Source organism: Seriola aureovittata, chromosome 19 (assembly GCF_021018895.1).
Source record: "Seriola aureovittata isolate HTS-2021-v1 ecotype China chromosome 19, ASM2101889v1, whole genome shotgun sequence".
Lineage (NCBI taxonomy): Eukaryota > Metazoa > Chordata > Actinopteri > Carangiformes > Carangidae > Seriola > Seriola aureovittata.
In genome coordinates, this window is record NC_079382.1 from 9,298,904 (window position 1) to 9,361,211 (window position 62,308).

Consider the following 62,308-nt stretch of genomic DNA (forward strand, 5'->3'; position numbering starts at 1 on the left):
AGGTGGTTTGATTTAACAGCATGTATACATTTACCTGCTCTCTGAAAACAAGACAATTAAAAACAAAAACGAAAAATAATTGAAGTTTTGTGCTTTTTTTCACCTTCAAATACAAACTGAATGCTCTTTTTCTCAGTTCAAAATAAAATATCTTCATTTTTTTCCACATGAAATTCATTCTTATATTCATTCAGGGAAGCCAGCTCTTCTGCTGCAACAGCAAAGCAAATAAATAAAAATAGCTAAAAAATAAAATATTTAATGTCAGAGTAAACCAATCACCTTTATTATAGCTGTATCATCATCATCTTGCTGTCAGTTGAAAACCTCATCTCTCAAGATTTTTTTAAAAAACTTCCCCTAATTAAGGGACAATCTGCCTTAATTTCTGAATGGATTACATGAGCTGTGAGGTCAAATGCAGCACATGAAAAGGCCAATTTCATTGTCACGTTTAACAGAAAAAAATATGTATAAATATATATATATATATGGATGGAAGACACTGAAATTTTCAGCTGACAGAAGCAATTTTCTGAGTTAACCTCCTTGACATCAGCATCACCATCTGAATAACTAGCTCGGCTGTAACTGCTCTTACATGTGAAGTACAAGGGGATAAAAGCTCCTCAGATCAGCACAAACATCCCCAGTAAACACTGAGCCTCAAACAGCCAGCCTTCAGTCTGTGTTATAGCCTTTAAAAGACTAACAGATAATAAACCATCTGTATGTTCTTGCTTCAGATTAATTTCACTGAAAAAAATAACAATATAGTATGAACCAAAATTAATTATAAATGATCAGACAGGAAACTGAGCTATGAAATGAATGCCTGTGTTTAATAGTAATAACCACCTGTCACATATAAATTTAATGGTTATCAATGAAACAAGCAGCCAGGTTAATGGCGTTAATGGAGTAAAAATGCTTTCTTGGCAGCTCGTAGTGTGTTGTCGTAGTGGTATATTATTTTTTAGCATCCCCGATTTAGTGTCTCCAATTCATCTGACATTTTTTGTAAAATTAGTGTTATTAGTAGAGAGAAATTAATGTGATAGAGGGATGCTTGATTTATGCACCGTGTGTATGTGCAGTGTTTCCCAGAGTGTTTATGGACTCAACAGAAGAGTCCAGATTGGGTTTTCAAAAGCTGGTGTCGCTTAGTTTCTGTTTTGAAAAATGAATTCAGAGTTTAGAGCTTGATTTATCTTAACTCAATGATTGTCTCAGTGCAGCCTCGGCAGGACAACAGTAATATATAATACTTACAAGCACAGCAGGGGCCACTTTCTATAAACAACTAAAGACAGAACGGCAGTTTGGTATGTAGACAGACATCTTATGTGAAACTAAAAAAGGAAATGCTGGAAGTTTCAAGAAGATCCATTTCCTGAAGTGGATAAATTCAAAGTGCTTTGAACCCAGCCTCGTAGCTGTACAACAAAATACAACAAAAGAACTTGTACTGATCCAAAGTCCAACATAATGTATTTCACACTTAAGTTTGGAGAAATCCAACATGTCAAACCAGCTCTTTTCACATATCTTCTTCTGAATGAGCAGATGAGTAATTGTTTGTCTATGAAGTCAGCACTGATTTTATTTTCTAAAAGAAACATATGCTCAAAAAAAATAAAATATTTTCATCACCTGCAGCAATGTAGTGAAGGAGAAAGGAGTGTTTTACACTGAGGGGAATAGAGCATATTGAGTCATTTTTTAAATGCAGGTGATGGTAAACCAAGCTGTCTACAAAACAGGATTTATCTTATTCTAAAAAGGGCAGTTTGCGAGTGACCAGTCACAGTGAACTCTACATGTGCACGTCTCTCTAGACGAGTGCGTCACATATGTTTTCTGGGTTTGATGTACGAACACAGACCCCCGGTCGAGTGAGGATCTGGGGGCCGTATCCGCTCTGTTAGATGAAGGACTCCAGAGTTAGTAAGCTAACTAACAGGCTTAGCTAGTTGGCCTGTTGGGACGGTCACCTGGTAGCACTGATCTTAAGCTACATTATATATTTAACTTGCACTGTGTCAGGCTAGGTCGGGTGGGGCAAGTAGCTAGCATGACTGGCTAGCAGTTGTGGTTGGCAGTCAGCAAACTGGACTGACTGGTTGGCTGGTTCAGGCTTTCTGCCCAGAGCTGCCTGACTCTTCTCCTGATTAGCCAGGCCTGGCTGATGTTTGATGGGCGGCTGATTTTTCAGTCTCTGTACCTCAGTTCGATGATGTCACTTCCTGTAGTCTGTGGTGGAGTTAGCTGTAGTGTCTATCTTTGTGGCAGTTTCCTCAGTGTTTCCAGGGAGCTGCATGGCCGTGGCCTTAGGCCCGCCCCCATTTTGAAGTGTCTCCTGTTTGTATTGTTGCAAGGCGCGATTGACAGCGTCATCAACCAGTCTCTTGCTGACCCTCAGTAGCTCTGCCTCGTCAGGCTCAGACCGGCGACGCCCACCTGGGTAGAACAAGCGCGACAAAAGCATTTACCACCGTTTCTCATATTCAATCATGAACACATTCTGTACATTATCATTCACAAGCTCAATACACACAGTTACGCAAACAATGCAAGAAAGTGAGATATACGGCTCTTCAGCTGCTAAATGCTCTGCTATGTTCACCAGCTATTTGCTAACTTTGTGTATCTGCTGTGTGGTGCTGGGCAGGTAGCGTACAGCAAGTGAAACCTAACAGTGAAGGTGCAGGCCGTAAAACCCACAAGGAGCTGAGGGAAACTGCAGAGATGGGCGATTATTCTCTGTGGATTTGTCAGTGTGAACAAACCTTTTCAGATCAAACATGGTTATTTTTTCCACCGTTAATGTAACATATTGATTAGTGCAGCTACAAGGTAAAATAAGGAATATGCCCCTGGAATAATACTCTGAAAATGATGTACCTAAATAATGAATGAAATATTTGAGTAAATTTATTTATTTTAGGATAAGTCACATATTGTTTTAATAAAATTTGAACTGAAAATCTTATTTTCTGGAACTATACATCTTTGTAGTTTTACAGCATTTTCAGATGCTGCTGAGATGAAACTCTAAACCAGATTTAGTGATATACTGATGCCCCTAAAATTTGTTGTAAAAAGTTGTTGTTTTTCTGTTTTTACTTGTGTATTTTTGATGGAATCAATAATCCCTTTCTAAAAAGAGAACAATATAATTTTCACAAATTGAAATCCATCATCAAACTGTGGATTTTCAAATTCTGTTTATGCCACTATAGCTGGTGGTCTGTATGTGACAGGGATGACATATTCAAATGATTAACTATTGTGACATTTAATGCCATTAACTACAGTGGATTTGATTCCAGCTCCAAGTTGGGTGTCTCTTTATATGATAACAGGTCTTGTTTCATTCTTATTCTCGTATAGTCAAAATGAAAAGGGACGGTAACTATTAATCTGACAATAATAAATGACTATACAATCACTCATTGTAAAGTGAATCCGGAAACAATAGATTGGATATGACAACAATAGAAAAGATGTGACAGTTAGGGTGTTGAGTTGATGATAACAGATGAGGTAAACAACCATCTATCGGCTCTTCTGTACATGCATTTTGAATCTAATCTACCTCCTGCAGTGTTTGAAAAGATGATAAATTCAACAAGTAAAGCTTTTATCACACTGCTAGTTGTGCTTTTGCTATGGACAAAATGGCAGTCAAAAAGACAGTGAGATAGAGGGGGAGTCAGACAGACATAAAGCCAGTTAGAAAGAAAAAAAAGACAGGCAGAAAGTCAATAATTCATGGAGAAAGACAGTTATGCAGACAGGCTGTAAGATGGACAGCCAGCACCAAGCCATTCAGAAAGAGAGTAATAGAGAAGCACTCAAGCATCCGGCCTGTCTGAGGCACGCACACACACTCACAAACACACACACACACACACACACACACACACACACACACACACACACATACACACACACACACACACACACACACACACACACACACACACACACACACACACACACACACACACACACACACACACACACAGATCACTGCGGTGGTTCAGAAACACACTATAACCACCTCAACATTTGATTACTGAAGCCAAACAGAAAATCCCCAAGCTAATCTTCTATACCACAAAACTCTCCTGGGCCCAGGGGTTTGTTTATATGTGAAAGCAGTGTGGTGCTCTATTATTCATTACAGAAGAATACAGAACATACAGAATAGAGTGAGAAAGCCTTCGAGGATGATAAAGGTTTCCTGAGGTGAGAATCTCATCCATAAAGCGATACATCTACTTTTTTTTCTACCAACCTAGTGTTACTGTTGATGTTCTTGTATTGCTTTTTGCAGATTATCCTTCCTCCTTAGAGGAACACTGTGGAATTTTTAATCTCTAGTAGCAACATGGAGCAACATAATTGCTACTGAAATGTTTGCTTAACAAAAAAACTCCACAAGGAACCTTTAAGACACAAAGTATCATTGACTTTTTGGCAAACTGACTCTTAAATCAGTTCAGTAGTATGACAAAATGTAGCTCAGTTTCTCTGATCTAGCTCTCTGCTGAAGTGCACCTGGTGGCTACTAAACATGACACATCCAACCAGCAAAAAGTAAAGTCCTGAAAGGTATGAATTTAATAAGGTGTAGAAATGCTCTGCAGGTGCCTCAGTCCATGAAGACTTGCTATAGTAATGTCAGTCACCGATGACTGATTGTACCACACGTATCCCTTCTTTCATCCTCCAGGTGTTCTGCTGGGCTGACATCTGCTCTACAGACCATACTGATATTAATCAGTCACAATCACATGCATGTCACAGCAACATTTCACCACCACTAGCGGCTTGTTCTGTTGACACATGCATTATGCGTCCATGGATTTGTGTTATTTATGCCAAATATTCAGCCTGCTAACAACACGCTGGACAGAAACCAGCATTCATCAGACCAGACGGCACATGTATACTCATCCAATTATGATCAGCATGTGCTCACATCAGCTTCACTTTTTTTTTTTTTTTTTTTTTTTGGCTAAAGTGGTTTGTACCCAACATGATGTTCTGTTGTAGTACATCTAGCTCATGGTTTATTGAGTTGTGTGTTCTAAGAAGCCCTGCTGCTGTTGTACTGAGATGCTATTTGATTAACTGTGGCCTGCCTTCCAGTTTGAGTGACTCATGACTCTGACCGCTTTTCGATGAGATATTTTTACCCTCAGGAGAATGAACTTATTCTGAATCTGCCTTTCTTAGTAAACTGTAGACACTAGTATGTGGAGCTCCTCAGATGCAGGTAATTTCTGAGTATCTGATACCGGCACTTGTGGCACTAATGATCAAGTCATTTAAATCATGTGACCTAACCAACTTCTACAGGCTTTGCATGGTTATTGCACTGGTCTCAACGCTCCCTCATTTGCCGCCACAAACCTTTATGCAGCTCATTATTGATGATTGGCTCCTGGTCTTTGTGACCAACAGTAATCAAACACCGCTCACATACAAAAATATTCTTTACTTCAGGAAACATATTGCTCACATAAACAAACATGAATATGTATGCAGAGTCATTTTCCCTCCATCTCTGGGAATGCTGTCGAGATATGTGTAGACTACATGTCAAAGTAAAGAAACTGTAGTAAAAGTAGCTCATTTAAACAGCGAATAGCAGCTCCCATGAAGATGAGGGCACAGCAGGATGTAAACATGCTGAACCTATTCCAAGCCCAACAGGTGCTGAGGGCCACTACCTTGTTTGCATGATTTATACTTTAGTCACACATATTTCATAGTGCGGTGGAGGAAGTTATTACAGCACAAATGAAGGAATGTCTATAATAAAATCCTTGCATGCAAAATACCGAAACATGTGAAAGGCAAATATCAGCAAGTAAAGCTGTTGCATTCAAAACTTTTACAAGCTAATGGATCTAGTGCATTATAAAAATGCAATGTCCTGCTCAAGGAAACTACAGCAGGGCGAGGCTGCACGATAACACAAGGCCATACACCCAGGCAGTGCGGTTAATGGACATTCTTAATCACTTCCTGCTCTGCTGCCTGAAACCAGGAGGACAGAAGCTGCGTCTGGTTAACTGAATTTAAACTGATAGGTTACGTGAAATGATCATAGATGAGAAATTAGACATAAGCTGAAAGGAAATGCTGGCAGATACTGTTTTATTGATTAGATTTCTGATTAATTTTATAAAATGCTGATGATTAGCAGATCAGTTGCAACAGGATTAAACCCAAATATGAATTAAAAAAAAAAAAAAAAGATTATTTGGAATTTTTGGGAAAATGATTGAACAAGCTCCACGTCATCGTTGAAAAAGTCACTTATGTTATGTTGTGTGTTATTAATATGATCAATAGTATTCCAGAAGTAATCATCATCAGTTTGATTAGGGATTACGTCATGGAGAACATTTTTAGCCCAAAATCACATGTAGATTAGGTATCGAATGAACCCTCCTAACTCTGATTGTAGACATACGACATGAGGCGGACACATACTTGAACGTTTGGAACGGAGTGGATTCTGAACCAAGTCTGCAACACAAGCATAAAAATGAAATATTAAATCAAGACACACATACAAAAACACAAAAAAAAAACCCAACAAGATGTATTTTATCTTGTTGTCTCGTGGATTTCATACACTCACGAAGCAGCACAGTCATAAAAGCCTCTTTGTCTGTTAACACAAGGGAGATACTTTCAGCGCTAAAAAGTTTTGACCCTGGGCTACATGAAGACTATAATGGATGCACAATCATTCTGAAGAAATATTCTTATCCAAATCCACTGACTGTCATACTGCCAATAGCTGCAAGAGTAAAAATAGGGTGCAGGAACATTTTATTTCAAAGATGGAAGAATTGCAAACACAAAATATTTTAAGTCCCTGTTTCAGATGAGGCGGCACTTTGGAGAATAACTGTCGGATGATTTTAAAATGGGAAGATTATGGCATATGGGAACTGAATCCCTCATTTCGTGTCCTCTCTTATTCAGATCAGTTCCTGCTGTCGTTATGAACATCCAGAAAATAATAGCTTGTAATTCTGACCCTGTATATATGATGTAACGCTGTCAAAGGTCTGTTTAAAGGGGTGTGTGTATGTGAGAAACTCTTTTTATCTTCCAGTCCAATTTCGCCCTGACAAAATGAACGCCTTTATGATGGCAGTAAAGCTGCCCTCTGTCCCTGCTTACACGTGTAATACGTGTAACACACACACACACACACACACACACACACACACACACACACACACACACACACACACACACACACACACACACACACATTCCTCACAAGGCTGACAGTTCAACAGCATCTTACACACTTTCTCACATACACCCACAAATTCTCATAGCTCATATCCTCACTCTCACACTCCTTTGTTTCTGTATCTTCTACTCTCTCTCTCTCTCTCTCTCTCTCTCTCTCTCAATCTTTCTCAATCTTTCAAACCCCCTCCATCTCTACCACTCTGCCTCCTGCCACCTCTTCTCATCTTTACTTTTTCAAACCTCTCTTTATCTAAACCTTTTTTCCTCTCTCTCTTTCTACCTTTTTTTTTTTTTTGCTGGCTGTGTTGTCATGGTGATGGGATGAGAACCAGACAGGCATTTCAACTTTTAACAACACTGGAGGACGTACCGACTTCCATCTGGTTTTTGGCAGGTTTCACTCTCTCATGTCTCCAAGTGTCTTTTTCTCAGCACGTCTTTCTTTTTCCCCCACGACCTTTCTCTTTGTAGCTCATCTTTACCGTCATACTGACTGTCGAGTCTAAAGACCTGGTGCCAAATATTTCCAGTGAAGTCTCTCTCTGTGGACTGACATGTTTTATTTTTGCCTCTAGCTGTAGTGTTCTTCCTTTCTTCATCAGTATGCATTACATTAAACTCTGGCTCTTTCACTGTGATGTTGATTCATCTAAAGCCAGACTGAACCTCTTGACCCATTTGGTGCAAACCAAGCCAATTAGTGTCTTTAACTGGTAAGTAGTAGTAATGAGGACAGTTTTAGGTGGAAATTATTATTATCTTGCCTGGGTAGATACTGGTTAAACCTGTAGTAGAAATGAGATTAGTCTAGTATATGCTGTCCTCTGTCCAACAGTAATTGTTTGCCAGGTAGTGCTTTAATTGCCCGTTTATATTTTTAGCCATGATAGCGGCATGGTTTGTAGGTTCGTCTACCATCTTTGTCCTTCCTGAAATATCTCAACTGAGGCTCAACTCGGCTAACGATTAATGTGTTGATTATTTTCTTGATTTATCAGATAGTTCTTTGGTCCACCACTTTCCAGAAACCAAGGTGATGTCTTTAAATGTCTTGTTTTGTTCGACCAACAGTCCAAGAACCTAAAACACTACATTTACAATAAAAAAAGGAAAACCAGAGAAGCTAAAACCAAAGGACGGGTGAAAGTTAACTTAACAACTTAATCCATTATTAAAATAGCTTGACCATTTGTTTCAGACTGCACCTTAACTTTGTATCTTGTGCCAATTATTTTACTTTGGTTGATGATTAGCTAATTGCTAAACTAAGATGGTAAACATGGTAAATATTCTACTTGCTAAGTCAGAAAGTCAGCATTGTTATTGTGAGCATGTTAGCACCTTGATGTTTGCATTAGGTCAAAGCACAGCTGTGGCTACATATAGCATCACCGACAGATCTTTTCAATAGTGTTGAAACTATACGTTAATTCAATTCAATTAGTTAAAAATCATTAGTTTCAGCCCTAATTCTATTACATTATAATGCAGCAAATAAAAAGCCCCTTTATCATAGTGCACGATGTCCAAAAGTTATGCAACTGTGAGCTTGTTTTGTATTCTAACATTAGCATTTATTTATTTGAGCACTAGAGCTGCTAGCATGGCTGCAGACGCTCCTCCTTTCTCCTTCCACTTTGTTCCTCCTCCCTCTTTGTCTCTGAAGTGCACTGGTTTATAGTCACTCAGACAGACAGAGAGGTCGAAAGGTTGTTGGTGTACAGATGCCGTTTTTGGGATTATGACTGTACACTGTCACGGAGCTTGGAGTCTGCAGCATGTCAAATGACAACTACTGTGTGTCTGCTTTGCTTTCATTTCATTCCCAGCGTCACCGCTCTGCCCTGTTGTGCTTGGCTCTGCTCTTTTCTCCTGGGCACCACTCTACTGTGATTTATTCTGTGCGATGCAAGACCCTTTTAACACCATTACTTCAAACTTCCATGCACACCTATTTATCTTGTTCTGTGGCTCCTTTTTCCGCCAAATAATTAATAGAGTCCACTTCCTGGTTGAATCAGAGCTGACATTCTGCTGAAGCCTGCCAAAAATCTTTAGGCAGGCGCTTTTAATACTTTGTACTTTCCATGATGGAGGGAACACTTTATAATGTTCAGTTGCAGCTGATGGTGGCTACTCTCGTGACGCAACCCATACACAACCACTTCACATTTACATGCAGTATAAACCCATTAAAGACCCGAATCAAATTCACTGGATACAGCAGCATAACTGATTATATTTACACCTAGCCTAACAATCTGTGGCTATGACTAATTTCTTCTTACCCCAAATCAACTGATTCCCTGAAAGCTGTAGCAGAGGTTTAGACACAAATTTAATGCAGCTTATCTGGTGAGGGGAGGAGGATAGATGAAGACAAAGCAATGGGCAGATGAGGAGGAGGGAAAGAGGGGGACAAAGAGGAGGAGAAAGACTACAGTACAGTAAGTGATGTGAGGAAAAGGAGGCTGAGCATATTTGCGCAATGCAAAGACCTCCTTAATGGAGGTTCGAATGAGAAATGAAAAAGCAAAGCAAGAGGAAAAAAGAAGGGAGCGGGTGCATTTGAGGACGGAGGGGGAGGCTGGAGGAGGAGGAGAAGGAGGGGAAAGGAGGAAAAACGGACATTGAAATAGGAGTATAGGAGGAGGACAGTGGGGGTATATAGAGGCTGTGGAGCAGCGGGGTAGGTGGGGATAGAGCCCTGATGGTGGAGTGGTTTCCTCAGGAAATACCAGACGCTCTCTTAGACACGAGATACCGACTGCAGCCCAGTTCAACAAACTTATATTTACACTGTATTCTAGGGAGCCAGGATTCGACTTATTATTATTCATTGCCAGGTAGACTGTTCATTACAAAATGCAAACAAAAATGCACTCCCTAAATACATGCTGAATAACATCAGGATGTTGTGCTTCCTCTCAGGGAAGGTTAATCCAGTAAATTAAACATTTGGCTGGAGGTAGAAAGTCAGATCAATAAACCTAAGCTGTTATCCTTTGGCTGGAGAATGGCCGAGAGACACTACAGTGCCCAATGTCCTCATCAAATGGCCTTTGAGCGAGGGACTAATCACATAAATGCACCAAGGACACTGCGAACTATTTAAAGCATTTAAAATAAAAATTTTAGACAAAAAACCAAAAGATAAAAAACACTAGGAGGAGACGCTTGGATTAAAATTATGCAGCTCTATGACTCGTTACTCATCTTTCTACAACATATTCTGTCATAGTCTAATCTGCCTGCATTTCGGTGAATTCAACAATAGAGAAAAACAATTACATTTCTCACAATCTCTCCCTTGCGCCAGAACAATGGGATACAGGGTGTTGTTGCCCAGAAGTGTGTGAGTCATTACTCTCTACCAGTGCGCTGATCGACAATTTCATGGCTGATAGATTTCCTCTACTGAGACAGTGAACACCATCAAAGCACTTTGAAAACAATGCAACAAGGATGAAGAAGACTTAAAGAGGCACTGAGACTGAATGGGAAATAGCATATGCAGTCATTGTGCTACCTGAGGCCTCGCCTTTATATAATCCTGCCAGAAACAACAGGGTTAACTGCTGGTAGAAAGAGTTAATTTGCATTTTGTCGCCCCAACATGAACATGATGACAAAAAGCGAACTGCCATCATTCTCGTAAAAGAAAGCCTTAGGCCAGATGTTACATTATGAATATGACAGTGGAATACTTAGTTAAAAAAAGTAGAACATAAACTAATTATGTTGGTGATTTGCTCTGAAGTGACTTCAGAGAAATAAGGTACCGAGAAAACATACATACTAGTGCAACCCAATTATTCCTAGGAAATTATTGCAGCCTTTAGCCACAGTGGTGCTTTGAGCTAAATGCCAACGCGCTGATGTTCAGCAGGTACCATTTAAAGCAGAATATTTACCATGTTAGCGTGGTAGCATGCTAACATTCGCTAACTTGGTCATTAACTAAAATATAGATCAAAATAAAAATTGGATTTCAAAAGTCAGGACATCACCACCTAGATTATAATCCACGCTGAGGGGGGGACATTTCACACCAAATAGTTGTCACTCTAAACCAAACATATCAACCTGATGGAGGAAAGGGGAGGACATGGTATGAACAAAGTCAGGATTCATCCTCTGGGCACCATGAGGCAAACCCCAAATGTCACCCTCATGGTGGCACTACAGGAAAACTCCATGCTGCAGGGCACAATCAAACAGACACAGCATTGAAGTGAACATCCCTCATTGATTATACCTTAAAAAGCAGACACTGAACTGTTTCCATTTGTCAGAGCAACACTTTAGTGAATGTCTGTAGAAACTTTCATGGCAACCTGTTTAATAGACAATAGACTGACAATGCCATCCAGAGAATAAGAGAGGATGAAACTAAAAAAAAAAGGCAAAGGCTCTTTTAACATTTGGTTCGGGGGTCTGAAAGGGGATGCAGACATTAAAGCTGTACAGCTGGACAGGTGTGTCGCCCTGTGAACACTGCTTGACTGGACATCAAACAACCAGCCTGGCCTTTCTAGCATGAATGGGCGACAGGAGAAAACGCATACTATGCTTTGATTTGACATCTTTCGGCCTGGTGTCATAGAGCAACTGATCACAACCTAGTCTGTTAGCTAACTTACAACAACATAACAATTCCTATAGGGGGTTCAGCGGTATGAACCATGACATTATTTTTGTCTCAATCGCTTCAGATACAAGCAGCACAAGGAATCACATGCCTCTGCCTCTCAGCGTCACCACTGTTTCCACACCTTGGTTTTTGACGCCAAACTCAAATCCAAAACTGCGGCTTTATTATGTGCTTGACATCTTTATAAAGAGCAGTGACTGTCTGGCCTGGTTTGGAAACACGTCTAGCTTAAACAGTGTCTGGCCGAACAGAGAGACTGGCTATGATCCAGTCAGACCTCGTCTCAATCAAACAGGGGGGGGGGGGGGGGGGGGGACGACGACACAGTATTAAAGAAGTGAACATCTCTTATTGATTGTCTCTTAAAAAAAAAAAAAAAAAAAAAACGCAGACACTGAGTGGTTTATATTTCTCTTTGCAGAACAAAACCTTAGTCCCTTATTCCCTCTGGCCAAGCTTCAGGGCATGTATGCTGCAATTTGAACCCAGCTGTGCCTCCCTCCTCTGTGTCGCAACCTGACTTGGGGCAAAAAACATTCAGTCAGTAGTCAGGCATGGCTTTTTCTGCTCAGTGACCCAGCTCACTGAGCTGTCGTTGGCTGTCAGACTCGCACTTATACACAGTCGTGGCAGATCTGTGAATTTTGGAGCAGGGACAAAGAGATTGTGAAAATGTCAGTGTTTTTATGTTTCTTGGAAAAAAGAGACTGCACAGAAAGAGTTAACACAGACAGGCACCAGAATGAAAGAAAAAAAACTTGGCAGACAGAAATGAATGGGAGAAAAAAGGATGAATTAAGCGGTGCTGAATACATCTCTTTCCTTCTCTCTCTGCTTTCTCGTTGCCTTTTTCTCCTCCACCCTGTTCCCTGTATCTTTCTCCACCTCTTCCTTGCATGTGGTCTCTGCTGTCTTCACCAGCCATCTCTTTCTTTGTGCATCACTGTGCTTTGTGAGTGGATCACAAACACAACCACATAGCTGAATTTTAAACCATTTTTAATTTTGCGATCCCACTGTTGTGCAAACCAGTTAAAAAGGAAAACATTCTTCTCGTCCAATGAAGGTCATTTCTGTTCTGTTGTTATACTGTGAATGCAGGTAAACAGCTCGTTCAGTGGCCAACCAGAGACTGAACCGCCCTTTATTCGCTTATTCTAAGCAAGCTGTGTCCCTGTGAGGAGTCACGCTGCCTTTATCCGACTGTTATTAGAAGGGGGAAAGCACATAGTGATAAGAGGGGGAATAAAGGTTAAGTAATGCTATGAAGGGCGTGGTGCTGTTTGGTTGTGAATTGGAGCAAAATGGCACACACACTATCTGTGTTGCATTAGCATAAAGTAATAACTGCTTCAAAGAAACATGTTTGAAATAGTTGCTAAATTTCTTAAGTCACCTGTGAAGCTGCTCACTAAGGTTATATGAGGAATGTTTCACAAGAACAGAGAGGGGACTTAAACAGGCATTCCCTCTCAAAGAGCAGCAGTGAGGGAGTCTAAAGAAAACTCCTTCTTACTGCACAATTTAGTGACTGGACTTTTGAAAGCAGCGTTGTGATGGAAGAGAATAACTACACTGTTTGTCACTTTGTCTGATAGTTGGCAGGAAATCTCAAAAACTATTAAGCACATTTAAATGAACTTTGATAAAAAAAAAAGTTAGACCACAGGCCAAGGGAGAATTGATTTGATGCAGATCACACCCTCATGAGGCCTTTTATAAGGTACTTTGACTCCTCGACTCGATTAGTTAATCAGCAGAAAATCAATCAGTAGAAAACTTTAAAGCAACAATCTCAAATTTTCTCTTGTTTCAGTTTCTCAAATGATGAGATTTGTTACTTGTATGTATTCTTTACTCAACTAAATGGAATATTCTTGTGTCATTCAGCTCTTGACCGGACTTGGTTGGACTCTTAACAATTACGGTTTACATTATTCACATTTTATAGATTTAATGATTAACTGAAAAACTAATCCACACAAAATCATCAATAATGGACATAGTGATAGTTTTTGGTTAGTTAGTTCATTTCTTGGTTGAATACAATTCCTACAATTACTACATCCCAACAGTTTTTAATCAGTCCCTCTATGAGCATCCAGTCTTCAACTAATTGGCTTAACTTGGCAACTTTTGTCATAATGTCGATGCAAAATATCCATGACAGCAGCATGCATTTACAAGGCAGTACTGTAACTCTGTGGTCATGACATGTGCTTCACACAAAGAAACTAATTCAGCTGTGGGCATTTATGCTTGTGTGTGTATATCTAGTACATTGTTGTGAGAGGTAGTGTGTGTTCGTATGGTTTTCACCTGCAGCGACTGTTGACATGACTGTGACAACTCGTCATCTTGGTCATGGTTGATTCACACACAGACGCACTGCAAGCACGCACACACACACACATGCATACAGTGCATGCACGTGTCTTGCTGTGCTCACGAGGATTACTGTCACTGCATCACAGGGGTAGCATCTGACCTACAGTACACACACTCCCCCTCTTTGTCCGCCTCCCTCTCCTTGCCTGTGCCTTTGTCTCAACATCACCATTTCTCTTTAAGCCCATTCCCTCCATTTCCCCTCATTAGTCTTCATTCCCTGCATCACGCTTTCCCCTTCTCCCTCCATCTCTCTCCACTCAGAAGTAGGGCACAGTGGCTCGACTGTTTATAGCAATGCAGCTGCAAGCGGGGGGAGAGAGAGAAACAGAGAGAGTGAGAGAGAGAGAGAGAGGGGGACACAGGGGAACAGGAGAGAGGAAGACCAGTACAGTGCTTCAAAAGAGCACACATATGCCTCCACACACACACACGCACGCACGCACGCACGCACGCACGCACGCACGCACGCACGCACACACACACACACACACACACACACACACACACACACACACACACACACACACACACACACACCTATTTTCAAAATCACCATTTCAGCCGGTGTCAAAGTCTGCGTTTATGACAGGATGTTCAGCATGATCAACATCTTACATACAGCACGCACACGCATAATGTACAGGCCACAAATCACTGGATCATTTTATTACTTTGTGTCACTGGTTAATCATTAATCCAACAGGTTTGCGGCAATATTAATACGCAGGTTACTTTAATTTTCCTTCAGTAGTTAACAGAAAAGGTAACTAAAAATTTATTAGAAACAAAAGCACAGTTCGAGTTCTAAAGAAAAATCTTTCCTGGCAGTTGAATGGGTGGCAGATTTTCTATTAGTTTAAGTATCTAAATAAGATCAATTTCAATTTCTTGCAATAGAATGAAAACTGGGACAAACAAGTAACTAATCCAATTTACTCCCCCAGATGCTACAGGGAAAACTCAGAATTCCAGCTCTATAGACTGAAGCCTTCCTTTCACTATAGCTAATCTATATCACACTGGTAAACACAGTGTGCGAGTTCCATTCAGTGCAGGTGACATCTTGTATATAAGTAAGCAAGTAATAACAGAGAAGAAACACTAGTTCTACTTCTAAAACATGTAGTGGCACCAAAACTGAATGGTAAAACCAATCAACCCGGATACAGCTGCTACAGAACAATGAGCGAAATCGCTGCTTAAAGCTGTAATCAAACCACAAGCTGCATCAGTCATTATCCTCTAGAGCTCATTTCATTCCATATGAGCTTAAACAGACCAGGCAGTTTCCACTCTGTATCTCTGTCATCTAGTGGAAAATGCGTGCCTTAACTTTGGTCCTTTATTTATCTATTTCAATTTTCCTTTAGTTGACCACTGATGTTGTGTAACAACATATGTTAGATAACATCCGTGCTCAAACAACTCATCCAGAGAAAGTTGTGGTTGTAGAGATGAGGAGATATCCGGCTAATCTGCACCACATGGTCGTGTACAAATGTTAATGTTGTCTTAACGTTGCGTCACTGTCGTGTTTGAGCTTCACTGTTCAGAAAGATGAACGAGTTTTTCACATTTGTGTGTTTCTCCATGTTTACCTTAAATCTCATTTTAACACATGGACATGATGAAGGTATGCTGGTATGCAACTTGCACAAGTGTGATGTGTAAACTTAAAACCTGCTGCACATATGTAATGATACTTCAGTAATGTATGAGATATTTAATGTAGGTAGACTTTTGATTTAAATTCAAGAGGCCATTCGGTATATATGTTGAAGCAATACAGGAAGAACTAATGAAAACAGAAGAAGCTGAAACACTGAAGTATACCGATAATTCTGATGGAAAAAATGAAGAAATTAAGTAATCATACTGTTATTCAGACTAAGAATACTTAAAATGCAAGACAAGACTGGAACAGAAAGTTGTTTTGCAGCATTAATCTTTTTTCCACTGATGTATCTTTAGGTATCATATAGATGCCCTTCTGTGGGCCTCCCTTCATGCAGAGTGAAACCTTTGCAGATTGCCCAAAATGCAGCAGCATGTCTGGTCTTCGATCAGCCTAAAAGGGCACATGTCGCTCTGCTACCCATTGACCTACACTGGCTGCCCATGGCCGCCTGAATATATTCAAGTCACTAACGCTTGCCTTCAGAGTGACTTCTGGGTTTGCACCCATCTACGTAAACTCAAACATACAAGCTTACGCTCCCTCTCGGCCACTGTGTTCCTCCAAAGAACGTCATTTGGCATAGTCATCCCTGCACACAAAGCAATCACAGTCGAGACTGTTCTCGCCTGTGGTTCTCCAATGGTGGAACTAGTTAGCGAATGCTATCAGAGCAGGGACATCCATCTCTTGAAGACTCAACTCTTCCGAGAGAACCTCCTCTCCTAACACCTAAGGCCCCCTACCATGCCTATCCTTGCATGTATTGAATGGATTTAGTACTTAGTACTTACACCAAGGTCTCTCACTGCACTGAAGCTTTAGTGTTGTCCCTCGCTTGCAAGTCGCTTTGGATAAAAACATCCATCTAATGAGTAAATGTAATGTAAATGTAATGTGGAGCGCTATGAAATGATGTTTTGTCAAGTCCCAGTTTTGTTTGTATCATGCCCACGAGCATGTGATTCACAACTTGTCAGTTTCATGCCGTTCCACTCATCGACAATTGGTGGCAGTAAGGTGCAAAGATGCCCGGCAATGCTTCAAAAAAAGGCAGTGAAGAAGACAACTGCGAGCTAGGAAGCATGGATGTTCACAATGCATGGTTTAGAACATGAAGAGGATTTTTTTTTTTTTTTTTTTTTAGACCTCAAGGATGCAGAGTGTGTTTTGGTAAGAAACAGCAAATGTAAACATAACTTTTGTTTGTTTACAAGAAAACTCCACACAGCACCTTTAAGTTTTTATTGTCTGGAAGCATCAACGAGATCTAATTAGAACAAGGTTTGAGAACAAACATTAAGTTTAGTCCTCACAGTTGATATCTGCAGTAAGAGGCCTGTAAGCAGACTTATCAGTCACTCTTAACTATTTCATCTTGTTGCAGAAGCTCTTAATTCACAAGCCAGACCATTACTCTACAAATATACAATATTGGACTGCACACAAAGGGAACTGTATGATCACACATTCTTACACGCATGTACTCTTTGTCCATCTATAGGTCACACACACAATCACAGATGTAGCCGTGCACACACAGACAGCTGACACAAAGCGACACACACACACACACACACTGCACATTATATTTCTACACTACATGCACACAGTCTCTCCACAACACACACCCACGCATGGAGACAGGAGCAGGAGACACTTACTGATTTTCTCCTCGGTTTGGGAGAAAGGGAAGCAGCACAGTTGACCCATGGCGCCTCCTTCCCTCTCCTCCTGTTCCCCTCTCCCTGCTGTTACCCCTCTTTTTCCTTTTCCCCTTGTTCTAAGACAGACAGATGGAGTGAGAGTCCTGCTTATTCCCCTGTCTCTCCCACTCTTTATCTCCCTGTCTTCTCCCTTTTGTGTCACTCTTTCTCCCCCCTCAAACGACAGGCAGACACGGCGAGGATGGAGGCAATAAAAAAAAAACCCTCCCTTTTCGTCTGTGCAGCCCAGAAGAAGACGGAGCACGGCAGGAGACAATGAAAAAAATGAACGAGTGGCTCCTTGCTCTCGCTCTACTTTGCACTGACACAGGGAGGAGGGGTGTGTGAGTGTGTGTCAGAGAGAGAGAGAGAGAGAGAGAGAGGAAAGGAGAGGGAGGGATAAAGAGAGAATAGGAAAGCTGGATTGTGTGTGTGTTTGTGTGTGTGTGTAGGGGACAAAAACACAAAAAGAGTGTCATTTTTTTATGTGTGTTAAGTGGGGACACAAGGAGGAGAGGTGTGAATGTGTACAAGATAACAAGTGTGTGTGTGTGTGTGTGTGTGTGTGTGTGTGTGTGTGTGTGTGTGTGTGTGTGTGTGTGTGTGTGTGTGTGTGTGTGTGTGTGTGTGTGTTTGTAACTAGATGCGGACAGTGGAGGAAGGGTGTGCTGTGTGAGCCAGCAGAGTAAGTGTGTGTTCACGAAAGAGACAGAGTGAGCACACTCAAGAGTGTGGCAAGTGTATGGACAAGGAAAAGGGAGCGGTATACATGAGGAGACGGCAGACACTACTGTGTGTGTGTGAGTGTGTGAGTGTGTGGAGGGGGGGAGGGGGGCTTCAAGCTCCACCTACACTCGTCACTGTAGCTTGAATAATGGTTGTTGAATAGCCGGCAGCTGCAGCCCGCTACTGCTTGTATCTATGTTATCTATGAGATCTATAATATTCTTTGCATAGGCCAAATATCCTCAAAGAATAGAAACATTTTTTAATGAAAATTCATTGTTAAATATAGGTCAACTCCAAGGTTAAGTATGGATTACGGTTAAGGCGATGGTCAGCAGTAAAGATGGATGTCCCAAAGTGAGGCGCAAGGGAATATGGAGACACATGGAGATTATCAGCAGTTTCCCATGTGTAATCAATGTATTTCATATTATCTGGTATAATGCAGCCCTCAAAGAATGCTGCAAATGTAAGGAATATTAGATGCTGCAGATTGGTAGAGCTCGGACTCACATTCTGAACCTAAGTGAGTCTGACACGATGGAGTCCAGTTCAGGCCATTATTTCTTTTATTCCACCTGCATTGGATCAGTTCGGGCTTATTTTTCATCACGTCCGTAGAAGTAAAACACTCCTCTAAAAAGGTGACTGTGGTTTTCAACTTCTTAGTTTGCTGTCAAATCCAGAAAAATGCTGATATATCTGTAGAGGATATTTTTAATGCTGTAATGTTTGGTTGATTGACAGAAAATGATGTGGCAAGACTTAATAACAGAGCAATTCAGCAAGCTAAAATGACACATATTTGCTTGCCTTGTTTGCTTTATAAAGGTGAGGAGTTTTATATCACGTTAAACTGTATTATTACACAACCTGTGAGGGCTGTTTTTTCACTTTTTTCCCCACATCTTATAAACTAATTGGTTTGTCATTAATGACAATGATTGTTAGGTTCAGCCTGTGTATTAATAAAAATATTGATTTGATTTTTTTCTATTACTATGTCAAACAGGTTTCATCACACTTTGTGCGAAATACTGGAATAGCACAGAATTACACAGCGAATGACTCAGTGACTGAGTCTTTTCTTGCAGCCATACATCAGTTGAACACTGGGTATCCCTGCTCAACTCTCTCTCTCGTCATTAATATGAATTACCATGCCTCAGTCAGCATCGCCTGAATGGTTGCGTAATCAGACTAGCTGAGCAATTTGGATGTAATATATATTGTGGCGCCATAAAAGGCAGACTTTCCTGCTCTAACTCAGCTCTGAACTGCACTGCACTCTGATGTAATGATCTCAAATGAGTCTTCACAGTCGGAGCTCAGTGTAGCCCGCCAGCACGAGTTGCTCAAGCTGATCGAAAACTCTGTTCTGACAGGAAAAAAAAAAAAAAAAATGTTTTACTTCACTTTATATTGCTGTTGCATTAAGCATTATTCTACAATTGGTGAAATGGAGTTACAGTTTGATGACCTTTCAGGTAGTGGGAAGAGACAAAACACACTATCAGCCTCTCTGAAGTTCCTGCACTGACTAAAAATGGATTTAAAAAGCAGAGTAGTGCAGCAAAATGTAGCTCAAGGGAATTTTTTTTTTTTTTAAGTGCACCCAGAAATACAATTTATTCAAAAAGTTACTTATGCATATATATCTGCGACTTGGAGTCCATCTCCACTGCAAAGCTCTGCAACTACCTGCAGCTCAGCCATCATTCCCTGAAGGCAAACTGATCATCAGCACACAAAGCTAAAACCGGTCTGCCTTCCATCTCTCCTGACATGAAAACTCAACTAGAGCTTATGCTCAAAAAGAATTTTTAGTCATGAAGGACCCAAATGGTCATATAAGGTATAAAATGCTATGTCTAAGAAAACTCAAATTACAGATACATTTTAAATGTAAATAAAGATTATTCACAAGATACTATTTACATGATTTTGTTGCTGTGCTCTGTATGATGAAATCAGGATGCAAGGTGCAAGGTGATTAGAGGCACTGCTTATCAACCAGAAGGCCTTGGTTCAAGCCCTTTCAACAGCCCCCTTCAGCAACTGTGCTGATGGGTCCTTGAGTAGAACAATGACTCGCCACCAGATTCAGGGATGCTTTTTTTTGTAGCTCCTTGTGCAAAAAACCAACAGAGTGTTAGTCAAAAGCACATTTAATGGGGGATTACAAACACGAGGTAAGGAGGTGTGAGTGTGTGAGTGAAGAGCAAGATGGGATGTTAAGGCAAATAGCCACACCCACACACCACATATATTGTAGTGTGTGATGCGTGAACCACTGAGCTCAGCTGTGTGGGTAGACAGTGGAGCCCTGTCTCCAACAGCAGCATTCAGCTCACAGCTGCAACTTTACACACACACACACACACACACACACACACACACACACACACACACACACACACACACACACACACACACACACACATACACACACACACTGTGATAACTGCTATTTGTGTGGCCTAAGTGTTGTCATTGATGAGGCTCAATTGCTATTGAGCGTCAGTTATACTGTACCCATATGTTAATGAACACACACTGATCATCCCTGTATACACACAGACATGAATTCTGCCAGGAGTCTTTTTATAAACAACCTGTAATTTGTGGATAATTTAATACAGTTGTTTTTTCTGAAAGTTCAACTATAGAACATTTCAGACACTATTCAACTGGGTATAAAATAATGTTATATGCTGTAATGTACAAGTTTGTGAGTCTCTGCTTAAGAGCCACACTAAATATGCTTTCAGTTAAGCCTTACAATGCAGACAGAGAGACGCTTGAAAAAACCCTGCAACAGTGTTGACTTTGTTTAGCTGAAGGTTGGCTCATGGTGCCTCAGTACTTAGTCACAAGACAGGTTATGCACACAAAGAGAAGAAGACAACTGCATGCTGCAGATAACAGGGACTTTGTGATATGGCTTACTGCTTATCATAAGACTTATATGAATAATTTACTCTAGACATGCTAACATGCACACACACAGAAAAACAAGCAATGCACGCACCTTGATGTGCAAGAAAAAAAACAGGCACCTGTGTGCATGTTGTGAATAATGTTGAGACTGTGTGTGACACGCCTGGTATTTTAGCATTTCTACTTGAAATTTTTTCAGTGATGGCGTGGTGGTGAAGCGCACTTAATCAAGTGTGGCCACAAAGTACTGCGTATCCAACAGTTATCTTCTATCTTTCAACATTTAATATTTATAGGACTATTAGGGCTATTATCAACATGAAACTCACCATGAAAATGTGATTATTGCTCTAATGTACAAGATTGTTTAAGACCCACAATGCAGAGAGAGAGAGAGAGAGATGCCTGTAGTCCAATATTGTCTATCCATCCATTGTCACAAAGCTGTGTTTTGTGAGGTCACTGTGACTTTGACCTTTTCTCTTTGACCTTTGACTCCCAAAATCTAATGGGACAGACGCCAGTCAGATAGACGGACGTACAGGCGGATGGACAACTCGAAAACATAATGCCTATGAATCTGGCCATCGCTGGCGAGGAGGCATAAAAGCATTACTTTTTTATCAAGGTATTGAATTGTTCTGGTTCATTATATTTCACTGTCACAGTAAGAATCATTTCTAATACACACAAAGCACGTCGTCCCTCTAGTGTAGCTCAGTGACAACAAATCAACCAATCAGAGTACGGCTACAAACCAACTTAATGATCAGAATAGAGCTACAAACCAACCCACCCAAATCCAACCCACAGACGGACGGATGGATGGACAACCCGAAAACATAATTCCTCCGGCCCTGGCTGTTGTCGGCATGGGGGCATAAAAACTCTCAGACACTTCTTTCTTATTCACGAGAATCATCTGCTGATGTAAATCATGACTCGCAAAAAGGGATGTCAGGAGACTTACGATGAAGAATTGCTGATTTGCATAAAGCTGAAAGGGTTACAGAGTCATCTCAAAGAGTTAAAATATTATATATATCAGTCCACAGTCTGACAAACTCTCTATAAATAGGGATAATTTAGTTCTGTGGATACTCTTCCTAGAAGTGGGCGTCCAGCTAAGATGACTTCAAAGGCACAACACAGATGCTCAATGAGGTAAAAAAAAAAAAAAAAACAGAGTAACAGCTAACAGCTTAAAGGAATCATTGGAGCTGATTAACATCTCTGTTCATAAATCTACCACATGCAAATCAATGTGCAAGGTTGGATGGAAAGTGGTAAACTAAAGGGAAAACAACATTGCACAGCTGAAGTTTGCCAAAGAGCATTGTGACACTCCACAATGAACATGGCTGCACTGTGGTATTGTTATTTGCTTACCTGGACTGTTTGTATTTCTGCCATACGCAACATTTTAATATTTAAGAAAATTATACTATGAAAATATTTTGTATATTTCATATTTAATATTTTGTATTATATTAAGTTTTGCAGTTTTATATAGTCATATATTATGAAAAACACCTGATATATAAAGACAATAATATAAGTACAAACAAAAAAAAATTATTGAAACATTCAACATAATACAACAATATAAACCCCCTGCATATTGCCCTAGCCCAATTTTTACTTAAGCAAAGGATAAGAAAACATATTCGTGCACTAAAAGTCACACAATAACTAAACACAAACTAAACGATCAGGGCAGCAGAAGATCAGCAACTCCCCTGTTCTGCAAGGTAAAATGACGTACTTTGATGCTGACAAACGCCTCGTCTGATTACATTGCAGCAGCTGTTTAGCAGTTGAGGGGCAATCTGTTCTTGCTTCTTCTGTACTGGACCGATGGCAAAGATATTTGTCCGTATCAATCATTTACACCCAAACACATGGGAAGGCCCAGGTTCAAAATCCCCCGAATTATCTTTTAAAGCTTCTCTGACTCAATCACACAGTATATGGTGGTGGGATTTTTCTCTTAACTTCACTGCTGTGGCTCTGTGCTGTGGGTCTGTGAGGTTGTTCGCATTATTCCTATCATTGCGACGATTAGATTTGAATCAGAAAAGAGCATGGTAATTTGGGGTTATTTTTAAGATTTTGAACTTCATGAAGACGTACAGATATGAAAACAAACATGGTGCTTGATCAACTGGTTGTTTCAAAGTTACAGTGTTCATGTGCTGCAGCAAAGTCTCCTGGATAATTAGTTTCAGTTAAAATGTTTGACAGAACTGATTTAAATAAGTCTTAAAACTGATCAACACTAGAGTAAAATATTTAGAGCCAGGCAGACAGTTAGAGAAACAGATAGAGGAAAATATTTTAGTTGGTTTGGGTTTGACTCTCATCACATCCGCCACAGAAAACCTGAAAGACAATTCTCTCTCTCTCTAAAGCCCCCGTCCAATATCTTCCTCCGCTTGTCACTGTACTCTACTATTATTCCTCTCTGTTTCTTTCCATCATACCATCTGACTTGTTATTTGCTTGACCCATGCCCTCCCCAACCCCCCCTCCTTCACCCTCTCTTTAATATCAAACTTCAAGTCGCTCGTCTCTTTAATGTCACCTTCACTCAGACCCTCAATTTTCTCTTGCCGTCTGTCTGGCCACCTTATCGGCTCTTCTCATCCTCACTATCTGTTTAATTCTACTGCTTCTGCGAGTCATTTCCCCTCTCCTCTCCTCTGTCTCTCCTTTCTCTTCCCACACTCATTTATCGTTCTTGTTTAATCTCCCTTATTCCTTGCTCTATTCTCTTCGATCTCCCTCACATAGCCTTCTGTCCTCATGTCTACTCAGTCACTGCTGCTGCTTCTCTAGCCCACCTCTGTCTCCCTTCTGTCCTGTCTCCTCTCATCCACTTAATCTCACTGCAGCTCTTCTTCTATCCTCTTAACATTCACTACTGAAAGCACTAAGTTGTCAGGTGCTTAGTTTGCGCTACTCAATGCAGATTTAGATATCAACGTGAGATAACACACTAGGATACTATGTATAAGCTTTAATGTTGTTGCTTTTACCAATATTTGAAAAGCACTAGCAGGGCCTTGTTGCTACTCTAGTCTTTTGTATAGTCAAAAATTCTTGGCATGACTTGAACAGGAGACAGAGATCACTAAGCCTAAGGAAATAGCTGAATTTAGTAACTTTGGCAGTGGTATGTATTTGTAGCAGTTCATTACCCAGTGAAATCAAACAACCAGCGTATAGTTCCTTTAAATTACATGAATTGTATTAATGCTGTAGATCTAGATGCCAATGATGATAGCTCTGCAGTGGTTTGTTGACACTTCAACAGGTCTTTTCATCAAGTAGGAGATATCTGCGACTCTCACAACACAGAGGCTGACGTTCATGTTTTGTCCTAAACATTACGACGTGAATGCAACATTACCAGACCATCCTGCATCAGGCACACCAGCACCACCGGTGAGAGTTCCTTTGTTGCAATGTGTATTTACTCAAGGCTTTTTAATTGCTATCTAACAATAGCTTTCTGGCTGCTGGATTTCAATTAATATTTCCTCTCCTCAAAGAGTACTCTCTTCAATTGTATAATAATGTCTGGTGGTGCTTTTCAGGACTTGAAATTACTTAAGCCTCAGTCTTGTTTGAATGACATTCTGTTATCACCAAACAAACTTTGGCAATGCTCCTGTGGTCTGAGATGGATACACAATACACAACAAAAGACCTTATTCAGATGTTCTCTCTAATGAATTAGAAATTTAGATTCTCTCCCTCTAATAAATTAGAGGGAGAAGGATGAGGGAGTTTTAAAGTCTACCCAATGCCATTAATTATTAGTAGTGATGAGCTAATCTTTCCATGAGGAACATGGAGATGGAGTCTTCATTATACTTAAGGATCATAGGTTTTTCTTTTTATTTCCCAATGTACAACAAAGTTGTTCCTGCTACTAGACAAACAGGGCTAAAATGCAACTGACCTGCTGAATCCCAAGAAGGAATTAACTGTTACACTACAGAGTGCTTGAACTAAAATTGTATTTTTAAATCAGTTTGTCACACAGATTTTTGTGTAATTGATTTTTGACCTACTATCTTTAGCTGTGGCCTGTGTCAACCAGTAAGTGTATGAAAAACTAACTCCAGTTTAGTAATTTCACACTATATTTTACATTTCAGGCATTAATAATCCCTGAATACTGTGAAACAATGCCTTATCTCCTCAGCTCTGGCCCTGTGTTGCAGTCTTGTGATTCAGTATTTCTGCAGAGAGAAATTAGCCCACTTACATGCAAATTAGCAAATTGCATCATCTGACACTCATGATAGGCGACTGGAAATTAAGCACTGCCAAAGACTTGTGTTATTTGCAAAAGCCACGCAGCACAGTCTGTACAGAAGTGAGTGACCTTATCTCAATAAAATACCAAAAGGTCACAGAGCAACAGTCCACATTCATCTACTCTGGTTGAGTGCTATGCATTTGTGATGGTGTGCATTGTGTGTGTGGTCCTCTTTATGTACATACTGATGCCTATATATATATATGTGTGTGTTTCTGTATGTAAAGCTGTGGGTTTGAGTTTTCTATACTGTAAATAGCAATAGGTCATGACAGGAGCTAGAGTGCACCTACCAGTAAAGTATTACCTCCACTTGACTTTACACATCACACAGACCATTTGTCTTTGTGTGTAAGAACACAAACATGAAAAGATGTGTTTCTAGAACCATGACATTTTGGAAATTTCACTCTCATTTCTTTGGCTTACCGACCACCACATGCCAACTTGCTGCAAACATATTGTGGGACTAACTACAACGAAAACAATTTAAACATTCGTCACATATACCTTCTGAATTGACGTGATGAGTGATGAGGACAATCTATCTCATATACACACTCATTGTTTTGCTTACATTAACATCACATTCCAACAGAGAAGCAACATTGTTCTGAGTAATTAACTGTCATCCAACTATCTAAACATTAGCGGAGCAGGCAACACAATATTTCAGGCCCTTTCTTCTTAAGTACACAGACAAGAGACAAAAAGCAAAACGAGATGAAAGCAGGAAGGAGTTGTAATCCCTATTCACAGCCACAGTTTTGCAGGTACTGCACTGTAAAGTTACAATTAAAGTGGATATAATCACTATTTTTGTATCATGTATCAGTTACAGCATGGCTCAATCATGGTGAGCCTGCACCTGAATCTGTAGCTCTCCTCGCCTTTCTGGAGTTCACAGGGAGTTTTAGTTTGTTTTTTAGCTGAGTGGACGGAAAATTTTGGTTCAGTCTCACTGCTCTCATGGAGTGGTTTTTGGCTGCAGCAGGCATCTGTTTTCAACTAAAAAGCTCTAAAAACCCACTATACACTACCTGCCCAGCTCCCGGCAGCAGACAGACACAGTTAACAACTAGCTGGCGAACATAGTGGAGCATTTAGCAGCTACAGATCCAGACATTTCCCTCAGGAGTAGGCGGCAACCAAAAACAGAGCTAAAAGGGAATGAATAATATGGACCTACTTATACTGTGAATACGACTCAAAATGAATGATATTGTTGTTGGATGTGTAAATAAGCAACTGTTGGCTCACAAGTTTACCATATCACCTATAAGATGATGATGTCAATGTTGTGTTCACAGCTTGTTTCTGAATCCAAGTGGCCAAGAAAATCAGTCGCTGCAGGTTTAAGATTTTCATGACATAAAACCCTGTTTTTGATAGTATTTCTGCATGACATTTTCTTCAGCAGTAGCCATTTACATTCTATTATTGCCTCTTTATATAGTAGTTTTCATTGTTAGCAGGGGAATCTGCCATTTCCATGTTGGATTCAATAATATATTTTCTTATTTATTTGTTTTTTTGAGAAAATGCCAAATATTTTGTGGTTAAAGCTACTCAAATGTGAGAATTTGATTCTTTTCTTTGTCACACATGATGGTAAAGTGAATATCAAAGCAAGACTGTGGGAAAACAATCAGCCGATTCAATACGGAAAATAATCATTGGTCGCAGCCCTAATCCAGCGTTACTTTGTATAATTTTATCTCACCACCGTTCATTTTGCTGCTCATGTTAAAACAACATGAGCTTCTGTAAACAGATAAAACAGTTGCTCTTCTGTTGTATTTATGACAAAGTTACTGCTCAAGGAGTGACTGCTTCCCTCAGAGTTTTGGCACCTGAAATTTAATGCGGAGATGACATACATCCAAGAAAAACTCACGTCTCATCTTTTCACCCTTCTCTCACCGTCTGTATATTCTCTGTCCTCCTCCCTGATCCCCACACACAAACACACCCTACTGGATTGTGTATCAGAGGCCTTGTAGTGGATTATGTTGTACTGTGGATTGTGGGATTAACATATACACAGAGAAAATCAGACACTGTCCTCTGCACACCACCAGCGAAAGCACACTGAACCTCAGCGGCACCCTGACAGGAATAGGACAGGATACACCCACCAAGACTCAGTTTAACCAGTAGCCATTGCTTTCTCTGGTGTAATTTACACAGCGTGACAGGATGATATCATGTAAACAGCAGTATCAAACTCAGTGGTGCAATTTAGAGGATACATGAAACTATGTTTTTCCATGTCCATCAACAACACAAGGTGTATATTTCATTATGAATACAATGACTAAAAGAAGATGTTATTTTTATGCAGTAATTTATAAGTAATTTAGGTATAAGAATAACAGTGGAAATTAACAATATGCAATAAATCTGCTCAGTAAATAAAATTATTCAAGTTATTAGCGATTTTCTTTGTCAAATCTGTGGAATTGTTAGATGAGGAGTCAGTGGTTTACTCCCCGCTGCATCATTGTCTACAATGAGCAGTAAGACTGCTGTGTGCTGGCTGAGTAATTGCTTTCCAGTAGAGAGTGTGTGGCCTCACTCACGTGTTGGCTTCAAATTACAGACACTTCAAGCTCTAGTGTGGATGTTGGCCATTCTCAAACCATTCGTCCTTAAATGGATGAATGTGTTACCTTCAGTTGCTGTTTTACATTCATATTTGGTACGTTGTGGAAGGAAAGTTAAAAAGAACTGGCCTCTTGAGACAGGTAGTCTGTCACACTGAACAGGTTGTAAAAGTATTGTAGTTAGAAGGTAGGAGAGATGTATCTATCAATCTAAAAAGTGTTGTCAATGTTGTAATTAGTAATCTGGTTAATCTATTCAGATTGGGATGTGACAGTGTCTGTCCTGCTGGTGTGTTTTAACACCTTGACCTGCCTCCCCTTATGAATTTCTGTCTTGTGACAGCCGTGAAACTGTGGCTACCGCAAGTCCTTATGTGTGACAGTGCAACTTGTCCAAGGTAACCCCTCGAAGGCTAAATTTATCCTGCACTGATTAAGTAACATGGTGTGTGCATGCCAATGCCTCAGAGGAGCTGATTTTATTATTTCTATGATCTGGGGACAAAATTATAAGTTCAGCTGGCTTCAGTTACTTTAATGGTCAAGGAAAATCTTAATGAAGAGCTCAGTTTAGAAAGTACAAACTTTAACACTAATCAGCAATTTTACTCATCGTAATGAATGTCCCTGTGGTGACTTTGAGAGTCATTGTTTCATTAAGGAGTTAAGAGGAGCTAAAAGGGCAGATTTAAACCAAACCTGTGCAACTCTGGCTGAACAGCAGCCACTGGGGGTTTACAAGTAGAAGAATAATCTCACATTCAATTTCCTTTCATTTTCCAAATGTCTCTTGAGACGAGGGGAAAGTGCAATGGGACCACATGCAGGAAACAAACATCTCCTGGTGATTTACAGTGAGTTTACTTTCTTCGTTAGTAAACCATAAAAAAATCAAGCATGTTAAAACATTGTGTAACAGGCAGTAAAGAGTCAAAATTAGCAAACTGACTCAGTAATGTCAGTTACTTACTAACATCTATCTAAAGTTGCAGACATTAGCCACAATAAGCTAAGACACCAAAAAGGTTGTAGTGGAAAAACCAAGTGAATTGAACTGAGCGATGATGTGTTTATTTTTTATGAATTCAGCGTTTTAAATATAAGAGGATGACTGTTATATTTCTTCTTTTGAAATTTACACAGTCTCAGTTTAAAAAGCTTATGTAACTTATAAGCTTTAGGATGACACTTAATTCCTGTCACTTCACTCACAGACAGCATTATAATATCAGAGAACTGAATGTCGTGCTCAATTCATATTCACAATTTAAATACGACTGTATTGTTGTGGAAAAACACTTGACAAAAACACAAGCTTTCTGATGATGAGAAGTGTGAGGTAAACATCCCCCTGCTCTCTCTGTCTCTCACTCGCACACACACACTGTCGCTCTTTGTCTCTCTCAGACAGCCCAGTGATCCACAAAACATTGTGACAGCCTAGTCCCTCTCATGGTGACAGCTCTCTCTCTCTCTCTCTCTCACATACACACACACACACACACACACACAGCGCGCACACAGAAACAATGCAATTAGTGTAACTACTTGACAGTGGGACTTGGGGAGTCCCTGTCAATCCATTATATGCTGCGTACTGTCAATGCACATTTGTATGTGCTTATGTGTACTCAGAGGTATACACTACTCCTTAGAACACCATGGTAACAATGCTATAATTTATTCATGTATATTTATGTTGCTATTCGTGACTCTGAAAGACAAATACACATTCACATGTCTACCTTAATTTAAGCCAATTTTAAGCCATAATAGTGAAACATTGAGCTTATTTTTTGCTACAGCTTGCATAAAAAATGTGTTTTGGTTTGTTTGTCGGCTTATATGGTTTTGATCATCATACAACTGGCTTGAATATGATCACAGACCATGCTACTTAGTAGTTCAAAGCAGGGATTCTCAAGTCAGGGTTTTCTGGGGCAGATACAGTCACTGATTTCATGTCATTACTGTCAAAACAAAACAGATGGCACGGTTCTTATTTTCTAACATATTTACAAAGAGAAACAACCCTGAAAAAGCTGCCGCTCATGCTTCTAATCAACATGTTACAATACTTCCAAGATATTTCAGAAGTAATAGGCTGTTTGGGATCAGATGATGCTTAACAAAAAGTGGCTGCTCAATATGTGATTATGGACAAGTTGTTTTATCAGTGAACATACAAATCAGATACATACATGTGATAATCCTCCATAAGTTTGTTTTCTTACATAGATCAAATTCCCTGTCAGCTCCTAGCATGCTGTTACACGGCTCCAGCATTAGCTCGACACCAGGAGCACAAAGATATTGCCTGTGTGGCTACCTCCCAAGTCCCACAGTGGTCAACAGCGCCATCTCCAGTTCATGTTAGACTACACAGTAACATACTCTAAACTGCTCCATAACAGGTCTTTTACAAGCTCAATAACAAGGCAACACAAAAGACACAATACAGAAATCTTCTGATGTAATTCTGAAATCTTCTGATCTAATTTCTGCCACATTTTAAACGACAGTGCAGGGAGTCTCACTGATCTGAGCACTTCCTCTATTCATTTAAAAACTCTACAACTCTAGACCAAGACAACAAGTATGTGTGTGCTTCTGCCAACACAGTAACAATAGAGTCAGAACAAATCCACGAAGTCCATATCAAATTGTAATAAAAACTTAACTTTTTCTTGACACTTCACTGCTACACATCAGAAAATGTACATTAAAGGATATGCATACATGTCCCACTTACATCAAGTGTTAAAACATTTGAATCCATTACTGAAACATCTCAATGCCCATCATTAAATTTATTCAGTAGCCATTAAAGCTGCTTTTTCACCACAGTGCCAACTTTTGAAAGAACCAGCATGGTGGTAATGTTAAAATGGAAATGAGCTTGAGTATCCCCACAGTGTTTGATTAGGCCTGTTTGCCTCTCTTTTAGCTTCTGCTAAGTTTGATGGTGTTACATAAACCTACTCAAAAATATGTCTCCCCCAGTCATAAAACCAGCACTCCAACCTTTTTTTTTACTGGTATGAAAAATACCATTTAAAAATAAAGCCTCATAAGTTTCTGACATCCAACTGATTGACAAAGACACAAATAGAATGGAATGACTCTCCTTCAAATTCATCGCCAGAGATGAAAAATAAAAACAAATAAAAATTAATGACCCCAAAAATAACTTGCTCCAAGTATATTTTGCCCCACTGACACAGAGAAACACATTATGGTGTTAACAGACAGCTCCCTCTAGTGGGTTAATATTGCACTGATAGGCAGATACACTACACACACACACACACACACACACACACACACACACACACACACACACACACACACACACACACACACACACACACACACACACACACACACACACACACACACACACACAATATGACCCTGTTTGTGTGTGCACTAACCAAGTTGTAGTGAAGTCTCAGTGTGGTAATATCCATCTTGTTGCTTCTTTTTTAACATGGAACAAAGATCCACCCGCTCCACCGTCTGGTCTCCAAAAAACCTGAGTGACAGAGGCAAAGTGAGTATGAGAACATAAAAGACACAGGAGAGAGTGTTTACGCCTCCAGCAAGTAGTACAGGCACATGTCAGTCACTACAGCCACTTTACAGCAGTGAGTCACTCAAATTAGAACTGACAACAAAATGTAACTGCATGGAGCAGTGTACTTGGCCAATGTGTATTTACATCCTAAGAATGACCAAACTGGAAACAAACGATGATGCAATGTGATACTGTTCAAATAAAACAGATACATTTGAAATTCAAAGAAATATTAAAACACCAGTGAGTCACAAAACTGACTAAAAAGAGAAATGGTATTTCTTTTCTATTACTATGCATATATTGACTAAAATGTTGTGCTTACATCTATAGCAAGTCTGCAGTGTGGACACAAAACATTACACAATGTCCCACTGCATTTGGTAGCATACTTAGTCGCCCAAATACTTAAGTAGCTACATGAAAAACCAAGCACCTACTTGTTAGTATAGTTGGAGTAAAGGGCTGGGTCCACACGCTTTATACCCTATGAGACACAGGGAAAATGCTGTTTATGTCATGTTTATCACACTTCTTAGGACATGCACAATCATTCTTGACACACACAAAAGACAGATTAGGGGAGGACAGAAAAGCAGCCCAGCAGGCGCCAGGCAGGATAAGATGTCATCAGGTGTCAAAGGAAAAAAAAAAAAAAAGAAGATAGATGCTATCCTTCCTCTGTCTCTCCCCTCCTGACCACTGCTCGTCTCTGCTTATCTTTCTGTCCTCTCCACCCTTAACTGCCCTCCTCTCTTTTATTTATATCTTTTTCAATTTCATACCCACTCCCCCATTCACACCATAACACCCCCCCCCCCCCCATACCTTATCCTAATCCCTCCCAATATAACAGTTTTTGGCTCTTAGTTTGACATCATAAATTATGAAATTATATACACTCAATTTGCTTTTAAGACACCACAGCAGGTGTGTTATTCGTACTAATAGTTTTGACTGGAGCACTAATTTGGAATCTAACTACTGGATCACACATTTTACAGCCACTGAGAGTTTAGCTGGATGAGGACAGAGGTGTGACACTGCAGCTGTTTGGCATCTCTCTCAGTCTGTTTGTTATGAGAAAGCAAGCTAATGTAGGACTGTGTATGAAAGCACAAAAATGCATCATGAATTTTTTTTTTTTTGAACAAGTGAAACTATTCTGATTTTATCCATTAAAACCAAAATGTGCCAGTGCAACAACTGACTTGGTAATTAGTTTAAAATGAGCTATTTCCATACACTGTATATTGTGTATGCGCAATGCATTGGCCTCAGGTTAGTTGATATTCCTGACATCCCAGTGTGGAGGGACATACTGTATTTCCTTTTGTATTTCCTAGTCTCTGCACAACCTCAACATTTAATATTCTTAGTACAAATTAAAATCAACTTAATGGGTTAAAATATGTTAAGAAATTCAAATTGAAGCATGAACAATTAGCATAAAAATGCCCTAACAATCTGTCAAACACTGGTGGTAAAAGGACAGGTTGTAACGATTCCCCTAAACCATGGTTCAGTTCGTATCTCTTATATATCTTCATATCTATCTTTTTGTTCTTTTTTTTTCTTTTTTTAGAGGAGAGGATAACCAAATAGTACCCACATTGCTGGGCCCAGGGGCTCTGTAATCTCACAGTTATTATCCATCTTGAGCTCATTAAACTAGATAGCCTAATTATTACCGCAGGGGGGAGTGTTTCAGTTCCGTCTTCCGGCCTCCCGACATGAGATTGTGGATGTTTGTGTTGCAGTTTCGGTCTCGGTTTCAGAATCATTACACCCCTAGCAAAAGGTAGGTTGGACTGACAACTACGTTTTTCTCTAAGTTGATATTGGCTCACACTTGTGGTATGCTAATATATTGAGCATATCTACACACTTTTTCATGACCAAACTCTAACGATAATATGTGTGTAAGCGTACGTGTGCGTACCTGGGATCGTAGTTTTGATGCTCTGGACAACTTCATAATGGTGAGGTGGGGTTCAAACCCACGATTGTCTCCTTGCAGAAGACCCTGCTCCTCAAAACGACTTCGCAACAACTCTGCAACAAACATACACAAAGTTTTGAAAAGGCAAAAGTTATATAAGCAACCACTTATAAATAAGGCCAAAGAGGAAGGCCGTAAGTTGACATAATGCAAAATGTTACTATAACATACCCATAACATCATGAGTATGCTGTACATCCACCTCTATTTCTATGAACCATTTCAAATCCGTTTTATGGACTTTTGTAAAAAAAAAAAAAGGAAAACACAAATAGTTCAACAAAGATCGCTGAGAATGGAAAAAAAGCTTTTTGCTGGAGAATCATTTGACCACGCAGACAAAGACAGACACACAAACAAGGGCACAAGCATTGACACACACACAACCTCCAAGGTCATACACACACAGTCAAAGATGCACACACCAACTGATGAGGTTTAGAGGGAAACCATAGAGGTATTTTTAGAAGAGGAGCTGTAAAGGGAGAGAAAGGTTAGTATATAATCAATAACAGTGGCGGAGAGAGCAGATGAGAGGACGGGAGAGTCTGACTTCCTGCTTCACCCTTATTTTACTCTTCCAACAACAATAACAATACGTGGACCCTTTGCTTGTGACCTTTTCTTATCACTGTTTTGTTTCTCATGTCCGAATTATAATTAGAGGTTTGTGAAAGGAAGCATCACTCTTCATTAAGGATCCTTGTTAAACACCAAAGAGTAAATGGTCCAGTTGTAAGGGTTTACAAGAAGCTAAAGTCCTCATCTACAGTACATACATGCAGAGCTGACTGTGTCAACATCAGCAGTTTGGTTATGGTACTAATATTAAGAATTTTAAGCTGTACTTTATATGCTATACTCCAAAAACTTATACTTTTAAAAGAGATTAAGAGCAATACAGTAAATAAACAAAGTGACACTGTTAGGGGTCAAAACTCAATATCACAGCTAGCAAAATGAGCTTGATTGAATATTTCTTTAAGTAGGTAATGAGCACTGCAAACTAATGTTTCACAAACAAGTTTGTACAGAAGCGTATGGACATGACTTCTGTTGCAATGTTGTTTTGTTATGACAACCTATTTAGTGGTTTGAGGCATATATGGATAAATGTGTTTCATTTATATCAGAGGGACAACAGCACATTTAAACTCACAGTCATTGCCAGTGACCTCTGTTTGGCAGTTTGAGGAGGTGTTCAGACTATACAGAGGTGCTGCTGTATTTTTGCTGCTTTGGGCTGTTTTAAAGCCAAACTACAGTCATACTTCATTTGACGCATGCAGGCAAACATTCTTTCCTAAACGTCAAGATTAAATGAGCTCTTGAGCAAAACTGTTTCTATTAATACTTTCTCGACACACTTCAGGCTCAGTGCAAAACATACTTAATCAATCAAGGGTTAGGGCTGACTGCGTTTGACTGGGCCAATTATGGAGGGTCTGCCTCTTATGTCTGCTGAGAGGCTCAGAAACTTTGATGGAGAAACGTAAATCCAATTGGAGGCTGCAAATTCAAGTGGGGGGACACACCCACCGCCACTGCAACCCCCTCTGGCAATTTGGTATGAAAAGTTAATCTTAGCTTCTATACCTGATTACCAATGAAAGTGTCCAAACAATTCAAACTCATCACTTTAAGGTCTTGCAAACAGAAAGACAGAATGGGATGAAAACAAAACCTCCTCTGAACTCTTGCAAAGTTTTTATTAAGAACTTTTGGTCCCTTGAATTTCCTTTTATATCAAGCCGAGATGAAATGCCTTTTGGGTTTTGTCTCAGCTTGGCCATCAGTAATAGCCAAATGCTAAAAATGCTGCTCCAATACAATATGTTCAGGCAATTTAATATAAATTTATGATAACCCATCAACTCCCCTATAGCTAGACACAAATAACAAAATGTGGATCACATGCACATTAATAAAGTCCCTCAATTTGTGTCTACTTTTAAAAATCACTGCATATTTCTGATCTGATATTTTAGAGTGGAAATGGACGGTAATAAGCAAATGTGAGTTCATTTACTCTGTCTAGCTGTGAGTGTCCGTGTGTGTTTGTTGGTATCACGAGAGCAACAGAGCGAGAATCCTCTTAGAAATGTTGGCTTAATGTTGTTGCCTCAGGCACAACACAAAAACATACACGCAAATGCTTCTGCCTCCCCCCCAGTCAGGTATAATGATGTAAAAGGACAAATGTAAGTGGACGTGTCACGCACACACACAATGTACACACACACGTGAAGTGAAAAGAAAGTAAAAAAGACAGCGACAAAGAAAGGCAGCAAATGTCAAGTTATTTCACCAGATCCACTTATGCTAGTTGCAGAAAGAGAATGTAGTTACACTGAATAACCAATCAGTGCCTGTGGTTGACTTTCAAGGATTAGGGCTAACATACATCGGCACATTGTATGGTATTACCATGCTTTATTTTCAATTAAATACTCAAACTGGGCCCTGGCCTAAATAAGCCACATTTTCACACTCTTTTATTAGTTGTTTATTTCAAGAACTCCACTGTTTAATCTAATCTCCAGGTCACTCCAGGATAAAAGTCAGGCTTAGATCACCTCTGAACTTTGAATGTGAGAGTGTGACAGTTAGCATTACAGCCTAAAACTGTCTAATCTGTGACCTCCCATAGCAAAGGCCCCAGGACAGCAAGCATCCACCCTGAAGAAGTGTCCTTAAGAAAGACACTAAACCCTCCAACCAGCTGTGGGTCTCCTCAGCTGACTCCAAGTTCAGACCTCCCTCCACAAAAGACAAGTACTGCATCACAATAACATTCAATAATGTGATTTAGCTTCTAGCAAAACACAGAATGAAAACCGCTTATAAAACAAAATGTAATTCAGTACTTACAGCCTATACATCAATGTGACAGACTTACAGAGGCGTTGGACGATGACATGAGAGTGAAAAGCTATACATTTGTCACTGACCTGCCAGGTTATCCAGTGTGTGTCTGTGTTGTCCGGGGGCCAGCCCAACAAACACCACCTCCTTCCTGAAATGACCGATGCCTGAGAAGGGCAGCACCAGATTCCGCCCACCCAGCAGCTCAGCCAATAACGGCTCGACCTGGGTCAGCGTGGTTGCCGCTCTGAAAGGAAATATACACATGAATATACATAACACACAATGCCGCGCACACAATCACACAGACAGACAGACAGACACACAGACAGACAGACAGACAGACAGACAGACACACACACAGACACACACACACACACACACACACACACACACACACACACACACACACACACACACACACACACACACACACACACACACACACACACACACACCAATTCACAACTTAATCCTCTCCCTCCCTGCCTCCCTCCCTCCGTCCCTCTCCTATTACATAACGAGAGAATAGTGATTACTAATGACACAATCTTTTACTTGATGTAGATTAAGCATCGCTATCATCACATAACTCGGCTTCGTCATTTCCAGCGCTCTTTCATGAAATGCTAGAGTAATAACTTCACATAGCTTACATAAATATTACAGCACCATGTATTAGCACACAATGTGGGTAACATTTATTTCACTTTGCCTAAAAATCACACAAATTGGTGGGATTTTTCCGCACTGTTCGCATTAATTACAATAACAATGTGTGGATTAGATGACACATTTTACCAAAACAAATCAAAAATATTCAGATGTTTGAGATGTCTGATGATGATGCACAGGCAGAGTATAAATATTTCAGAAGTACCAGTCGAAATGACCTTTAAAAAGGACAGATTGTAAGATATAAAATTTATGTGCGAAATAGGGATTGTTTATTCTGACTGGCATGTTTGAGTGTTGACTGTTCTTCCTAAAACTTCTTCAACAGTATTTTCAAGGCTCATTACTGGAATCTAAACCTGAAAAAATGAGTCACTGCAGAGCAGTGACTCATTTGCTCCCTGTCTTCAAATCTGCTGTAGTCTGTACATTCACAACTGAAACAAGACTCTGTGAAGGGATCTCGATCTGTGATTCTATGATATAAAGCATCACAGAGAATAGATGGAATCGCATGAGAAAACATAATTATAGCCATATTCAGTGGTACTCTGTTTGACTGAGGCTCTGCGTTTTAGCTGTGAGCAATTCGGAAGATGGAGAACGCATGAGAAAGGAGAGATTTCATTCAATTTTATCCTACATTACAGAATAGACAGGAGAGAAAGCAATCTGTCACTGTAGAAAAATAATCTACAGCACAGGTCTGTGTGCATGTACACCAAAAAGCCAATCAGTATTGATCTGCATGGATAACTGGGTGCATTAGCAGAGGGACACATCAATAATGCTATATATATTTATACTGTGATATCATCTCTTGCAATCAATTTTATGGATATAGTCGCACTAATATTGGATTTTGTTTTGTTTGAACATTTGAACTGTAGCGTCTGGTAGTCGAGCTTTTGCCAACTAATGGGCTGTTTGACATTTAAGTAATGACTCATGTCAACGTTGCCGTTTCTGTATTACATACAGTATGGATCCAATTCAGTTCAATTTGGTACGCTCCGTTTCATTTCAGCTTTCTTAAAAATAAAAATAAAAAATCTGTAAAATTGAAAGCTTTTCATGTGGTAATTTCTGCTATTTTAAAAAACATAATTAAGCCAGTTATGGGATGTAACTGTAATGTCATTGTTATCATGTGAAAAACATTGCGGTAGTATATTATCATATTTTAGTTTGTAATTTTCAGGCCTGTTGACCTGTTTCACTGCAGACATATTTACATGTCATAGTAGGAAGAACGCAGGTCTAATTAACAACATTAATGATGGAAGAATTTGTTTTAACATGAAGGAGCCATTATTAACGTCACACCTGAGCATTTCTTTTCTGACAAGTCAAACTGTTTGCCGTGAAATGATGGTTTCCATTTCTTTATTGTATCAAACACTTTAAATATCACCACTTTGCTCCACTAATATCACACATTCGCTGACTGCAGTTGTTTTTACTTCCTTTGACTTATTCATGTTGTGCAATTCTATAGTAACTTGGATTTAGTTAAGCTGCACAAGCAATAGGGGACTGACATGTACTTAAATATACTGTATGTGTGTGTGAATGTGGCAATAAAGTGCTTTTAGAGGTCGATAAGACTAGAAAAGTCCTATATAAGTGCAGTCCATTTACTATTTACCATGTGTCTGCTGAGTTTGTTTGCATGTTTGTGTATATGTTGGCATGTGCATCCACTCACAGGTCTATTTGCTCCTGATTGGCGAGATGAGTGACTAACAGCGTGATGTGGAGAATTGGGATGGGGATCATGGCTTTGGCCAATTGGGGCTCCTGCTGAAGCACCACCTCTTGGACCTCAGCCACGGCTGAGCTTATCTGTCATTGGACAAATTTACTTTTAATCATCAGCATTTACAATAAGGCAGATACCATCACATACAGTGACTGCTCATTCCCTCTCTTCTCTCATCCTCCCTACCATGAATGAGCAGAAGAAAGAAGATGAGAATAAAACATTACAGATGAGGCGTCAGTAGATGATCACCATGGAGTAAATCAATGTTCCTTCAGAGGAGCTTTTTGGTCAATAAGGAACAAGATTTCAGTGTCATCAGGCGTCAGAAAATTGAATCCAGAATGTTTTTTCCTTGAGTGATTTCCAGCCTGCACAGATCAAGGTACACTGACCATGAACAAATGTCAAATAATGAATCCAACAATGATCTGGAGAGAACAGATTAAAGTATTCACCAAAATGGGGCAATACAAAGGGTTTCTGCAACAGCTTCTCTCATCTCATCTATTACCAACACATGAGGAGACAACAAGGTCGACAGTCATCGGTTTCTGCGTCATAATAACAGAAAGTGGTAGCAGCTAAAACAAAGATTGATTTTATTAGCTTCACAAAAACAAAGAACAGCTTTAATTCCAGAAAGTATGCAATTGGTCAGATGAGGAAAGAAATACAAGTGCCACGCTTATTGTAGCATGGAAAAAGGCAGGAATTGGATGAAGAACCATACTGATGTTTATATATGTTTTAGCCAATTTACTCTTAATCTTTATCAGTTTCTAATAATGCCAACTGTTTTCCAAAGCATAGTGTGACCTGAAACAATTAAGTGATTAATGAAAAAGTGAATTCACTCAAAATTTGTTGGTAAGATTTTTGATAAAAGAATCTGTAATTTTGTAATAAGTTGGGTAAAGGGTGCAGAGACTCCAGCATGATCCTTAAAGTACACAAGTATGTGAACAGTATAGTAATTCCTTACATCTGTGTTAGTAATGGGGATGGAGACAAAGTAGTTTGGTCGTTGGTTCTCTTTCTTCTTTTTCTTCTTGTCACCATCCTCCTCACTGTCCACTCGCCCTCCACTTTCTCCTCTCTTCCTCTTTCTCTGGGTGGACTCTGAGCTGGGGACTACAGAGGATGGACATTAATTGAAACAGAAATCATAGTCAGGTTGTCAATAATACAGGCAACTGGCTACTCTGTCAGCTTCAAGGCTGCAGCACAACTTTGTTCCATTTAAATCAGACCTATTAGTCTTTAGCTTTTTGATGGTTTAAAAAAATCCTAACCTTTAATTAAAAAAATGATTAGAAATAATTAAAAATAATATTAAACATACATCCTAGCTCCTTCCATTTGGTGGGGCTGGTCAGAGCGAATGGGAGCTCTGACATTAAATTTTCCGAAGTATCGGCTGACTTGAGCTTTTCCTTCATCAGCTTCTTCCTCTCCCTCCTCATCTTCCTCTTTGTCTTCTTCTCATTTGATCCTGTAGGAGCTGCTAAGAAAAAATATATATAATACAACAAACACACATACATGACCATGGATACAAAAACATACTTATACACAAGTACAGGTGATGATTCGAGAACACACTAAACCTTCTTTGCAGTACTCAGTGGCCAATCCCTTATAATATTGATTGATATGTTCAGTAATACACCTCTGTGTGTATCAGTCAAATGTGGACAAATCAGGAAGCAGGACTGATTTGTTGGATTTATAATTATTTTTGCATTCATGTCTAGTTAGTTGCTGATTAACAATTTCAACTGGTTCTCCAGAAAATTTGCTACATTACAATATTTACAGATATAATGATGTAAAATTATATTACCGTGATAGAAAATCAGAGGAGTAGAAAATCTGCTTAAGTACAGATTGCATATGATGTGGAATATCTGTGGTAATAGGTTATCAAGGGGACGATTAATACTAAGGTACACTTGAATTTTGAACCAGGTAGAGCAATATAATAAAAATGTTTAACTATTATCTGTACTATTACAGATAAAGATATTCCAAACTACTATTACTCAAGTGGAAAGGTTGTAGTCAGCTAACAGCAACAAACATTAGAAAAGAAAGTACAAAACCTTTTTCATCTGAATATAAATCTATCAAGCCATGTCAAAGATGTGTTTACCAGTCTCTACTGTTTATCAAGCTGTTGGCACACCTGGTAATTTGTTTGCCACATAAGCGGCATGCGCCAATTTGCATGCTGATTTTAAATTATTTGGAAACGCTCTCCATCCTGCACAAAGAGTCCCTGCATCGGCTGGATTTTCAGAGCTGTTTTTTTTTTCCCCAAATAAAAGAGTTCAATTGGTACTGTGTGGCCATTTTGGCAAATCCAGACATTATCTCAGGCAGTCAGTCCTACTCACCAGACACAGTGTCAGCGGCCCCTTGCTGGATTTCCATGCTGACTGCATCCACCTGGCCTGGAGTCATTATTATCTTCACCAATTCCCCATCTTCTAGCCTACTCTCCTGTCCAGCTACATCTTCACCACCCTCATCATCATCATCTGAGGCAATCGCAATGGTCTCTTTGCCATAGGAGATACTGGCTGGCTGCATATCACACACTGTTTGCTGGTACAGACAGGTCTGTGCTAGGGTCTAAAACAGAGAGGAATGATGTAACCAGGTCACAACATTATACTTTTTGTAAACTGAGGTGAGGAAAACACGAGCTTTTTTTCCATCCCAACTGTCATGTCATTACCCTGAGTCCGAACAGGTGTGCAGATGGCTTTATCGCGCTGAGTTTTTGGATGTGATGCAGCCTCCGATCTGATACTTCTTTGACAGCGAAAATCCTCTGTAAACAAACACTTTCTGAACACGTCGACCTGAGGCTCAACAGGACGCGGCTGAAGAGCATGGCACGAGTGTGACTAACTTTAGCAAAGGTACAAAATGACGAACAAACAGCTCGCTAGTTGAACAGACAGAACAGTTAACAACAGCTAACCCAACCGCAAAATGAACAGAGAGACTTTCCGTTCCTGTAACTAACACCTGTTGAAATGAATCACTCTGCCATGCTGCACATCTGGTGAGCTAGCCAACTGTTAGCTAACTTTCTCTAAAGGAGTATTGCCGCTAATTAGCAAAACTAATCGGAATATCATTTTTTATAACTTAGCCGTGTGCTGTTGGTGCAGAAAGCTCGTTGGTGGCAGTCTTTCTCAGAAAAAGTCCATACAAATAACGAAAAATAACATTTATGCACACGCGCTACTTTGGAGTGCACACCGGAAGCAGCTTGTTTGTAAACAATGCTGAACTTCCGGCCTGACGTTTCAGAGTAAAATAGCTTTTCTTTTTCAAAATAAAAGCATCTGACACTTGAGCTATTAAAAAATCTGATATTTGTACAAAAGTAGTCAACTTTAAGAATCTAGCTAAGTATGTTGAGTATTTGAATAATTTTAAATCACTATGGTTAGACTTAACATTTAAACCCTAACCCAACATTGAACATGATGCACAGTCAATTTATCCTTTCATATTTTAACAATTGGAGCCTTGGAGTCATACTGAAAAACACTGTATGTACTAAAGTACATTTAGTACATGTTATGTAAAGTGAGGAGAACAGATAATACATATGATACCATCAGAAAAAAGGACATTTAAAAGCTAAAAACTAAAGAATCATTCAGTCATTATGATCATACTCATTGAAGTTTATTGAAAGTATCATGCATAGTATTCACACATCTTAAAAGCTTCCCGAGACATTTATTTACATTTATAAGATGTACATTAAAGCAAACACAAATTTTTCTATTTGTGCACTTTTAATTATCTTCATTTATATTTTCTTTTTATATGTGCATCTATTTAGTGAGAAAGTTGGCTGGTCACTGAACTTGTGGCCTCTGCACTGTTTAATCTCTTATTTTACATTCAAGTCTTACTATACTGTATATAGAAAGTAAAGACAGTAATATTAGCCTAAAGGTACTGTTTCTTTAAAACAAGCTTCGTTGGATTCATTACATTAGTACACTAGCTTATTTAGCAAACAGCAACATGGCTCCACTGCACATCCATTGCACATTATCAGCAGTATACAGTCTTGTTTACTTTTGGGCCTATTTTAAATCTTTCCATAAACTCAAATGCACTGAAAATTTGATTTTCAGCTCAAAAGCTCAATGTAACATACTGCAAAAAAAGAGTTACATGTAAGCATGTACTCTATATGAGTCCAATATCATTTATACCAATTACAAAATTTTATTTTTCCCTCTCTTAAATGTATAATCTAAATGATAGTTTGATTGATTTTACATAAAGATGGTAGCTTTAGAAATTTAACAGCAGAAAAACATGCTTAAATAATACCATCTTCTACTCAGACATTTCACATTGCTATCGATGATTAACAAATTGACATACACAAATCAAGATCCATTAATACTTTGTTTTCTGTGTTTCTTCTTTCTAATGATACAATGATAAAATGCTATAATCCATAACAGTTTTACTTTTTACCTGAAATAATACCATCATTACCACAATCGACACCACAGATACTATAATGTTTTATTTTTTGAATGAACTTAAAAAACCAAGGAAACCAGGAACACTAGTAGAAGCAGAATCACTCCTATCACTTTCAGCATCCATACCCGCAATGGCGTCCTTTGTAAACTGACCACTGTGCATCAGTAATTCTTTTTGTATCACAGAGACAGCCTGGTCATTTTGTTTACACTTGAGTAACCCAGGAATTGTTTCATGGAAGAAAACACTGACCTGAAACACAACATTAACATGAAGCCCTGGTTTCACAGAGGATGTGCACTTGACCTCACGTGTATGGTGCATCAACACCAGAATGATAGGTTTATCATCTGTGGATACAAAAAAGAGGAAGGACTATGAAATAGTTTGAATGGAAAATTATGAACTCAAAATTGTCAGTTAGTGTGGGAGTGGATTGAACACAAATGATAATCAGAAGATTTATACTTCTTTCAATTGTAAACACCATAAGATTCTATTTTACCAATATATCAATATGTTGATAACTTAATGTTGATCATATAGCTGAGAGAGAACCTTGTAAAAAAATCAAAAAATTATATTGAGTTTCCTATTCAATAGAATGGGTTTAAAAAGCATAAACTTACCTTTAACATCAGCCAACGCTGCTTCAACATCTGACCCAACGCGTGAACTGATTGGGCAGAAGACAATAATGACCTGGAAATCCTGACTGTTTTCGACAAACTGAACCCCATCCTGAAAGTGAGTCTTCACTTGGTCCATCAGCTGGTGATGGGTGCCAAAGGTTTTACCGCTGACAATCATCTTGTACTTCACTGTGGCTATAGAAAGAAAAATGGTTGTGAAGCTGACACAGATATATTCACAAGAAATGAGTGAACCTAACAGTAGAATAAAATTATTCTTGTAGTTGCTATGACGTTCATCAAAATCCAGTAAATGAAAAATGAAAAAGCTTTTAGAAAAAAAAAAAACATAATAATTATAAACTATGACGTCATATTCATTGTGCCAGTTTATTGATGAATTGAAGCTCCTGTTTTCTACAGTGACAATGACTCATAAGACCCAGTTAGTTAACTGGTACTGGTACTCCTGCTCCTGTACTCATAGAGGGCCTCCTGTGCATAACAACTTTTAACTGCTGAGTGTCTAATTATTATACACCTCACCTTGCTGAAAATCCTGAGGCGACTTCCTGATGGAATCTCCTAAAGAGAAAGACAGCATTCACATTCAATGACTTGCTCCCAAAATTATGAAAGTGTAAATTGGAAGAAAGTTAGATTACTTCATGAGCCTTGTCTACTTTCAGGAGTTTGGCCAGTAACATAATTTGACCACTGGTGCACTGCCATACCTGCCCCGGGTAAATAGCCTGTCACACAGAATGCCATAAATGCACTAACACGCTCCATCATTTAAAAATCAACTCTAAACGAGTTGAAAATGTTTTAATTGAATTTTAAAGCGAATTCTACTCATTCAATATGTCACAAGAGTGTGAAGTGGAGGAAAATGAGATTTACCTCGTGCTTCTTGTGGATAGCCACTATTTTCGTGACTGCAGGGCTCCACTCCACAGGAAGAGTCACTTGTACCTGGCAAAGAACCTGTTGGGTACAATGGCACAATGCACTTACTGATTCCAAATCTTAAACGAATAAACTATAAAAATACACTTAACCTTACACTTGACCTTCAACCAGAAGGCTACAGTCTGTGACTGAATATTCTAAACTCAAGGTTTTTGATTGTTTCCCACAGCCCATTCAAGCAAAGTGCAAGACCTGTCATGTGAACAGGTGGTTATAGGTGTTAAATGGTTTGTGGTTAACTGCTAGATGGCTAAATGTTCTTACAGCTGTGGGTTTTGAGTTGACACCTGAGCAAGTTACATTCACCAAATAAGATCATATGATACAGTCAAAGAGCTCTGGGAAAAAAAGCTAGTAAGGTAACTTGAGTTTTGAATATTTTTTTTTTTTTTTTTTTACAGATATGTGTTTCCAAGTTCAAGCATGAACGTCCACACTCAGGTCTAAACAACCTGTGCATTCACTCAGCTTTGATTTAGTATATTAGTAATTGATTTATCAGAATAAAATACAACTCTGTGATAATGATGAGGTTTCTTATGCACTGACGACACTGTGATATTAAAATAAAACAAAAACTGCATTATAACCTTTGCCAGGTTCTGGGTCTGGCTGAGTTTTGCTCATGTTCTCCAGTAGATCAATATGAGCATCAAGGAAGGTCTGCACGTTATTCACTTGGGTCTTTATGTCCTTCAGGATATGGAGGTAGTCAACCAAGACCCCATTGTTAGTTAGAGCAGCTGGAGGGAGAGCAAACAGGTTGTGTGTGTTAGAATTTGGATGACAATACATTTACATACAATATATATATTGCCTCCAAGTGCTGGAAAGGTTGTACATACATCTGAAAGATTCATGTGGGATGAACCCTTTCAGTTCTTCTAGGACCACATTGATTGGCTTCTGAAACAATAAAACACAGAATGATACTAATGGAGCATTTTACTTGTTCATTGTTCCTGGTAACTAGTTACTACCCATTTTACTTATCTCTATTTAGATCGTTCTCTAATCAGACCAACACATTTCACCACGTAAGCTCACCTGTTTGTGTATAATTTCAAAGATGTCCCTTCTCATTTTGAGTTTGTCAACTGCAGGAAACAGCTCATGCAGGTCTTGTCGAGTCAGTGAGTGGAGCTCTGAATCAGTGCGGAAACCTGCTCCTGAGAGGACAGGTGCGGTTCAAAGTAGTTTGATTCAACTTCAGTTCATCTCATGTCATTTTCAGAGGTTTTAAGGGTCTCTGAGCACTCGTCTGCGCTGGTAAAATAAACCTACATCATGTCTGCATGTTCATGTTTTGCTGAGAGGTCAAAACAAATGGTCTCTTACCTTCCAGGGTAGTGGCTGCCCCCGAGTCCCTGCGCTGTATCACTGCCAGCAAAGAAGTGGACATGATTTCACCTGGACAAGAAGAAGATGTAAAAACAGAAGAGAGTCAGAGATTTGTCACCTGGATCTGTCTGTATAAGCGACACTGCGCTATAAAACTCTTCTGTGTGATTTGGATACAAACCGGGCGCGTTGTACTGCAAAGCCTGAGAAAACAAGACAGAACATGGTGAAATGAAAACGAAAGTCTGACCTTTAAACCGATCGATAGATGACTTCAATGACGTGGCGTTAAGTGTCTGGAACAGCAGGTGTTACTCAAGTTGGCTGTCAATTATTTCACCAAAATAAAAACATACAGCTTAGATCGCAGTTTTACGCCAACTTCTTACATTCAAATGTATCTGATCTAAACGTGAACGTTCAACAGTCAACAGAAAGTGAAACTAACAGAGTTTGTTTCCTCACGACGTGACGTAGAGGACCCTTCAAACGATCATTGGTCGCTGGAGCGATGTTCTGTTGACACACACGCACGCACGCACACACACACACACACACACGCCCTCTCTCTAAAGGTGGAATGACTTTACTCCAGTGAGATCAGCAGAGTCACTCCCTATTTTCCATCATAACCCTCTCTCTTCAATAAATATATTACTGCACCTCTGACTTACATCTTTAAATCTTTAAATATATTTTCCCCCTTCTGATCCTTTCTGCCTCCTCCCGCTTATATTTTATATAAATCTATATACTGCATGAGACTTTTATTTTTTCAAACTGAATAAAACAAAGATTGACAGAAAAATGTATATTGATATGTATTTTAAAGTAAAGTGGAGTTGCTGTTCCCCATACGAAAATGTAATTTTAGTCATTATATACATATTTAGTTTTATTTTTCAGCATATACTGCGCACATCTTCCATAAGTATAGATAAAAAAGATAAAAATCAAGATGTACAGAAATCTGTTTATTATCAATGTCAGACTTAAAACAGAAAAAGTGGCAGATTAAATACGTTACAATACATTCACATACCAACACACATTCACATATGGGAGTTGCGTGCAGTACAGAGTTCTCCAGTTCAGACCACTCAGCGGCTCCAGTTGAGTTACTGGGGGTTAAGTACCTTGTACAATGACATAATGTTAGCAGTTGCTTAGGCAGGGGAAACTATTTCCTGTGAGACCGACCAAGATTTCCCTCATTGGTTCAGGCTAGTCCTTTTGACCTCCAGGCGGCTGCTAATTAGAGTAGTGCTTTAGTACCACAGATTCTTCCAGCTGGGCATCACATCATGTTTCAGTAGCACAGCCAGCATCACATATCTCTGCATGTTCATGTGTATAATAAAACCAGCAGGGAGCAGCACTGTACAACTTTTATTATTTCATTGCAAAATTTTGCTCCAGTTAATTAGAGTCACTGTGTGCTGCATCTTTTTTTTTTATTTTCACCATTTGCAAAATTATATTTTCCATTTTCTATATATGTATCAACGTATGGATGCAATAGGAAGCCACTGCAGGACACAACAATCTTCAGTTTCACAAACCAAACTATCATCTGAAAGAAGGAAACAAAACTCAAAGATTGAAACGTTACTAGCATGTTGGGGAAAAGTATATTAATGTGGGGTGCTGTATACGACTATGTGCTTCCTCCAAAGCTGGCCTGGAATAGTCTTGGCTCATTAAACTTTGTGCTTTGTGTAAACTTTGTGCAGGATATGATTGTGTTTCACTGAGGCTCCCCCTATGTTATTCACAACATAGTTATCGCTTAAAAATGTTTTAAAAAAAGAACATTATAGGCCTGCTTTGTATGAGCCAAGAGTGATTAGGCTGACATTACATTATATTTTTAATAGATTTATTAGTACATTTTCTTGCCCGTAACAGTAAAATCAAGATCATAAGTGAGAGCAGGATAGAACACGTTGAAGAGGACCAAACTGTTTGGGTGTTGGATACACAGCTATAAACAATAAAGTGGAATGGTTTCTGTTGTGGATCAAAATTACAATCTAAGCACATTGCCTTGCTCCACAGACTGACACTGTACAGTATACTGTATGGTGTGTGTGTGTGTGTGTGTGTGTGTGTGTGTGTGTGTGTGTGTGTGAATGTGTGTTTTTATGTTTCTCAACAAGCAGCAAGTAAATTCAATTTCATTTTGGATGAAGTTCTTTCCTCAGACGAGCTGCATGTTCCCCCTTTAACACTGAAAAATAAAGCAAAGAGAGATGATATCTTGAAACCAAAGGCAGCTGTGTTTTTGTTTGTAAAGTCCAATGTCATTCACCAGTTTATATCTGCGGGTGCTGGAAGCTTAGTTTCTTCTCGGAGCCCTTTTGGCAGAAGGTGAAGTGTTTTTCCTCTCCTGTATCAGACTTTCTGTAGGGGGGCCAGACAGCTCCTGGGGCTTCTGCTTAGTCTCCATGGTGGAATAAAAGACAGTATTGAGCAGGTCTTTCTATCTAATGTAGCGCCCTCTATGTAATGACATACAAAGTCTGCTTGAGACGGTGGAAATGTGTGACTACTCGTTCTGCAGCTTAGTGTTGTACCCGGGCAGCTGAGTTGCTTTTGATATTAAACTCAGTCTTTGAAGCCTTCAGTGGCATCTTGGAACAAAACACAAATATTAATTATGTCAATAGAGAGGCTGAGGCTTTATTTGCAATGAGAACAACTGAAGTGTTTCGATGATTTCAGTCTTTTTTTAATTTAATGAATCAATAAATAAACACATAACCATACACTTCTCAGCAGTCTATCACTATTTTCACAAGCAGTGGCAAACTTTGTCCAGAAGATGGTAATGGGGTATCAGGAGTCCATCTGTTTGATCCAGCAAATGCAGGAATGTTAATAGAGAGGTTTAAAGGCTGCTTTGGCCTCCAGCCTAACTTAGTGATCAAACCCAGTCTGCAGTGCATCAGCAGATGTTAGGATGGAGCCAACACAAACAGATGTCTCAGTCTGACTTGCTGGTCTCATTTATAACCATCAAGATTATATCAAACATGTTTGATTCTGAGTAAGTAAGTCAAGACTTATTTATCAAGCACTTTTCAAAACAAAAGTCTTTCACAATAAAAGCACCCAGCAAAAAATATCTAGTTGGCAGGATAGCAACAAAGATCAGATCAACAGAAGTGAACAAAACAGAAATAACATCAGACAAAAGACTGAAGGAATCTTGAAGTTATAAAAAAAAAGAAACAGGATCATCCGATAGTAAGAAGTAAACTACTGCACAATTTATGATAAGAATCTTTATTCACAGAGCATCTTTCCAAACTGGAGTTACATAATGCTTCACACAAGTCAGCAAATTACAACCAATAACAATATCAAAAGTGATCATGTCTGATTCTGGTTAAAAGCCTAGCAGCTGACTTCTGTACAGTCTACTATTACTACTAGTAACAAAGGCTGTTGCAATAATCAAGAGATAAAAGCATGTCAAAGATTCTCTTCACCACTTAAATAGATTGAATTTAAAAAATATTCTTAAAAAATGATGATGCTTTGTGGTATTCTGCTCAAGATCGAAATGACTGAACAAAACACCAAAGGGCAAAGCTAACAACTGCAATCTGCCTTCATTTTAATGCAAGCTCAGGGAGCATCCAGCTGACTAACAAAGAAACTTTAAGTTTTTATTGTATATGGCCACAACTCAGAAGCCCAGGAACTACCCAGTAGAGCTCGCTGGCTGATCATTAAAACTGTCAAGACTCACATTTGGTCAAATCTGCCAAGACTCTTGTGAAGGGATACAAATAGCAGCATACATATGAGAGCACAGATCCTCTAGCAAAACTGTTCTAGTTTTAGACCACAGTTTGTTTGTTCAGTTAATATTATACCCTCAGTCTGCTCCACAGTCTGTTCTGTATTGTTCAGGATTGACTCTGGATGCTGGAACACAAAGGTGAATGCAAAGCAAACTGACTTTGGCAGAAAATGTTTGCAGATGAGCTTAGACCTCTATGAGATGATCAGACATATCAGACTCTTGTTTAGTTTGGATTGAGTCATGATAACAGGATTATATGCGCCGTGAAGCCCCTTGTGTGCTCTTCAGTTACTTTACTCACCAGCAGTGAAGTGAAAACAATAGTATCTTGGCAAATAATTTAACAGGTGTGGGTGTTTTTTGATGACAATGCTCAAGTCAGGCAACACCTCCAGTCTTTTGGCAACATCAAATTAGATGACAAAGTGGAGTAGACTATAATGTCTACTGAATAATATTCCTTCAGGGAGGTGGAAATAACTTGTATGACAGTAAAACAATAGGAATGAAAGGAATAGAGGATCAAATTGACAAAGTATTGAATTGAATTCCTATTTTTCATATTGCATGAAATCAATATAAATTGGAAAACATTGTAATTCAAATGCAGCAGTCAATACAAACCCAAAATATAATCAAAAATGTGTCTTGTGCCTTGCCATTTCTTTGCACAGCTGCCACAAAAAGAAGAAATATCACGAAGCAACAGTTACAGAAAGAAACTCTCTTGCACAGTGGATAGAGCAGATGTTGACCTTTGGATGTTTTACAAGGAATGGATATGAAAACACAATGTCAAGTGGAGAGGAGAAATTCTTATGCATTTAGTCCTTTGATATGAACGGCAATGAGATAAGGAAAGATGAGAAGCTGCTGTAAAACACGGAACCAATGATGCAACTCATGCTCCCTCACACCAGGAGTCTGATCTATCCCTCTTAACACGCTCAATTATCGCAAAATATGATTCTCTCTCATCTAGGCAGAAGCAACATGTTAGATTAAAAGTCAAAGCTTTGTAGACACAAATTCCCACACACACACTTTCACACACTCTCTCACACACACGTATACACACACACACACACTTGATCACAGTCACAGACATTGCCCTCAGTTATTATGCATTCATAAATCAAAAGGTTGTGACGGGAATTAATCTAAAACGATGGCGAGTGTAAGTCACCGGATGCAAATATGACAGCTTTATTAGAAAACTAGATTGCTTGAATTTGTCTGAATTAATGTGACACTTTTTCTGATTAAATAGAACCCCCCTCCCCTCACTTGAGTTGGGCTGAAGGGAGAGGTGAGTTAGGCAACAGCAGAAAAACAGAGGTGGCTCATTCTCAGTCAGTTTGGCTCCCGTTGTTATCCGCTCACAGAGTAATGCACAATGCAGCAATACTTTTTAATTATGTTTAACTATGTTTGTAGAATGAGCATGGACTCCGTTCTGAATAAATCCAAACCAGAGACTGTCTATGATCCAGAGAAAATGAGAAAATTGCTGAGAGTGAATTGTTTTTCACAACAGGTTCTTAACACGCTCATTTGACTGCCTCATCGCACTTCACCTAAAGTCAAAGTCACAGTTAGTGCTTCAAGTACAGGATATTGAGAACAATACTGGTTCTAAAGGCTGAAACAATTAGTCAATTTATCAATTAGTCTACTGACAGAAAATTAATAGACAACTATTTTGATAACTGATGAATCGTTTCAATTAATTTGTCTGTCTAGTCATGCCAGTGGCTCTGTGAACCATTGGTGCTTTTAGCTAAATGCTAACGTCACAATGGCAACGCACTCCCAGTGACAATGCTAACATTCTAGCAGGTATAAGGTTTACCATGTTCAACATCCTAGTTTAGCAATGTTAGCATGCTAGAATTAGCAAATTAGCAATAAAGGCAAAGTACAGCTTATGCTGGTGGAAATGTAGTTATACCTTTGGAGGTATTTAGCCATAAACCAAACTACTGAAAAGATTTTAGTTTGCCTTGATGGTCGCAGTACATGAAAAGTCAGCGGCTCCCCAAAATTCATCCTGAGAGGACCGCAGATGTCTGTATAAAATTTCATAACAATCCATTCAATACTTTTTGAGATATTTTTCAGTCTGGACCTAAGTGGCAAACTGACCAAACTAGCTTGGCTAAAAATGCTTAACGTTGAGCTTCGTTTTATATGACTGAAAATTGAATATCCTTGGATTCTGGGCTATTGGTGTGACAAAGCAAGCAACCTTGAGACTTCACCATGAGATGAGGGAAATTGTGATAGTCCTTTTTATAGTTTAAACAATGACCTGATTGATTTAGAGAATAATTAACAGATTAACAGATTATGAGAATGCTTGGTAGTAGGGTTAGGGTTAGGGTCATTTATGAGACAGAAATTTCAAAATAAAAGCCTGCCAGACAATGACTATGACAATGATTTCCTGACCATGTCTACTGACTTTTACATGAACCACTTGTGCACCACAAGACATCAAGCTGTTTGGTCTGTATAGTTCATTTTATTGCCAATTTATCTCACTCAGTGGCTTTCTCTTCTATGTTGCTCTTCCTCATTATCTTTCTCTCTCTCTCTCATGCTTTTTCCTATTCTCTTTGGTGCTCGCTCACCCTGCAGCATCCTCTATTTCCCTCTGATTAAATCACCAGGAAGGAAGGAAAGTGAAGTATTTTTAAGATGAAGAGTTGAATCACTTCAATCTTACCTGCCAGTGCAATTTTATCTCTTTTACAACAAGCGTAATCTGTAAATTATGTCGTCTTCCCAATGCATTTAGATAAAATATAAGCGGGAGGAGGCAGAAAGGATCAGAAGGGGGAAAATATATTTAAAGATTTAAAGATGTAAGTCAGAGGTGACGTGATATATTTATTGAAGAGAGAGGGTTATGATGGAAAATAGGGAGTGACTCTGCTGATCTCACTGGAGTAAAGTCATTCCACCTTTAGAGAGCAGGGTGTGTGTGTGTGTGTGTGTGTGTGTGTGTGTGGCGGGGGGTGATAACCAGCCTGCCGCAGGAGAGGAAAGCTAAGTGGCAGGTAACGACAGAATGCAGATCACAGGCCAACGTGCACAACTATACTGTGGCCTGGAGGTTTGAGCACCGGAATTTTGTATTCGATACAAACAGCCTTGTGGAGCCAGCGGTGGGACTGCAGGATGTGTGTGTGTGTGCGTGTGTGCGTGTGTGCGTGTGTGCGCGCGCGTGTGTGTGTGTGATTGGGGGAGAAATCTGGATGTAAGGCCTAAAGAGTGCTTTGGGAGTGGAGCCAGGAGGGATGTTGCAGCAGCCCAGGCGGAGTGACTAAAGCATGAAAGGAGGGTTGGTTAGAGTCCCTTGCGAGGGAAGTGGTGGGGGTTTAGTACAGTGCATGGTGTAGACTACAAACCTGCTGCAAGACATCTATGATAAACGGCAGTACACCACGTCTTTAGAACAAAAATCTGTGCATAGGTGCAGGTAGAAAACGACCATGAAACAACCACCAAAATACAACCACCTTTTCATATCTTCTAGGGCTTAGCTGCAGCTTTTCAGATCATTCAAATGCCTCTCTGGTGAATAAAATCCTTCTGCCTTAAAAAATCCAGCAATGGTAGATGTACTGAATATTTCAGACCGTCAGCTGTTTGAAACCATACTGGAGCCACATCTTCGTTGATTTCAAGTAAAAGAAATTAAAAGCAACATTAGATTAACAAGTCTTCACATATGTCTCACTGTACTAAAATGTTTGGAGAAAAAAAAATTGTTTCTCTCTCTCTCTGCAATCTCATGGGAGCTTCAACTGATCACTTGTGTGTGTGTGTGTGTGTGTGTGTGTGTCGACAGAACATCAAACGATAGCAGGATTTGGCTTGTGTGTGAATGTGAGTCGTGGTGTTTGTCCTGTAAGTCCCTGTGAACGCACATGTACAGTATTTGTGTCTGTCTGTTGCACTTTTACATGCCTGTAGGTGTGTATGCTAGTGTACGCGCGTGTGTGTGTGTGTGTGTGTGTGTGTGTGTGTGTGTGTGTGAGTGTGTGTGTGTGTGTGTGTATCCATGTGCCTCATTGTGTCCTTGCATGTGTCTGTGTGGGTTGTTGTGTGTGATAGTCATGGGAGTGTGATTCCTTTGATCACGACAGCAGCATGGAGAAACAGATTACCTTTCACTGCTGCGATGACAGAAAAGTGCTCTCAGGTTGACAAACCTCACCAGCAAATTTAATATCCTCTTCATTTCACTGACAAACACTGGGCTACAGGACTTGTATGTGGAGTCAGATTGAATTTGTTTGTGAATATAATGCTAAATAATGTGACAATATCTGTCTTATTATTCCATCTCTTGAAAAAACTGAGAATTCAGTGTTGTGCTGAGCTGCACGGGGCTTTGTTGTGCTTTTAAACAGATTGCACCACTATGTCAAATTCAGCTGTGAGAAGATTAAAATGGATCTCAAAAGTATTGATATAGCACAGGGATTGCTGACTGGAAAATTAGAATTTACATCAAAGATGCTGGTTATATGTTACTACCAAAACATCGCCAATCCCTTCAAATCAAAATAACATGCTACACTACAGGAACAGATGAAACAGAAGTCAGAGCGTCCACAGGGGCCGGTTGGAACAAAGGAACTTATTTTTGAAAAAGATAAATTGTACAGGCATTGCTTTTCTGTGTTTCCATTCAGTGTGTGTGCAGAACAGTGTCTGCACTGCTTGCCTGTGCTTTGATAGATTGTTACATTCATTGTTACATTCATTGCATTCCAATGTTCAGCTGTGTTTTACTAGAAAGTCATTAATTCTGCTGTCTTAAAATATGATGAAATATACACCCTTCACCGACACACATGCACTCACACACACATTACGCACATTAGTAGAACTTCTGCCCAACCTAAAAATAGTATCTTCTGTATCGCCTCTCATCCCCTCTTCAGGGTCAGGCTCCCTTAAAACGTTAGCTTTCCCCACATAACTCTGCCCCTTTAAAGAAGTAGTTTGACATTTTGGGAGATACGCTTTATTTGCTTTCATGCTGAGAGTTAGAAGAGGAGACTGTTACCAATCTCATATCTGTACAGTAAATACACAGCTGGAGCCAACAGCTGGTTATCTTGGTTTAGCATAATGACTAGAAAAGGGGAAACAGCTAGCCACAGCTTTCTTTGAAAGAAATAAAATCCGCACCTTCAAAACACAATAATTAACTCATTATGTTTTTGTTTAATCTGTATAAAAGCTATGTTTTTGCAGAGGGATAAATGCTGTCTCGTTCGTTGGCTGGGCGTGGTTACATCCTGGAGTCTTGTCTTTATGCTAAACTAAATAAACCAGCTGCTGATGGTAACTTCATATTTACAATACAGGCATGAGAGTAGTATTGACCTCATCTAACTTTCAGCAAAATGACTTCTCAAAATGTTCAACTACTCCATTAATAATTGAGATGGATTGCAGTGCCTGTAATAACAATAATTAATGCCTCATGACCTTTGACACAACTGGTTTTGTTGGCACTAAGCTGAAACACTTTCTCACACTGGTCGTTCACTTTAAAACCTCATAACCGGCGCTTTGTTGTCACAGCATATGCAAAAATAGCTGCATAATAGGTGCTGTCACACTCACATTATATTATGGGTTATAATATTAAAATTGAACTTTACATATCAAGAATTATGTTGAAGGGTGTAGTATTTTTTGTGCAATATCCTGAGGAAGGCCATCTCCTGTTTTGAAACACCCACAAATTTCCTGTAGGCACGGTAAAAACAGCAGCAGCAGCAACACTGGCAAATGTGCAGGCTCCTGCAAACTCATCATCCAGTCAAATGTTGGTGTTTGCGCCCACTGCTGTGTTGTTATGTTATGTTATGTCTTAGCATCCAAAGAGTTATTAATGATGGGGATATGAAGATGCATGTACAGTAAACAGCTTATTGTGAATAAGAACTCGGCAGGATCAGGGGCAACGAAGCAGAGTGCTGTAAACACTGTCTGTAAACACACTCTAGACTTTTGGCAATGTGAAACTCATCATGGGGTGAGTGTGATCAAAGGCTGGTGGCACTGCTGATCCTGAAATCTGTTTTGGATTTATGAGATGCTCTGGGTGGGAGACAGCAGAGGCTACAAGATATGGACTGTATGTAAAATGTTTATTTTATGCAGATGAAGAGGATGAAAAATTATGAATAATATATCACAGTGCTAAATCTTGACAGTTGTCTTGTTCGGTGTCTGGTAGAGTTCACAGAGTTCAGTGACGACTGCCACACACACACACACACACACACACACACACACACACACACACACACACACACAAACACACACACACACACAAATACTCAAACACTCAAATACTCACATATTTCACCATACATTAAACTGATACTGACTCTGAAACCCTTATCAGGAGCTGGGAACCTCTGCCACATGTTAGATGGCAGTTTGGACCTGGCAACCCAACCAGCCCTCAACAGCTGCTGATGTCTGATCTTGTCAGCATGGGGGAAGGGTTAAGAACTAAAGCTGGCAACCCAAAAGAAGAAGAGGAGGAAGTGTGCTCCATGTTTTTGGATTTTTGGATCATTAGTACAGCTTTCATCAGAGGTTTGTAACTTGTTGTTCTTGCAGCTGCCAAGTATAATCCTGTCAGACTCTACTCATTATTCTTGAACTGTGTCTTGTGGCGGGGTGACCTTTTGGTTTAACAGCTTCTATCCATTTTTGTGCACTCATTGTAAAACACTGCAAATTTTAGATAGATGATGTCAAACAACGTTAAATCAAAGCTGCATTCTAAAAAAAAGAAGAACAAAAAAAAACGCACTGCGAGCTACAGGCGACCATCAGCTCATGTGATGGTAGAAGGTTGTTGGTTCTAATCCTCAAAGCTCGTGTTGACGTGTACTTCGACATGGTGAGCATGTATGTGTATATGTGAAGGTTTAACCCTGAAACTCAAGAAATATTTCACCTGACTGTTGCTGTGAAAAGGAATGAAAACTTAACTGAACTATCTTTTTTCTTTTTCTCTTTCTTTTTGCAAATTAAATTCATCAAGGTCAACAATTAACTGCAGCTGAAATATATTTCTTGGAGACAGATAGTTTTGATGGAGCGCTGGCGGACTAATGGTGATGCCTACACTTTTATTGATTTATTTAACACTAATTTTCTCTGTGAATGTGACAGATTGCACCTGAGACTGAACTTTTCTCCACCATACAGCGTCTCTGCTCATAGTGCAGCAGTGGCATCGTTGAGCAAGTGTATTTGTATTTAATGGAAGAATGCTTCAGACATAATCCTGTTTTGTAAAATAACTTTGTGCACTCCATGTACACATGTGTATAAAGTCCTGTCCTTTTTCCTCCAGAAAAAAACTAATCCAGGCTGTCACTGGCTTTGGCTATTACTGGATGTCAGCCCATCTCCCCATCTGCTTTTGTGAGCAATACTGAAATTTACTGGGATGCCGCTTATGATAGAGCCGACACTGGGACCTTCTGTCCTCTCTCCAACAGGTTGCAGTAGAGAGGTGGCTGGTATGAGCAAAATGAGCCCAAAATCAACAACAATAAAATAAATGAATACACAAATAAATAAATACATAATTTCCTAATTAGAGCTGATATCACTGAGGTGTCTCAGGTAGTCATGGTGATGAGGATGACGTGTTCAGCTGCTCTTATAAAAGCAGATCCCTGAATTCTGATTTGATTCTTCACCTGGGCGCTGACTGACAGGAGCTGAACTCTCGACGAGTGAAACTCTTCAGCTATGACCCTTAGTGTTGATTTGTTGAAAAGTGAAAACTAAGAAAAAAGAAAACATCTCTGATAAAACCCCTGACATCTGGAGGTGAGAAAGCAGGTGTTGCAGTGAGGAGGACGTGACCTCCTCTGGCTTCCTCCGTGAGAAACACCTGCTGACCATTGGCGTCCTCCGTCTGCTGGATAACTGCTTTAACACAGTAGACCGCAGGTGATTTAATCATCTTTGCACTATATTATTGATAAATGAAACATGATAATAGATTAAATAATAATTGAATATAATAGTCATAAATATGTATGAAGGTCATTTAATTTAATTTTTTTTGTTGAAACTTTTTCCTCAGAACAGCATCAAAATATCATACCTGCATTAAACTTTTAAAAAGATGAATTATTAAATTGATGATTGATTTTATACCGAGTGTGCAGGATAAAGATGGCGACTGGGCCATATTTCATCAAATGCCAAAAGTTGTGTATGTGTCACGCACCATGGAGACGACAACGGGCGTTGGAAGGAGCCAGAGACAGACATCTAACGACAGTGTGATCAACCTGGGCCTGGTCTTTGTATGTGGATGACTATGTTTGACTATGACAGCATGTTTTCACTGTTGACACCGGACTGAAATTTAGTTAAAGCGACAAGTCCATGAGTTCAGACCATATGGGATCATGTTCAGCCTTTCAAAGCTCATGTGAAGTAACTGTCTGATCTGGACGTACATTTCCTCAGAGAGGCACCGAGAGATCAGAGGGGTTGAAGTTAGAGGAAGGTTTATCAAAAAAGTTGGACAATAACCTTCATAACTCTGAAGTGTACAGAATCCTCAGGGATTATAATCAATAAGATAAAAATCTCATCATTCTGGACTTCGGGGGTCGGTGTGGTAATGCAGCACTTGGACCATCCAGCTGGTATTTAATGCTCTTAATGTGATGTAAAGACGAGAGGGAATCAATCATCATCTGTAAAAGCAGTGAAGACAGATGTGCACAGAAGTCCAGATGTTTGTGTGTGTGTGTGTGTGTGTGTGTGTGTGTGTATGTGTGTGTGTGGGGAGGGGGGGGGTGTTGTTCTAATGAAGGTAAACACAGTGGGTCAGTGTGAAAAAGTTGGTAATGACATTATGCGGTTGTGTTTAGTTAGAACTCACATCTCAACAGAGCTTCACCGTTTATAACACTGAATATTTCTAATGCGTTTTATTGGAATATGGCAGCAGGATTGTGACTGTACTTTGGTTTAAGTTTGATGAGCCAAGACACGTAGGAAAAGCCTCTGGGTAATCTTGTTCACTATCAATATGGGAAACAGACCACGTGATGCAACCATGGCTAAAACAGATAAAAATTGTTTCATTAACATTTTAGGGAGTGTTGAACTTCAATGTAATAAATGTGAAATTATTGCTCATCAAAGTCCCTCTGTTCCTTCATTACTTCAATAGTGTGTCCTGTCCATATGTCAGGTACAGATATAAAATAAATGTTATGGTTTGTATCGATTTACCACAATTTCACATAAGCTGCAGTTACAGCCTGCATGAAACATGAGGCATGAATCATTCTTAAATCTCAGCACAGAACACCTGTCAACATATGTGCTTTTAAATGTCATAGAAAAATACATTTCTGCTTTAGGCTACTTTAGTTTTCAATTACTAAATCATTAGTTATTCTGGATACAAATTACTCTTAAGCGTGGATCATGATTGCAGTCTCACTCTGACAGAAGCATTTTCATGATGAAACAGACACCATCTGTTACATTTTATTGTAATTGCGGGCGGCAGTCCATCGAAAAGATATTTACATCATGTTTTATTCATATGTCAATTGTACCAAGAGCGAAAATCTTTTTTGCAAACATTAAAAGTTTAGTGTTTACAAAATATTCATTAACAAACAGAACTTGGATCGGAGTCACAGCTGTTTAATGTCATGTTGTGGCTCCACACAATCTGTTTAGTGAGTGTATGTTAACGTATTTATAGATTGTGCGACACGGAGGAGTCGCCATATGATTCATGCTGGGATTGAACCACATTAATAATGTTGAATAGTTTTTTTCTATAAGTCCTGCTGTGAGTCTTTATGTTCTTCTGCGTGAAGTGATGTGAACTGAAATTCATAACTGCAGCTATTTTGTTTGTATCAGTTCAGGCTTTAATTAGTCCAATCACGTCAACCTGACTAATGTGGCTCGTTTTCTTTTTCATTCTTCCCACTTAGCTGATCTGCCTCGGCCAGGGTGAGTCTGACACTAACCTGAGGAAGCGTCCTCTGAGCACCACAAGCATCGAGTCCATGAGGGGGTCCATCCTGAGGCCTGTATCACAGCCTCATCACAGGCTCTGAGGACTCTCCTATTATTCCATAAAACGGATCTACGCTCTCCTCAGACGGCCACGCCCTTCGTCCATGTGGATGGGTAGCAGAGGCAGAACACCACACCCTCTCCTCTAATGGAAAGACCAGCTGGTATGATGGTTCCTGCTGCATCCTTCAACTCTGCCGCTTCAACAATCCTGACTCCAGTTCTTCCTGAGAAGACAGAGCTGGGAGGACTGAAGGCCGACTGCATAAACCGTGTCTGACGCATTGGAGTTCGATGGCAGGACAGTGGGTCACCTCCCCTGTGTGCTGCTCAGAAAACATCGAGCTGACGAACCACCGGAGGGAGTGAGCGACTAAAGAGCTGACGGACGCGTTCTCATGTCAGTCCTGTGTAAATTTACCAAAGAGCCCGCACTGTGTGCAAAGACACAGAGGAAGAGGAGGAAGGACACTGAGGGAGAGCGCATCAGCTGCAGCAGCAGCAGCAGCAGCAGTCTGTCCACACAGATGCCTCAGAGTGTGAAGGGATGGTCCAATAGTTCTCATGAGAAAACCAGGACATCCAGCAGTTCCTGGAGGACCTGCTGGCTCACTGGTGCTTTGACCTGCTTCAGCTTTTGATCCTTTCAAGTCCTTTCAACATTTAAATGGTTCATCAGTCAATTTTGGACTCACAGGCCTGAGGTGATGCCTTGTAAATGTGACTGACCGTGTTGTGTCATGCGTCTGGCAGGTTAACAGAAGGGATTATTTTTACTCCACAGAGCCTGAGTGTCTGGCCGGGCTGGTGAGGCCCCGGGTAGAGTCATGCATCGGGGCCCATGTAGACACGCTGCACCGTATCAAATATATGTTCAGCTGAGGAGTAAATTGTGTATATTTGTAAATAGTTTGTTCATCATGGTTGTAGTATACAGCTCAGTGTTTTCAGTGCATCTTGTGCTGGTGCCATGAAGCCATGAAGAGCAGGAGTCTATTAAATGGATCTTTTTATCCTTCTTTAAACAAGGTTGAATGTGTTCTCTTCAGCTAGGAACACACAAAACTTCATTTAATGTTGCTGACTCCTCACCAGTTCACATCAAGCCTCAGATTTCAGTCTGAGTGAGGAGCGATAAGCACAACAGGGAGGCTCCCAGCTTTCACGAACAGAGTCAGAGCTGCAACACGACCGATCCACCAACGTCTCCGCCTGCTGACCGGAGCAGCCGGCAGAGTGGACAGAGAGCTAAACACTGATCTGTTTGTGTAGGATGGAAACCTGGGAGCTACAATGTGTTTAACTCATAAATGAAGATCAACTTTGCTTTGAGATGTCCCCAATAAAGTAAACAGTCCTTCGCATAGAATCTAAAAGTTAAATATGTTTTGTTGATGGTGTATTAGTTCCTTCTAAATACCACATTATGATCTATAAAGACATGAATGTGTAATAAACTAAAGTTAATGTTACTATTAATGTCACCACTCAGTTAAATATATTGTCTTCATAGTGCAGTGAGGCCGGTTTTTATTGACAGACTGTGTCAGAGAGTGGTGACAGGTGTTTCTGAAATGATGTCCCAATTATTACAAATACCTTTAAGAGAGGAGAGAAGAAGAGAGAAGAGGAGACAGCACTCTCTCATTAAAACAAGATAAATACACAATTATGTGATCTGCC

The 62,308-nt window shown here is 39.6% G+C and overlaps 2 protein-coding genes across 4 annotated transcripts; both read right to left on the reverse strand.

The window, feature by feature from the left end:
- Nucleotides 1-1,660: 1,660 nt before the first annotated feature.
- Nucleotides 1,661-42,502, reverse strand: LOC130187628 (A-kinase anchor protein 7-like). Of its 3 annotated transcripts, none has more exons than XM_056405384.1 (11): nucleotides 41,949-42,502; nucleotides 41,605-41,842; nucleotides 40,551-40,709; nucleotides 40,191-40,339; nucleotides 39,152-39,288; nucleotides 36,855-37,015; nucleotides 33,844-33,956; nucleotides 32,342-32,388; nucleotides 31,759-31,859; nucleotides 6,514-6,549; nucleotides 1,661-2,460 (listed from the first exon to the last, which is right to left on the reverse strand). In XM_056405384.1, exons 1-11 carry the CDS (start codon nucleotides 42,105-42,107, stop codon nucleotides 2,240-2,242), a joined length of 1,521 nt encoding a protein of 506 aa, XP_056261359.1. In that variant the 5' UTR covers nucleotides 42,108-42,502; the 3' UTR covers nucleotides 1,661-2,239. The 3 variants fall into 3 exon arrangements, with proteins under 3 accessions (XP_056261359.1, XP_056261358.1, XP_056261360.1); XM_056405383.1 differs by having other exon boundaries at nucleotides 40,551-40,712; XM_056405385.1 differs by lacking the exon at nucleotides 6,514-6,549 and having other exon boundaries at nucleotides 40,551-40,712.
- A 392-nt stretch (nucleotides 42,503-42,894) lies between these two features.
- LOC130187684 (uncharacterized) lies at nucleotides 42,895-46,942 on the reverse strand. The gene is made up of 9 exons (XM_056405505.1): nucleotides 46,868-46,942; nucleotides 46,684-46,755; nucleotides 46,393-46,514; nucleotides 46,191-46,251; nucleotides 45,936-46,088; nucleotides 45,277-45,360; nucleotides 44,920-44,958; nucleotides 44,371-44,568; nucleotides 42,895-44,091 (listed from the first exon to the last, which is right to left on the reverse strand). The coding sequence occupies exons 2-9, from the start codon at nucleotides 46,745-46,747 to the stop codon at nucleotides 43,781-43,783; spliced, it is 1,032 nt and encodes a 343-aa protein (XP_056261480.1). The 5' UTR covers nucleotides 46,748-46,755; nucleotides 46,868-46,942; the 3' UTR covers nucleotides 42,895-43,780.
- Between the last annotated feature and the right edge of the window lie 15,366 nt (nucleotides 46,943-62,308).

Coding starts and splice junctions, on each gene's coding strand:
- LOC130187628 (XM_056405383.1), bottom strand. CDS start 42,107: ATGCTCTTCAGCCGCGTCCTGTTGAGCCTCAGGTCGACGTGTTCAGAA. Junction 41,843..41,948: donor CACACCTGTTCGGACTCAGG/GTAATGACATGA, acceptor TCTCTGTTTTAG/ACCCTAGCACAGACCTGTCT. Junction 2,461..6,513: donor ACTCCGTTCCAAACGTTCAA/GTATGTGTCCGC, acceptor TGTTCTACCCAG/GTGGGCGTCGCCGGTCTGAG.
- LOC130187684 (XM_056405505.1), bottom strand. CDS start 46,747: ATGTCCACTTCTTTGCTGGCAGTGATACAGCGCAGGGACTCGGGGGCA. Junction 46,515..46,683: donor GGCAGCCACTACCCTGGAAG/GTAAGAGACCAT, acceptor CTGTCCTCTCAG/GAGCAGGTTTCCGCACTGAT. Junction 46,089..46,190: donor CCCACATGAATCTTTCAGAT/GTATGTACAACC, acceptor CTCTCCCTCCAG/CTGCTCTAACTAACAATGGG.